The sequence below is a fragment of the Neofelis nebulosa genome, chromosome 10, assembly GCF_028018385.1.
Source record: "Neofelis nebulosa isolate mNeoNeb1 chromosome 10, mNeoNeb1.pri, whole genome shotgun sequence".
NCBI classification, from domain to species: domain Eukaryota; kingdom Metazoa; phylum Chordata; class Mammalia; order Carnivora; family Felidae; genus Neofelis; species Neofelis nebulosa.
In genome coordinates, this window is record NC_080791.1 from 62,020,059 (window position 1) to 62,090,236 (window position 70,178).

The 70,178-nt window shown below is 43.6% G+C and overlaps 7 protein-coding genes and 1 long non-coding RNA gene across 9 annotated transcripts; 1 reads left to right on the top strand and 7 right to left on the bottom strand.

Annotated features, from left to right (window-relative positions):
• The first annotated feature begins 1,021 nt into the window (after window positions 1-1,021).
• LOC131487351 (olfactory receptor 52D1) lies at window positions 1,022-2,211 on the top strand. The gene has a single exon (XM_058687986.1). It carries the CDS (start codon window positions 1,022-1,024, stop codon window positions 1,976-1,978), a length of 957 nt encoding a protein of 318 aa, XP_058543969.1. The 3' UTR covers window positions 1,979-2,211.
• A 3,529-nt stretch (window positions 2,212-5,740) lies between these two features.
• On the bottom strand, window positions 5,741-7,665 carry LOC131487352 (ubiquilin-3-like). Its single transcript, XM_058687987.1, has one exon. It carries the CDS (start codon window positions 7,453-7,455, stop codon window positions 5,836-5,838), a length of 1,620 nt encoding a protein of 539 aa, XP_058543970.1. The 5' UTR covers window positions 7,456-7,665; the 3' UTR covers window positions 5,741-5,835.
• A 7,306-nt stretch (window positions 7,666-14,971) lies between these two features.
• Window positions 14,972-18,723, bottom strand: LOC131488672 (uncharacterized). The gene is made up of 2 exons (XR_009250259.1): window positions 18,349-18,723; window positions 14,972-15,110 (listed from the first exon to the last, which is right to left on the bottom strand). It is a non-coding gene; the product is annotated as an uncharacterized LOC131488672 (long non-coding RNA).
• Window positions 18,724-18,891: 168 nt separating this feature from the next.
• LOC131487353 (ubiquilin-3-like) lies at window positions 18,892-21,571 on the bottom strand. Its single transcript, XM_058687988.1, has 2 exons — window positions 21,448-21,571; window positions 18,892-21,186 (listed from the first exon to the last, which is right to left on the bottom strand). Exon 2 carries the CDS (start codon window positions 21,147-21,149, stop codon window positions 19,182-19,184), a length of 1,968 nt encoding a protein of 655 aa, XP_058543971.1. The 5' UTR covers window positions 21,150-21,186; window positions 21,448-21,571; the 3' UTR covers window positions 18,892-19,181.
• Window positions 21,572-24,807: 3,236 nt separating this feature from the next.
• On the bottom strand, window positions 24,808-27,054 carry UBQLNL (ubiquilin like). Its single transcript, XM_058687989.1, has one exon. It carries the CDS (start codon window positions 26,798-26,800, stop codon window positions 24,956-24,958), a length of 1,845 nt encoding a protein of 614 aa, XP_058543972.1. The 5' UTR covers window positions 26,801-27,054; the 3' UTR covers window positions 24,808-24,955.
• A 1,959-nt stretch (window positions 27,055-29,013) lies between these two features.
• LOC131487355 (olfactomedin-4-like) lies at window positions 29,014-43,677 on the bottom strand. Of its 2 annotated transcripts, XM_058687990.1 has the most exons (6): window positions 43,547-43,675; window positions 42,645-42,707; window positions 42,250-42,393; window positions 32,299-32,461; window positions 31,737-31,896; window positions 29,014-29,943 (listed from the first exon to the last, which is right to left on the bottom strand). In XM_058687990.1, exons 1-6 carry the CDS (start codon window positions 43,613-43,615, stop codon window positions 29,220-29,222), a joined length of 1,323 nt encoding a protein of 440 aa, XP_058543973.1. In that variant the 5' UTR covers window positions 43,616-43,675; the 3' UTR covers window positions 29,014-29,219. The 2 variants fall into 2 exon arrangements, with proteins under 2 accessions (XP_058543973.1, XP_058543974.1); XM_058687991.1 differs by lacking the exon at window positions 42,645-42,707 and having other exon boundaries at window positions 43,547-43,677.
• A 2,083-nt stretch (window positions 43,678-45,760) lies between these two features.
• Window positions 45,761-49,117, bottom strand: LOC131486593 (olfactory receptor 52D1-like). Its single transcript, XM_058686500.1, has 3 exons — window positions 48,992-49,117; window positions 47,729-47,754; window positions 45,761-46,805 (listed from the first exon to the last, which is right to left on the bottom strand). The coding sequence occupies exons 1-3, from the start codon at window positions 49,115-49,117 to the stop codon at window positions 45,761-45,763; spliced, it is 1,197 nt and encodes a 398-aa protein (XP_058542483.1).
• Window positions 49,118-57,647: 8,530 nt separating this feature from the next.
• LOC131488673 (olfactory receptor 52H1) lies at window positions 57,648-58,595 on the bottom strand. The gene has a single exon (XM_058690532.1). The coding sequence runs from the start codon at window positions 58,593-58,595 to the stop codon at window positions 57,648-57,650; it is 948 nt and encodes a 315-aa protein (XP_058546515.1).
• Window positions 58,596-70,178: the final 11,583 nt, after the last annotated feature.

Genomic DNA, 70,178 nt, shown 5'->3' on the forward strand with positions numbered 1-70,178 from the left:
ACACCAGGACACTCCATTTTCTCCCCTGATGTGCTTCTGTCAGCACTTGGTCTTCTGATCTAGCCTCAGTATCCAGTCATTACACTGGGGGTCACACAAGACCTCAGGTTGGCTTTGCCACAGTAGGGAGTCTGTCTCTCAGCTGGAATGTCTCATGTATCTCTGTCTTTCTTCTACTGTATCCTCGGGAATACTCAGCACACTGTAGATAATCAGGAGATATGGAAGCACAATCAGGTGGACTAGCCTTTTTCTAGACATTCCAGGTAAGATATAAAATGAAGTTATGCACTGTATATTTATGAAGATACATACAAATGCAGAAAATACAGTGATTGCATCACTATATCATGAAGTCAAAAAGTCAATGATATGTTAGTAAAGTTAATGGAATTGAGTCTTAAGTTGACCATTTACAAAATGTCTACATCAGGACTCAGTCATGGTCAGTGTAGAGTATACAATTGCATAAAGGCATAGTCTCGGCCATTGGGATTTTGTAAAGTAGTTGAAGGATAAAAAATAATAATAAAAGATCATTAAGGACCAGAAGAAAGGAAAGTCTTCTGGGAGGCAGAAAAACTAACTGAAGCTTAGAAAAAAGAGAAAAAAGCTTAGAAAGGAGGGGGAAAATGAAGACAGAAGATTCTATAAGCATGAATGAAAGAGAGAAGGAATATTCCTCAATGTGAGTGGACTAGACTAATAAATGATGGACAGGATGTGTAGCAGGTAAGTTGTGAAGGATCATATTGGAAAGATGCTCAAATGTTTGGTGCTTGGAATATAGAACTATAAACATCATGGATGGGTACAGGAATTAGCATAAAGAAAAAAAAAGACTATATGTGATAGCATATTTCAGGACTCTTTAACAAGTTAATAATAATAAATATTTTTCTCCACCTAAAAAGATGGTTTCACAGAAAGTTCATCATTTTATGTGAATGACCCAACAACCTGATATTACAGGGCCAGAATACCATGACCCCTTGGATAGAGGTGTTTATTTCCAAGCAGAATGTCAGCTTCCAACATCAGTGAGGACAGTCTCCCAGGCACACTCATCCTGACGGGCATCCCAGGGCTGGAGTGGGCCCACGTCTGGATCGCCATCCCCTTCTGTGCCATGTATCTTGTAGCGCTGGTTGGCAATGCTGCCCTCATCCTGGTCATTGTGACAGACAGTGCTCTTCATGCACCCATGTACCTCTTCCTGTGCCTTCTTTCGCTCACCGACCTGGCTCTCAGCTCCACCACGGTGCCTAAGATGCTGTCCACTTTATGGCTGCATGCTGGAGAGATTTCCTTTGGTGGATGCCTGGCCCAAATGTTTTGTGTCCATTCTATCTATGCTCTGGAGTCTTCAGTTCTTCTAGCCATGGCCTTTGATCGCTATGTGGCAATCTGCAACCCACTGAGATACACAACCATTCTCAACCATACCGTCATAGGCATGATTAGCCTTGTTGGGCTATTCCGTAGTGTGGCCATTGTGACCCCATTCATCTTCTTGTTGAGGCGACTGCCTTACTGTGGTCACCATGTCATGGCCCACACATACTGTGAGCACATGGGCATCGCTCGCCTGGCCTGTGCCAACATCACTGTCAATATTGTGTATGGGCTGACTGTGGCCCTGCTGGCCATGGGTCTGGATGCCATCCTCATTGCCATTTCCTACGGCTTTATCCTCCATGCTGTCTTCCGCCTTCCATCTCAAGATGCCAGGCACAAGGCTCTGAGTACCTGTGGCTCCCACCTGGGGGTCATCCTGGTCTTCTACATTCCTGCCTTCTTCTCCTTCCTCACCCACCGCTTTGGCCAGCACCGAGTCCCCAAGAATGTGCACATTTTTCTGGCCAACCTGTATGTGCTGGTGCCTCCTGTGCTCAACCCGATCATCTATGGGGCTAGGACCAAGGAGATTCGGAGCCGACTTCTGAGGCTGCTTCACTTGGGGAAAATTTCAACATGAAATTTGAGTACAGGCTAGGGATAAGGAAAGTAAATGGGTTCTGAGCTTTCTAGGTACATTTACATGGATGGAGACCTCTAATATGACATAAGCGTGTTTTTAGGAGAGGAAGTAATGGAAGCAAAGAGAAGGTCAGATGAATTGGAAATACCAAAAATCACATTGAACACACCACATTCTTGAGGCTCTTTGGGCAACGCTGAATAACTCAGAGAGATGATAATATTTTTACTCTTGGGGAAATTTTACAATTAGGAATAAGCACACCTTGGAGATATCTCAGTAGCTACGATAGTGCCAGTGCAGAATGCTCCTGATTTTTTTTTCTTTTCCTGCAAATGTTTCCATGACTTACTAAATATCAAGTCAATTCCTTTTCTTAAATGAGTCTGTGTTTCATAGTGGAAATATTCTTCTGTGAGTCCAAGTTTAAAAAAATGATCATTTTAGGTAAATTTGTCTAATTTCAATGTTTTGGATAGTGATGAAGAGCAAAAAGTCTAAGGTCAGAGTTTCTGGGTGTGAATCCTGGTTCCTCTGCTTACTGTTTTTGTGGTCTTGAGCCTGATGCTAAATCTCTCTATGCCTTGGTTTGTCCAACTGTCAAATGAGTAAATGTTAATATCTAACTGTTAATGCTGTGAGGAATAAGTAAGTTAATGAATGCAGAAAACTTAAGACAGTGCCTGACATGTAAAATGGTCAACCAATAAATATGAGAATGTTATGTACACTCTGAACTTTATTAGTCAACTTATAACTTATTTAGGATGGTGTTATATTATATCATTTTACAGGATTATTATAATACCTATATGAAATAACAACTCTAAAATATTTAGACAGGTCTTGGGATATGAATAGTGCCTGTTAAAACTGTATTTTCTCCCATTCCTCCTCTGGTCTTCTGTTTTGAAATCCCTTTCCTTTTAGCCATAAAATTATCCCTCATTAAGAATTCAGAGAGGCCTTCTCAAAATCCAAGTGCCTTTTTTAATAGCCCTCCTTTGCCCTAGTAACCTCAGTTCTAAAATACACAAAAAAGTCACCGGTTGCTCCTTCCCATAATTCAAAACATGGTTACTATCAGCATCTTTCATTAAGAGCCTATGATTCAGAGAAGCTAAAAGTGCCAAGATTATGCATCTATATGGACAGTATCTCATACCTTCTTCAGTATGAGATACATGTGAGGATGCCCAGCTGCACAAACACATAGTAGCGGAAGTGAAGACCTGTTATCTTCTGAGGCAGTAAATGGTAAAGAGACCCAGTGATGTAATGATCTCAGGAACAGAGAACAATATATACAAAGGAGCGGAAGGTGGGAACGTGGAGGGGAAGTGCTGTTCTGTTCCTGAAATGCTCCTTTGTGGGCCATATGCCTGCTCCCCTAAGATGCTGGCTTCATCTGATCAAAAGGTCTACCTCACAAGGTAACGCTCACCATCACGCTAATTACCTGCCGTGAACCTCACATTTTTCCTGGAAGAAAGAGAGAGTCAGTAACCCAGGAAGTTACTATCAAAGGCAGGGCCAGGATTCAGGACTTTGCACTCCCATAGTAATATTGAAAATGCATCCATCTGGGGGCTAGACTTACAGTACCACAGAGCTACAGGAGACTGGGGTATTGGTAAGTAAATTTAAGTTCAGGAGTGGACAAATGATGTGTCCGACATAGTTTGCAGGCTAGTGTTCCCTCGTCTCCCCCAACAAATTCGTCAACAATTCTCCCCTTCCATGTCTGAGGCCTCAAGGAAGCTTCAAGGAGAAAGCTTACAGGGGTAGAGTGGAAAATAGAAGAGAAGGGGGGGATGCAGGATCAACCAGCTGCTAACACCTTGGTACCGCGGTCGGTCTAGCTACAGCCTATACTCTGGACGGATACCCTGTGGCTACAGCACTGGGCGTGTCTTCCCCAGGGTTTCCCATTACTGACTGAAGTCCAAGTTTCACACACGATAGATAATAGACAGATGGAGGATTCTACAGCCCTGGCAGCAAGCTCCACTCCTTAAAGTTCTGTTTTTGGCCCTTTTATCATCCTGAAGCTAAAATGTAATAGTTCCCTAGATGGGGAAGGGGATTTGTAGAAGTCCATAGGCTTCTATAAAACTGGAGGTAGCAGGGTCCAGTCCACAGGAAGACTATTAACATTATTGTCAAGATTTCCCAGCTCACTCAGGTGTCTGACCATGGGACTCCACATGATAAAAGAGGAAACATGCTTCCAGAAGCTCGGGATACTGCCTTGCCCATCACTCACACTTCACCCCAGACTCTCACTCTTCCCTGGGACCAAATGTGCATCCCTGATCTCAGAAATTCAGACTAACATCCTGGTGCCACAGGGAAGTGAAGTGAAGTGAAGTGAAGAATAGAGTGAAGTGTATCAGGACCGTTGGTAGGTCATGTGGTCCCAAAAGTATTTTATCCACAGTCCCTGACGGCCACAACCTTCAGATCTCTAGGTTCATGGGGTGTCACAAAACAATGAAGTCACAGTGTGTAGTCAGAGATGTCCCTCCTCTCTAGCCCCCAGGAAGCACGAGATTCAGCTGTTTTTTAGCCCAGGGTCAGTTGACCCCTGGAGCTGGCTCTGAATCTATAGTCCCTGGTTTCCCCAAAGTAATGCTTCTAATATGCTTCCTACCTCTCTTTCATCAGCTGTTATCCTGCTGCACGGCTACATATGACCCCTGGCCTTCTGGTCATGCTTCATGTGCCTACACTATGAATCTCCTCACTGACAGATGACAGTTTACAAAGAGAATGAGTGGATTAGGAAAGTATTGGTGACTTTCACTAAGACACAGGGACCCCAGAATTGAGAGTAGGAATGGGGCCCAGGGAAGGATGCTGAGCTCTTTCTGACCATGCCAGCCAGAGGTTCCTCTGTGATACCCAGGGGTAGGCTGGTAAGCTAAGGAAAGTACAAATGGACTAAGATATTAAGGAACCACGAACATGGAAGTAAGAGCCATAGCAAAGGACATGGTCAAATTCTCTGAATGGTGAATGGAGAATCAATCAGTGTAGCATACTCACAGGAATCACCACTCAAAAACAAAAAAAGGATAAGAAACTAGAGTAAATAAAGCAGCTATATGGGTCAGCATATAAGACTCCATACAAAAAAAAAATAATGGGAAGAGGAGAAATGACTCACTGGGGGTAAGTGGATTGCAGAGGATGGGGAAACGTGGGCATTGAAAGAGGAGGACTTTCAAGAAATTCAGAGACAAAAGGAGAGAGAAGTTCAGTGTCTGGTAAGGCAGCAGAGTCAAGTATTTTATGACATAAAGGGAAGAAACCTGCCTGCGGTGTGGGGGGGGGGGGGTTCACCTCCTAAAGCAGGATTCTGGCACAGGCAGGAAAGAGCCAGAGCTGAGAGGGAGGTTGAACAGGTTTTCTGTAATACGGATGAAAATAAGATGAAAAGAGAGAGGGGCTTCCCGTGGTGGAGTGGTGGGGCTGGGGGGGGGGGGGGGGGAGGGGGCAGAGCCGGGATTCATTCAGAGTCACTCTGGCGTTGGACGAAAGGTGGCTTGTGACGATGATGGTAATGTTGATGGGGAACTAGGTTGCTGGAAACACTCAGGATTTCTCCACCTCACGTTCAAATTTAGAAAAAGCTCTGAGATTAGGGGTATGAGAGTAGGTGCAGCCCAGACCCAAGACCCGATAGTATGATCAATCTCTCCCTCAAACAATATTTTCTTTGCCTACATACCCCAAATTGACACCACACATGAGATCCAAGCAATGTTTTTAATGTAGAACAGGCTTGGGCAGTGAGGGAGGGGAGTTGTTCAAGTGTGCACACGATCTAAGTAGGAAGAATTCAAAATAGGCTACTTCCTCTCCCCTCCCTTCCCCCTTCCCTTCCCTCCCTCTCCATGAGGTGGTGCGCTGGGGGCATCAGCTGGAGGCACCTGGGCTTCCGGTACCCCCAGCATCCTGTCAATGGCAGCATGACTATCTCCGCCTGTGGCCATAAGGGCCTGTAGATTGGCATCCCGATTAGTAAAACCCATGGCCCTCAGATGTTCCAGTTCTCGCTGGTAGAGGCCTTCAGTGAGGGGGGATGAGGGTAGTGAGGATTGAGTGGACTGGAAGCAGGCATTGTCCACTGTGTGGAGAAGCTGAAGAACAGCCAAGGTGGGTTGTATGGAGTCTGCTCTCTGGCCCTGCCCTCCAGCCCTAGCTTCAGGGCACTGTCTAGTCCCGTGTGGCCTACCCTGGCCCCATAAGTAAGGTCCCAGCCCAGCCACCTCCTTGGACAGTATCTGCAGGCCCTTTTCTATCTGTATCAATGCCTGCAGTGCTCGTGGATTGGTCAGGATGGAGAGCAGTGGCATGTGATGTCTCAGGGGGCTTCCAGTTGCCAACTGGTGGAGAAGAGCTGGATTCTGCTGCAGGACATGCAAGGTTCTATGCAAGGCAGAGGGTGAGGGTCTAAGCTGACCGGTTAAAGTGGTTTTCCCTGTGGGCTGCTGACCATCCTGAAAGAGAAGATCCTGGCCCAAACTTACATCTGGCATACCAGTCCCGTATCCTGAATTGGCCTGATTTGAGGCCACGCTCCTGGCCTGGGTAACCTCTTCTGCACTGACCTTTTGTGCAAATGGTCTGGCAGGTGCTGAGGCTGTGGGGATGTTGGTAGTAGTGTCAGTACTGCTGTGAGCATTGGCTTCCTCTTTATAAAGCTCTGAACTTGGGTTGTGGCCTTTGGAGGCAAGTAATGGGGCCAGAGTGAAGAGCATGAGCTGCTGGATATCAGAGCAGACTGGATGCATAGCATTGTCACCACCTGGCACTGCCTTCAAGGCCTCTAGCCCCCGTTTGTCTGCCTGCAGGAGCTGCTGTTGCCGGGCTGGGTTCTGCAAGGTTTCCAGAGCCTTAAGAGCTGGCTCAGATTTCTGTACTGGCCTTGAGGATTCAGGAGCATGGCTGGCATTGGCTGCTTTCTCATTTGCCAGGCCTTGGACCATAGGGTCTTCCGAGAAGACCATTAAGAGTTGAGCCATCTGGCCAAGAAAGTCAGCCAGATCAGGGCACCTCCGGGCCAGCCGGGCCAGCCTGGCCAGCATCCCAGCACTGTCCGAGGTGGACGGTCCAGAGCGATGCACACAGTGGCCAGTGGGGCCTAGCAGAGTTCCGGGACCAGGCGGAGTTCCTTTCAGATGGGTCCTCACCACCAAGTGGACCATAGTGCCATCAAGGATGCCACGCTGGCTCAGTATGTCTTGATCCCGGAGGATCTTTCCAGTGAAAATGAGCACCAACTGGTCAGTGTTATAGTGAAGGCGTTTAGAGATCTGTTTCTTAAAGTGGTGGACACTGCTATTTTCTGCCAGCATAAATTCCTGGCAGTCCTGTGGGGTCTTGACAGACACTCTGATGATGCGTGATGACGGCTCCCTATGAGATACCAGCTGGCTGTCCCCTGCTTCTTCCCTAGCCCGGGCCATATGTCCTCAAGCGCGGAATGCAGGGCGACCTACGGACATGTAGAAGCCCAGATGCAGCACTAAGCACACCTGGATGCAGGGACCATAGGTGTTCAGGGACGTCCACTCACCCACGAACTCTGGACACCACTTCCTAATGCAGCCCTGCAGCCACCTGGGTCCCATAGGGTGTCAGCAGCCCTTCGCCAGGGCCAGCCTCAGGGAATATGATGTCAGTGATGAGGTCACAGTTGAGAAGTAGACCAGAATGGGGGGAAGGGCAGAGGTCTCTTCTCCCTGTGTGAGGTTGGCTCTGTTTACAATTTGACTTAAATAGCAATAGAAAAAAATTAAACGTTTCTGTCTAGAAACATGTTTTGCACCAGCCTATTTTGCTGTTGAAAATCATACCGCCTGAGTTTTTGGTAAATGAATGTAACTGAGCAGAAAAGGCACTGGCTTAAGAATCTGGCTCAGGAAGTCCTGATTCTAGTCACCTATCATTCACTAAATTACTGTACTGGGACCATGGCCCAGTCAAGGCCATAGGTTCCCTTGTTTCTAAATGAACAGAGTGAAGATAAGTATAACCAGTCCATTTGGCCTCATCCGAGGCTTGTAGGAAGCTTGTATGTCTGAGGCCTACCACGCTGAGTGACTTATTGACATGGTTCTAAGAAAAACAGCATCATGTTCCCCAAGAACTTGTGAACTCAGTTGTTCTTAGAGAGATCAAGTCGGGTCTCAACTCTTGAGGATCAGAGCTGAGACAAAATAAATTATGAGAAAGTAATTCTACTCTAGGTCTTGATGACTTAATAATGATTAGATTTAAGATACATTTGAAAAGGAAATTGTCACTTGGGAGGGGACATATTTCAGCTGAAAAAGCAGAAAATGGTGACTCTCTAAGGCACTGTTTTGACCACTCCAAGCAGGTGAGACCCCAGGTAAAGTTGGTCAGATCTCGGAGGTAATTGTATTTTAACTGTGAAGATGTCAGGCTGTCAGTCTTTTGCCATTATATACTTGACCCCTTTTCTGATTCTGTAATTTCCAAGGACTATAAATTTAGAACTTAGCTGTCTACAAGACCACCTTCAGAAGGTTCTGCTCGACGTGGGGAACATGAGCATCTAGATCCCTCTACAACAAAATTGTTTATGGGACACTGATATATGCTCTTAAACTTGGGATAATTGAAAATTTTTAATGTTTATTTATTTATTTATTTTTGAGAGAGAGAGAGAGAGTGAGTGAGACTGAGTGGGAGAGGGACAGAGAGAGAGATGGGGAGAGGGAATCCCAAACTGTCAGTGTGGAGCCCAACGTGGGGCTCGAAACCACAAACCACGAGATCATGACCTGAGCCGAAGTCGGATGCTTAAACGACTGAAGCCACCCAGGGGCCCCAAACGTGGACTAGTTTGAATCAGCATCTCCTGTATTAAACTAATAGCAGGACTCTGATAACTTGTAATTTCTGAGTTTAAAAGAGCTCCTCAGTCCTGGGGAACTTCATACAGTGAGCCTCATGGCTAGCTGGTAGCAAGCAGTCTAGTGGGCCTTTCCTAGGAATGCCCAGACCTCAGAACAACTTCTATCGTATGAATATTATTCACAAACAATTCCTTGTGGGAATTTTGTTTGAGTTTCATCCAGCAGAATTGGATAGTCAAATTAACTTTCCTGGCTTTTCATTAACTAATAAATTAATCTGTAACAGGAATTAAAGAACATTCCAGGTAACAGTTCTCCAGAATTGCCTTCGCATATCTCATGTTTCCAGGGATTTTTCCTCCCATGTAGCCTGTGAGGTGAACCATTGCCTTGTCTCCTCTCTCACAGGTTCTCTTGTCAGGTGGGTGCTCGGGAAGGAGACATCTCAGATCCTGACAATAGAACCTGTAAGAGAGGAGACAATGGGACCATTCATACACTTGTGTCTCAATGAGGATGCCTTTCCCACATTGTCCACTGAGTTATTTAGCACAGCAATCTCACTTCATCCTTCCTGAGAATCTGACACCATTTGAATATTTTACAGTGTACCTATATTCATTTTATCATTAGAAAATAAAACAATCAACTTTCTATTTTATTTAATCAATTAAAACTTACTACCTAGGGGGAAAATGGGGAACATGGGCTCTCTAGAGTAAAGTAGCCCTGGTTTAAATCCCACTCCTACTACTTTATAACCGTCAATAAGTCATTTATCCTTTTTGGAAGCCAGAGTTTTATTGTCTATAAATGGGTAGTTTTTCACAGATTTGTTTCAGAGATTCAGGGAGATAATGCATACAAAGTGCCATCCAAAGTAACTGGCACAGAGAAGACACTTGTCAAATTGAGTATGACTTCAATACGACAGTCAATGCCAAGCTTCCCTGGTTCCCTGATCCTGCGGTCAGGTCTGTAACTAGACTGGGAGACAAGGAGAATAGGTATGTCTGTTAGAGTTGACCAAGTGTCCAGAGGTATATTCAGCTGCAGATGATGGAGGCAACTCCAAATGGACTGGTGAGGGAAGTGTGGTCTCCTCTTAGGAGTCCAACCAGTTCAATAAAGCACTGACTTTATGCACCTGCCTTAAAGTTTACTGTATCAAGATCTAATTTCCAGAAAACATATTACATTCCCATATTCTTCACAGAGATTGGTTAAGGTTTTTCCATCTCAATAATAGCTTTATCAAATTCTATGAAAAGCTTGTTATTAAATGCAATTTCAGTGTTTTTGTCAGCAATTCGCTCCAGAAAAATCAAATGAGAGTTTAACTTTTTTTTTTTAACCAAAAATTGTCACCTGGGAGAAGATGGCTCCCGGATGGCCATGCTAACTGGACATGGACTGCTGTAAGGTGTAAGGATTCCCCTTAAATGAAAAATGCCTAATTCTGACATGCTAGTGAGCTATTTTCCTTTCTATACTCCACTGAGTCGGTTTGAGCCAAGTGTGATTTATGATAATCTTATAAATTTAACTAAACCCCAGAAGGGATTACTCCCCTGATGGGAGTAGCAAAGACTACCTCCGTATCACCTTTGCAATAAAATCCAAAGCCTTTGTCTAGCTACAAAGCCTTCCCTGGTTAGACTCCTGCTTATCACCTTGACTTCCTGATGGTGATTTCTCCTTCCTTATGAAACCTGGCCACACTGGCCTCCCTCTTACGTCTGAAACAGGCCAAGTGCCTCCCCATACTTAAAGCCATTGCGATTGCTGTTCCCTAAACCTTTAATGCTTGTCCACCTAATCTTTACAGGTTCATCCTTCTTACCTTTCAAATCATCTCTTCACAAAGCCCTTTCCAACCATTCTGTATCTTATCAGTGTATTTTAATTATCTGCACAGAATTTATTATGTCATATTTCTTCTTTACTATTCATTTTATGTTTCCATTCCCCTTCACTAGAATATAAGCTCCATGAGAACAAGGACCTTATCTTATTTGCTACTGTAGCCCCATTGCCAGCAGGCCCTTAATAAAATACAGGTAGGAAGGAAGAAAGGAAAGGTGGGAGGGAAAGAGGAAGGGAAGGAGGCAGAAAGAGAAATTGAATTAAGGACACAGACAATGATTTATTGTCATGGAAGTTTGTGACGTTTTGCTCACCTAAATAAAATCCAACAACAGAATGAATGTGGAGCAAACATATACAAGAATCCTTTGTTGTCGTGATAAATGGAATCATATAAAACAGTGAATGAATTCTTGACTCTCTCTCCGCAAGCCTGTTTCTCCCATAGTCTTCCCTATCCCGGCTAGTTTGACAAACAAGACAGCTAATATCAGAACAGAATCTCAAGTTACTGCTCCCCCTGGCCTCTTCTCCCTTTTCAAAAGATCATCATTCATTTAGTTGTTCAGGCCCGAAACACAGGAATCACCCCTGAGTCCTTTCTTTTCACATTTAATTTACCAGCAAGTATTAGGGCCTTTTTCTTTGACATAAATCCTGACTCTGATCACCTCGACACTTCCAACACCGCCACAGCCTCCTAGCTGGTTTCCCTACTTCCTCTCTTGGCCCATTTGAGTCACTACTTCCCACAGTAGCAAATATAGGTCAATTAACCTCACTTCTGTCTGTTTTTAAAATTTTTATTTTTGAGAGAGTGAGAGAGGGAGACAGAGTGCAAGCGGGGGAAGGGCAGAGAGAGAGGGAGACACAGAATCCGGAGCAGGCTGCAGGCTCTGAGCTGTCAGCACACAGCCCAATGCAGGGCTTGAACTCATGATCTGTGAGATCATGACTTGAGCCAAAGTCTGACACTTAACTGATTGAGCCACCCAGTTCCCCTTATTTATTTTTGAGAAAGAGAGAGCATGAGTGGGGGAGGAGGAGAGAGAGGGGGATAGAGGATCCTAAGTAGGCTCTATGCTGACAGCAGAGAGCCTGATGTGGGACTTGAACTCACAAATCATGAAATCATGACCTGAGCCAAAGTCAGACACTTAACCGACTGAGGCACCCAAGCGCCCCAAACCTCACCTCTTTATGCAAAACTACCAAAGCTTTTCCTATTCTACTTGGATTAATCTAAATGCCTTACCAAGACTAAAATGACTAAAATGCTCTGACAATTTGGCCCCGGGCTGACCGCCTGACTCATCTCCTGAGCACCCTACCCCAGTCACAGTGGCCTTCTTGTATTCCTGGAACATACCCAGCTCATGCCTGCTTTTTAACTGACATCCCATTTGTGTGGGAACTCTTGCTCCTAACTTTCACTTGCTCCCTCACATTATTGATCATATCTCTGCTTAAATGCTGTCTTTGGTGATGTTCTTGGTGATTACAAGCTCAAAAAGTCCACCTGTCAATCTCGGTCTCCTTGTTCTGTATTTCTTAGCCTCTTCTTTTGCTTGAAATTACATTACACAGTTAGTCGATGTCTGCCTCCTCTCTGTTGGCTCCATGAAGGCAGGGCTTTGTGATCTAGAACACCTAACATCTCCAGCACCCAGCACAGAACCTGACAGAGATAGAGTGTTCAATTAGTGTTAGCTGAATAAATGAATCTCTAATTCCTCCTTTTCTTTAATCTTGCACGTCCAGTCTTATCAGCACATCAAAAGGGTCTTTTCAATTCCATTTCCAAAATTCTTCAGTTGTCCACTTCTTGCCATATGCCCTTGTAGAGAACCTTAATCTAAGGGCAACACCATCCCTCACCTGGATGATGGCAGGATCTTCTCTCTTGACTTGGTTTCCACCCCTGCCACCTTCTCATTCATGCTCCACAGAGAGGACAATGAAATCCACACTCCATGTGGGGTAACAAAGCCCTGTGCCAACCTGCTCATTGTCTCTCCCACCTCACTTTGAAGTGCTCTCCCTCCTTTTCTCAGTACTCCGGACACACTGGCTTTCATTCCTTTTTCTTCAAACGTGTTGAATTCTATTTTTTTAATGTGTTTAACTTGGGGGTGGGGGAGAGACAGAGAGAGAGAGAGAGAGAGAGAGAGAGAGAGAGAGAGAGAGAATGAATGGGGTAGGGGCAGAGAGAGAGGGAGAGACAGAGTCCGAAGCAGGCTCTGCACTGTCAGCTCAGGACCCCACATGGGGCTCACAAACCCTGAGATCCTTACTTAAGTGGAAATCAAGAGTCAGATGCTTAACTGACTGAGGCACCCAGGTGCCCTGAACTCTAATTTAACTCAGGGAGCTCCTTTACACTTTCCCCTCTACCTGGAACACTCTTCCCCCAGCTCTTTGAATGTCTGACTTCCTCTTACCCTTCAAGTCTCTACATAAATACTCCCTCCAGCGAGATACACTCACACCACTCTTCTAAAAATATATTTCTCCTCTCTCTAAATGCAATATATGCATGTATTACATGCAATAGAATAGAGACTAAGAGTGTGGCCTCTGGGGGCATCTGGGTGGCTCAGTGGGTTGAGAATCTGACTTCATTTTCAGCTCAGGTCATGATCTCACGGTTCTGGGGTTCACTGGTTCTGGGGTTCGAGCCCCACATTGGGTTTTGTTCTAACAGTGTGGAGCCTGCTTTGGATACTCTGTCCCCCTCTCACTGCCCCCCTTCCCAAAAATGAATAAACATTTAAAAACAAAAGTGTGACCTCTACAAACGCTGTTTCAAATCCCAGCTCCTACTCCACTACTTACTAGCTGTGCAACCTTGGATTAGACACTTAACATTTCTATGTCTTTCTTTATCTGTAAAACTGGCTAATGATAGTACCTACATTTTGGGGTTGTTGTAAGAATTAAATGTTAATATGCATAATGCTTATGGAACAATGCCTAGTTCTCAGTGAGTGTTCTGTTAGCTATTCTATTTCTTGTTTGTTTGAAGTGTCTTATCTCCACTATATTGTAAGCTTTATAGGGCAAAAACTTTATCAGTCTTGTTCACCATTGAATTCCTAGCACCAAACACAGTTTCTTGCATTAATAAGCCTTCAGGAAATATTGGTTAAAGTATGAGTTGCAAAAGCTACTTGGCAACTCAGAAAAAATCTTCGTGATATATTATCAAGTTAAAAAGACAGGTTATAAAACATTATGTATAATAGAATCACAGTTTTGTAAAATATGTGGAAGGACAAACATCATGGTAACAGCATCTCTGGTTTTTATATTCTTACTTTGCTTATCTGTATTATCTGATATATACAGTTAACCCTTGAACAATGCCGAGGTTAGGGGCACTGATCCCATGCAATAAAAAATCTTCTGAAGATAACTTTTGATTCCCTAAAAACTGAACTTGATTCCCCAAAAACTTTACTACTAGCCTTCTGTTGACCAGAAGCCTTACTGATAATATAAACAGTAGATTAATACATATTTTGTGTATGAATTATATACTGTACTCTTACAATAAAGTAATCTAGAGAAAAGAAAGTGTTATTAAGAAAATCAGAAGAGAAAACAGTATTGTATGTATATTTATTGGAAAATCTGTCTGTAAGTGGTTGGTCACGTAGGGCTGGGGCAGGGGAGGGAGCCATGGGCCTGGCCCGGAGACGGCAGTGTTCTGCAGTGGCCCCTGGGGTGACTGTGGACAGCAACAACAGCCTGGAGCTGTGCCGCCCACCTCCGGCCATCCGCACCTGCCGCTGCAAGTGAGTGTGCTGGCCTTTCTGCGGGGGGAGGGGGGGGAGGGGACATGGGGTGCAGGACTCCCTGCACAGTGCCATCCCTGCCCTCTGGGCGTCTTCCTCCACTTCGGCCCAGCCTCATGCCCATGAGGCACCTTGGGCACATGGGGTGACCCGCAGCCCAGCCTGGTCCTGGCCTTTGGGGGCCACCCAAGGTACTCAGAGGGCAGCCGTTACGACCTCTGTGCCAGTTGCCTTGTACTGGGTCTCAAAGAGACCAGGGCAGGCAGTTGTAAATAAATGGTTCGTGGCTTTTGCTCTCAACACATAACAAAACTTTAAATTCCACATAGAAGTAGACCCTCATGGTTTGTACCCGTGTTGTTCAAGGATCAACTGTACTTCTATGTTGTTTTTAAACTGAGAAAACAAGTTAAATTACATTTTAGAAAAGAAGCTTAACAGAACCGTAGAGGCTTTATAACTGTTTTTCAAGGATGCATATATTTGTTTGCATGGGAATCAGCAAAAAATCTGTGTAAAATAAGGATTCATAATGTAACCAGTGGCAGCAGTTTCATCAGAACAATATCCATCCTGGAAATATAATGGAAAAAATTTCACTCAAAATAATCAGAAACATATAACATTTAAATAAACCCAAATGTGTGGGACTTACATAAAGTAAGTAGTTCTTTTGTTACTGTTGTTGAAGTATAATCGACACACAATATCCTCTTAGTTTCTGGTGCACATTACAGTGCTTTGGTATTTTTATACATTATGTCACGAAATGCTATTACAATATGACTACGTTCCCTATGCTGTATATTACATTCTCATGATTTATTTATCCTATGGCTGTAGGTTTATATCCCCCTTAATCCTGTTCATCCATTTTGTCTGCTCCCAACCGCTCCTCCTCAGTTAACCAGCACTTAGAAAAACTACCCTTCTTTGTAGAGAAACAAAGGAAACTTGAATGGACACATTCCCTATTCTAAAAGGAAAGAGCACTATTGTAAAACTCTCAATTCCCTCTAATTCATAATGTAGCGGAAAGCCAATCAAGATCTCATTTGGCCTTTTCTGAAATTTGACATCTACTCTAAGTGTATGAAGAAAAAGAGACAAAAATAGACAATGGTATTTTGCAAAGGAATAAGGAGTCAAGCATTGAAAATTTTGTCATCAAATATTTCAAACTTAAGGGGCACCTGGGTGGCTCAGTTGGTTAAGTGTCCGACTTTGGCTCAAGTCATGATCTCATGGGCCGTGAGTTCAAGCCCTGTGCCAGCCTCTGTGCTGACAGCTCAGAGCCTCGACCCTGCTTTGGATTCTGTGTCTCCCTCTCTCTCTGCCCCTCCCCGGTCCGTACTCTGTCTCTCTCTCAAAAATAACCACTAAAATTTTTTTAAAAAATATTTCAAAGTTAAAACAATTTAAGAACAGTGGCACTAGTAGATTGTTTTAAAAACACCATAAATACACATGTATAAGCATATATAAGATACGGCAAAGGAAATATTCAGTCCAGTGTAGTTATTTGCAGGGAGGCAAAAATTCCAATTAAATACAACAAATCCCTGCCCTTTGCAATTTTTTGGGTAGGGATTAAAGCATGAATTAACTTGACTGAGTACAGTGGACTCTGGAATAGACTAATTTCAAATCCTGCCTCGGCTACGCGGGAGCTACCCAACTTTAAGCAGTGTAGTTTCCCCTCTCCCTAAGTCTCAGTTTTTCTCCTCTGAAAGATGGGAATAGTAACACCACCTGCATTAGAAGACTGTTGTGTGGATTCAGATAGGAAGAGCTCAGAACAGGGCTGGCATTTGGAAAGCCTCAATAAACATTAACTTTTAAAATTAAGTAGTGAAACCCTAAAATATCTAGAAAAAAATGTGTGCGTATATTTATGACAGAGGTATAAGGGGAGTATCTAAAGGAAAAAAAAAGAACAGGTGCATAAAAACACTTTCTGTTGTTTGAAGAACACCTTCCTTTTAAATTGCTGTCCACCTACCTGGCTGGCTATTTGTGATGCAGCGTTACAGGCCTCAATGCTGTTTTTTTGTTGTTGTTTTGGGGGGGGGGGTTTGGGGTGTTTGTTCTTTTTTATTTCTAGCAAATCACTTGGTCTTGGACTTCTACTAACAGAGGAATCAGAGCAGGGAGAAAGTGGGACATCTCAGGAGGGCTGCCCTTTCAGTAACATCAGCCTGTTGGGATTCCCTCTTCCCAAACTCCAATGGCTGCCATTTTCCCAAGCCCCATCCCGTGGTACCCTCTTTTGATCCCTGTATGCCTCATTTCTCTAAACTCTTTCTCATTTTCTTGCTCATTTCCTCACTCATCACTCTCATTAATTTATTCAATGTTTTTGATTGCTTCCCATGTGCCAGACCCTACATTAGGTGGAGTCCTAGGTGGCTGACAAGGACCTTCCCTGCCCCAGGAACCCCTTTCCTCCTGGACACCACCATGGATCTGGACATGTGTCCATGAGTTCAGTCTCTGATGAGGCTACAGCAAAGACTCCAAACACCCAATCCACTGTCCAGGGTTCTCCTAAGATATGGCCAGGAAACAGTCTATTAAATGAATACTCTCCTCCTTAGCCAGAACTTTTAGACCCAGACTGTCATCCGCTATCTGCCCTGAGACCTAGTCCACATGAGCTCTCGTGCCTCCTTTGGCCCAATGAAAGACAAATGAAAGGCATATATCTTTCCCAGAGGCTTTTTGTCTTACCTATCTAGCCTTCTGGGGATTCCACTTAGAGACTGCTTTGTACACCTTTCCAGGTCAGAAGCAGTCCACAGCACCCACCTTGTTAGTTACAGGGAACAGACAGGCAAAGACTGTCTCCTGCCTACCCCCTAGTACCACTATAAGTAGTAGTTCCTTTGATCAGGACAACTCCTGCCCAACTGAGGGGGAGGGAAGAGGAGGTAGAAAGGAGGCTTGAAGCCTCCTGCTTCACCTAGAGATTGAACCCAAAACCAGGGGGAGGAAGTTGCAAAGTTCATTTCACCACTGACACCTGCTGGCCGCTAAAGGGTAAGACAGGTTGGTTAGTACAAGCATCCTGGGTCCCAGGCAGAGGTTCTGTTTCTCCAAGTTCCTAAAGAACCCCCAATGCCAGGTCTCTGATGTTTAAGTACATATCACGGCCACTTTTACCATAGTGGTCCCCTCTGTTAAAGACCCTTTTCCTGCCTTGACAAGAAGGTCACATTAATGTTTATGTCTACACCTTCATTCTGTGATGAAACTTTAGCAGACTGTTCTGCATGTATGTGTGAGCACATGTACACAGACGTGGCCGTGTAGTGATGGATTTAAGTGTGAACACGCACTGTATGTTGGTGCATTTCTCCAGAATGTTCACTCGTGTGGGGGAGGTATGGTTTGCTTGTTTGATTCGTGAACTGTATCACTCTTCCCCTGGAAGGACACGGGTAATGGGCAGCATTTCTGAGTGCAAACAAGAATTTAGTGTGAGATGCCAAGGGCACCTCCTGTGTGTTGTGCACAGCTCGCCTCAGTACCTTTGTCCACAATGGCTCTGTTGCTGGAATGCTCTCCCTTTTCCCATCACATTTTGGCCTACTTCATTCTTACCACTTTTAAGATGTCAGCTTTGAGCACATACTCATGGAGACTTCCCTGTCTCCCTATACAAGACCAAACCTGTTTGCTGTTTAACAGCTTCTGGTCCTTACAGCACCTATCATAGTCTGTACTATATATAATAAGTATTCTTCAACTACAGTTTGAACACTCCATGCCGCCAGACGATAACCTCGTGAAAGAGGATCGTGACTCTCACGTTGAATTTCGAACTTCGAGCAGAATGCTGAGCACCGGGTGAATCCTCCATTTCTGAGTTGCCAGGTGCAAGAAAGACAACATCCGGCGTGCCCACCAGGGACAGTACGTTGTGATCTTGGTGGGATTAGGGAATCTTGGAACTTAGCCTGAAATCCTGGGGCTCCCTATCTACTCAGGAATCAGCATCAAATCCAGAAAGTGAGAGCCACCTGTGGGATGCTCTTCAGGAGTGATAGAAATAAGAAACTGTGCCCACTTCCTGGTCAGGCTGGTGGCAGGAATGCTCTAAAGAACAAAGTACATGGTGGCAGCTTCTACAGGACACAAAGTCTGGGGGACCTCTGGAAGGACACCAGGAAAGCTGAAGGCCTCATCTCACGCTCCTTTGTTCTCTATGCCTCTGAATCTTTGAACTTCAAACTTTTGATCTTCCCCTCCAAGCCCCGTTCCCCCCATGCAGAGACAGCTCCTATTACCACCTTTCATCCCATATCCCCCCCTTTACCCATAACCCACAAAGAATCAGACTCAGGCAACTGCAGACACTGGAGATTGGATGTAATTGCATCTCCAGATAGGCATAAGCAGAGTGCAGACTGGGGCCCCAAGATGGTACAGTGGCGGGCGTGGTTGGGTCACTCATAGCACCCCCACCCTGTTTCTGGCTCCAATTCTTCCTCATTGACTCTGGAACAACATTGTCTCCACAGTAAAGGGCATCATAGTGGATTTGGTTCATACTGCAGCTGCATTCAAGATCGGGGGAGTTAGGGTAGTGGCATACGCGAAAAGGGCACAGAGGAAAAGACATGGTCTGAACAACCAGGTCTCCTATGCCTGCCTCAGCTTCTCCACAGCAGCGTCCACATCACCCCCAGTGGCTATGAGGGCCTGGAGATTGGCTTCGGGATTCAGGAAACCCATTGCTCGCAGCTGCTCTAGCTGCACCCGGAAGTGTATCTCGGGCTGCATCTGCTGGGGATTGGCACCACTTAGAGCCTGCCACATCTGGAGGAAAGGGGTGGAATGGGGGCCCAGCTCCACAGAGCCCTGTGCTGGGGGTACCTCAGGAGCTGGAGCTAGAGGGGGATCCTCAGGCATAAGGGCACCCCCTCTGGGCTCTGTACCGCCGACCATACTTCCCAGCCCTGTTAGGCAAGGCATGAACCACAGTAGGAGGCGAGGTGCTTCAGTGGCCAGGATCTGCAGACCCTGCTCAATCTGTAGGAGCGCGTGCATGGCACGAGGGTTGGCCATGGCTGCCTGAAGGTGCAGCAGCAGGGGCAGCTGCCGGCGCATCTCGTCCTGCAGCTGTGGGACCTGGTTCACGCTGGTGGGCCTCAGAGATCTTGGATAAGCTACCGGTGGCAGCCGGGCATGCTCGGGGATCCCAGGGGTAGCTGGCATAGGGGAAGCTGATGAAGGGACGAATGGGGCCCTATTGGCAGAATGCCCCAGCCCTAAGACAAGATCAGGCATGTTGGTGCCATGGCCAGTGGAGCCATTCCTTGTGCCACCTTGACCTCTATCTTGTCCAGTACTGCTCTCTGGGGGATATCTCAGGAACGATGGGCAAGAGGACTTTCCCTTGATGGCTCCTGATTCCTTAGGGAGAGGCTGGCCTGACTCATGTTCCTGGGAGGAGGATGAAGTTGGGGGGACTCGGTTTCCTGGCGGTGGTGGTTCTTGGCTCGGATTGAGAGTGGATGTAGTCCCTTGCAGATAGGTTCCCAAGGACTGGGGGGTCTCATGTAATTGCTGAAGATAGTCATAGAGCCTTATATTACCCAGAATGGTGGGAACCCTATTTCTAGTCTCGGATACATCCTGGTCCCCAGGATGCCTGCCTCGCCTGCCAACAGAGCCCCCATATGTGGAAGCCCATGGGTTGGGGAGAGGGTCACAATTCTCTGTCCTCGAAGGTTGGCTGCTGCTGCTGGTGGCATTCGCAGTAGTGGCAGTGGCAAAGGGATTGCCACCAAACTGCTCCTGTACTGCATTAAGCATCGGGTCCATAATATCCGTGTACATAGTACGAAGCACATTGTAGCCACCAGGGATGCTTTCCAGGTTACTGAGTGCCCGGTCCTGGCTACGCATCATCTCTTGCATCATGGCTGGGTTGCGGAGAAACTCCAATGTCTGCCGCATGATTTCGGGGTTGTTGAGAATATGCCCGATCTCAGGGTTGTGCTGGATCAGCTGCTGCATATGGGGGTTATCGAGAACCAGCTGGCGCATCAGGCCTGTGTTGGACAGCAGACCTTGGATGAAAGGGTCATCAATGATCTGAGCCACAAACTCAGGCACAGAGACATGCTGCCACATCAGTGAGCTTGGCTGGTCGGGGAAACTACTGGAGGTCAGGCCTAGCCCGTTGAGGCCTGTGAGAACACCTAAGCTAAAGGCGGGTGGCCCATCTGCTGGGTACATGGAGCTTGGTTGAGGGAATGATCTAAGGCTGGGGGCTGGGGCAGGGACTGAAGCAGCTGGGCACTCAGTGCCCATGGTGCGGCGTTGCATCTTGATGACCAGGTGGACAGTGAGGCCATCTCGCACTCCACACTGTGCCAGTGAGTCAGGGTCCTTGAGGATTTTGCCAGCAAAGATTAGGACCAGCTGATCAGGGTGGGCCTTAAAGCGCTGAGATATCTCTTCCTTCAGCTGCTGGATGGTGCAAGTATCTGTAACTGAGAAATCCTCCTTGTCCTTGGGTGTCTTCACTGTCACCTTGATGAGGTGGTGGTCCGGGATCGGCGCTGGGTTGCCCTGTGGCAGGGCCTCTCCGCTTTTGGCCATGGTAGGCAGCAGGAGGCCCAGGTCTGTGGGGACACAGCTGGGGGGTGGGGATGGGGTACCAACATCATCCTTTCAAGCAGTGGTGAAAGTAGGAAAGGTGAGCAGGAAGAGGGCTTGGAGTCTCAGGGTAAAAGCACAAGAAGGTCTGCATGGAAGGGTCAATGAGGTCCTCAGGATGGGGAGGTTGTGGAGGATTATGGGTCTGAGAGGTGTTGGGGTTGGGAGAGGAGACCAAAGAGGTCTATTGATGAGTGAAAGGCAAAGTCAGGAAAAAGGGTTTGGGTCGGGGCATACATACCAACCAGCTGTGGCCCCGTCCTTCCTCTTATACAGGGCTCCAAACCGCCCTCATCTTGCTAAGAGCCACCCCTGAAGCCTTCTGGGCCGGAACTCACTCCATCAGGTGACCTCTGTGACCTCAGCACTGACATCACAGCCTCACACAATGGATTCTGGAGACCTCTCCAAGGTGCTCTGTATCCCCAGGAACTCCAAACCACCCCCTCCACCTTTACCTCTTCTATTTCCTTTCTCTTGATTGGCTTCTTCATAGGGAGGGGCCTAGGCTGACCCTTACATCTCAGGCCAAGAATCCTACTTCCACACAACCTGTAGGTAGTGTGTGGAGCCTCAGCTTTGGATTAGACAATTAGGAAAGGCTTAGCCCCCATGTCACTGTTAAGACCAAATTCAGCTGCACCCTGAATTGGTTTTCTTGGCATTCAATGTTTCTGTATTCTCTTTGATTCATAAGCCATTAATTTTTTATATATTTTCAGAATGTTGACTTTCTGATGGGCAGGAACTAGAGCATGAGAGAGGGTCCAAAAATGACATGAAGTTTTTATTTTACTTCTAAAAAGATTATTGTTATTCCCCAGAATAACTTAAAGAATGAATTGGCTATTTACCAAGATGTAAAAAAAAAAAAAAAAGACCAGGGAATAAAGTTGTCAAACAGAAAATCCGGAGTTCTTTGTCACATACATTCAAGATGTCTTATACCCAAATGGACACGAAGGGAGAGAGTTCGTTATTGTGAGTCCACAGTTATCCAGCACTGACTATTTAGAACCATAAGATTAGTGAGTATAGGAACAAGATAGAAGTAAAAAGACCAAGGCATGGGCACTACATATTTTCAAATATGGAATATTAGATGTGTTCTACAAAAGAAATTGAGAAGAAATAAAACATCAAGTCAGAAAAAGGAGAGAAGGAGAGAAAGCAAATGAAGAAGAGTTTCAAAACGGAGAGAGTGACAGTGTCAGATGATGCCAGTAGGTCAGGAAGATAAAGGAAGAGAACTGACCTCTGGATTTGACCAAAAAAAGGGGAGGACCATGATGAGCCCAGTTTGGAAGAGTGGAGGCGGCACTGACTGGAGGGGGTTTCAAAGCAAGTGGGTTGGAAAGGAAATGGATTAAATAAGAGTATTACAGGTAAGAGAATGGGTATGATGGCTGTGTGGACATGTGGGGATAAAGACATTTTTGTTTTGCTTTTTCTTAAACTGAGAATGTTACAGCATGCTTTTATTCTGGTGGATATAACACAATGAGGGAAAAATGACACAGAAGGAAGAGAAGATGATTGAAAAAGTCAGCTGTTGAGTAAATGGATTGGAGAGGTTGGGATCAGTGCCCAAGGGGAGAGCTTGATTTGGGTCCACAGACAATTTATGCATTACAACAGGATGGAGCAGAGAACATGCAGGCTGTCAGTGGAGAGCCAGATCTCAGTCATGGTGAAAAGGTGGGGATCATTTAGAGAAAAGGTTGTAGATACAGTAGGGTTTGCTGTTGTTAAATTATGAGTTCTAAATGTTAGGGTGGAAAAGTGTGGGGAATTGATGACCGGTGGAAAATTGGGTCAGCTGAGGGATTTTCAGAGCATAGTGGGACAAGAATCAGAAAGATGACTCAAACAGCTTGGGTTTTTCATGTAACCTGAGGCAAACAGGGTATAAAGCTTAATCAGACTAATTGATTGGATGGAGGCATCTTAATGGGAAAGTAGAAAATCCATTTTGGTGGTCATGTCTTTCTTGAGACCGATCTTTTTCCTAGTTTGAAGGGGGCGAGTGGGATTCTGGTAGTAGATCCACAGGAGTACTTGGAGATTTGTGGGCTCTCCTTCACTCTCGCTGATGGCAGAGACAGGGCTGGAGGAAGGTGGTCTGTGAGGAGCACACGGAATTCTGTGGTGACCCTTTGCAGACCACAATATGAATACATGTCACCATCTCCACTGCTCCAGACACTACCATCTCCCACCTGCTCCACTGCAAGGGAGCTGCACCAGCTCTCCCACTTCTACTTGGACCTCTACCATGGTCTTTCTAAGCTCGGCAGCCAGAGAATCCACTGAAACACCTCCATCATTTGGTCAAAATCCAGCAGTGATTTTCCGCTGCGTTCATAGTAAAATCCAGAGTCCTTACCAGACCTACAAGGCTCTTCCTGATTTCTCTGATGTCCTGTTTTCCCTCCCACTGTTTTATTCACTCCACTCTGGCTACATCGTCTCCTTGTTATTCTTCAAACACATCAAGAATATTCCCACCTCACATTTTTATCCTAAGTCGTCTTCTCTGTCTGGAACATACTTCTCCCAAGGGAGTGCGTGTTCATTTCTCCCAATCCCTTCTGGTTTCTGCTCTACTCTTGCCCTTCCAGAGAGGCCTTCCTGGATTGCCCTCTATGTAGAAGACCTTATCCTGCTTTATTTTTCCTCATAGCACTTATTCATAAGTTAGGTAAAGTACTGTCTTATCCCACAGAAGTAAACCCCATAAATAAAGGAAATTTATTCGGTCACTGCTATTTCTTCAATACCTAAAACAACATTTAACTTATTAAATGATTGAATAATTGCCACAAGTGTTTACATGCCAATTGGCTAGGATGCTCTTGGTGAGGCCAGGAGAGGGGGAGATAGGACCTTGGCTAACTACAGAGAACTCAAGTTATGAACATTAGATATGCTGAAGGACATGATATTCTTGGAAGGTACCATGTCCCCTTGAGGCTGTGTTTTGGTGATGGCAATATACAGTGAGGGTAAGCAGCTGTACCTCTCTAAGTTAAAGAGACAATGGTAACAGTCCAGAGAAGTCCTATGATTGTGACAATTAGTAATAAATTCCTGGGAGGATGAATACTTACCAAGACCTGGATGAAATGTGGACTTATCCTACTCTGACCTACCAGGCCATTCTTCTCCCACCTTCAGACTTGAACAATTTGACTTGAAAACTTGAGGAAGTCTTTATGACTAAATATCTGTGTCTATCTATAGAATTTTTCCCTTTTTGTTATGACTGTCTTCCTCTACACGTGGGTCTGTGTAGTGTTTTTAGGTATTTGTGTGTTGCTGCACATGCCCATGGCTGTCTGTGCAGTGTGTTGAATGTGTGTGCCTTTATATGTAAATCTTTGGCCATGTGACCTTGTGTATGTGTGCACACCTGTCTGGGGCTACATATACACGTTCTTGGGTATGAGAGTATGGTATGATATCTGTGCTTTATATGCATGGTGTGTGTGTGTGTGTGTGTGTGTGTGCGCGTGCTCATGTCTGCATCATGAGACAGGGATATCACACACAGACGGTGGCTTTTCTTGCAAGAGAAACAAAGCCAAACCTCAGATGCGGGCATGTGGGAGTAGCCATTTTACTGACAGATCTTTTACCCATGCCCAATGCTTCCTGGCTGGAAGCATTGGAAGAGGTGGAAGGGGCAGATGATGTAGTCAGATGGGTCAGCAGGCAGGTAACAAGAAGCACAGAAGTAGGCATGGTGGTTAGAATCCCTGGGATCTCTTGAGCTTGCGAATAGCAGCACCAGTGTCCCCCTCAGTAGCGATGAGTGCCTGCAGATTGGCATGGTGGTTCTCAAATCCCATGGCCTGGAGAGATTCCATTTGCTGCCTGAAACGAATCTCAGGGGCTTGTGGAAGGTGGGAAGAGTCTCCAGCTAAGGACTGTAGCCTCTGCAGGGCTGCTCCAGATTTGTGGCAGCACTCAGGACCTTTGGGTTCAGCCATATCTGGCACATCCCAGGCCCAGGGCACTGTGTCAGGGTAGCTGCAGCTGGGTGAAGGAAGCCAACCCAGGCCCCATAGATAGGGTGCAACCCAGGGTAGAAGAACAGGAGCCTCTGTGGCCAACAGCTGCAGACCCTGCTCAATATGCAATATTGCTTGTGATGCTTTAGGGTTGGCTAGGGCCAGAAGCATGTCGGAAAGCTGTGTCTGCTGCAGGAATGTGGGCAGCTGCTGCCTACACTGTTCACTCAGCTGGGGCATACTTATGAACAACATCATCTGGGCTGCCAAGTAGGGGTTATTCAAAAGCAACTGCACCATGCTTCCTGTGATCTGGGAGCTGCTCTGCTCATCTGACAGCTGGGCATCATCCTTTAATTTCTGGTCAGAGCTATCTCGAGAGGTGGTGGCATCTTTGTCCTCTGCCTGGGGCTGCTGGGTAAGCTCTATGCTAGGTAAGGCTGGTACACCAGCCGGCTGCTGAAAGGCCCAATTATGACTCCGGTCTTTGGTGGAGATAGTGGTAGTACTGGCCCTGGAAGTATGGTTCACCTTGTCAGGGGCAACATTGGCTGAGGTGATGGAGGATAAACCACAGGAACTAGTATAGATGACTCGGGTTGTAGGGAGCTGTGGGAGCTGGTCCCGCCGTTCCTGGGGTTGTGGTGGAGACAGGGGTGAGGACTGAACTGGTTCTAAAACATGTCCTTCCAGGAGAGCTGTGAAAGGGTTGCCCCCAAAGGGATCTTGCAAACTGTTGAGCATGTGGTCATTGCAATCAGCATAACTCCGGCCCAGGGGATTGTCCCCACCTGGCATTGTCTCCAAGCCTGGGTATGACTGTGGGTTTAGTGGATGCTCAAGATTCTGTTCAGGTTGCTGGATCTGCATTATTTCCTGAATCATGGCAAGGTTTCTGGCCAGCTCCAGAGTCTGCCATAGGATCTCAGAATTGTCAAGGAGGTTGGAGACTTCTGGGTTCTGCTGCATCAGCTGTTGCACGTCTGGGTGTTCTGAGATGAACTGTCTCATGGGGGCCGTGTTGGACAGGAGCTGCTGGATGCTAGGATTCTGTAGCATCTGTGCTATGCAATCTGGATTACCCACTTCCAGATCCTGGGTATGCACTTTGGGTGCATCAGGCTCCACAGGGAGGGCCGATTCCACTGGGGTGTGACTCACACTGGCAAGTTGGTGTACTCCACTGCTGTTTCCTTTGGTGTTTCTGTCCAGGTGGCAGGGATCTTTGGTCAGCAGGTTCTGGGAGGAATGGGCTGGGGATCTGGACCTGTGTTTGGACTTGATGACCAAATGAATGGTGTGGCCGTCTCGGATGTCCCTCTGTCTCAGTGTGTCATGGTCTTTAAGAAGGCGGCCCATGAAAACCAGCACTAGTTGGTCCATTTGGCACTCAAAGTGAGCAGATAGCTTCTCCTTGAACTGCCTCACAGAGTTGTCGTCCGCTATCATAAAGTCCTCCCCCTTGCCTGCTGTCTTCACTATCACTCGGGTGACACTAGGAGAGATGTTCTCGTGTGTAGGCAAACCTGAAGGACGCCCACTCTGGGCCATCTTGGGTGTCTGAGAGATGACATGCGGCATGGACCTTAGTGGGAGGACAGATGGTGAGGAGGTGGAAGCTGGGGCAGAAGGGGTGAGGGCAGACAAATGTTTCCACTGGCCTTCGTCTCAGGTGTCGTGTTCTCAGGCCAAAGGCTGGTTTCCTTGATGCCCAAAAAGGGATGAGTGATGAGGCTGGGGCCAGGTATTTTACGATGTTATACCTCCCACCCCAGGTCTCCAGATGTGGCCCAGCTGAGGCCTGTGGTGGCTACTGATTCATACTTAGTACAAGGTGGGCTAAGTAAAGATGACTCCACCCAGGGATGCCCCTCCCTTTTGCCCCACCCACAGATACCACAACCTCTCAAAAAAAAAGGGATATTGTGATGTCAACTCTAGTCTCACAGCCTTTCCAAGGAATAGCTGGGGCAATAAGACATATTTGTGTGGGGGTGGGAGACACCGGGTCTCCATAATAAAATTAAAAAGGTCATTTTCCAGAAAACAGGGGACAAAGTTCTTAGGATGGAACTATTAAAAAAAGGAGGGGGGGAGACCAGATTGTTTATGTGGGATATGTTTCTCTGTGGTCCTGTGTGGGGGTCCCTGTTGGGATGATAGGCTTGTTATAATGGAAAGTTGAGTTTATTGAAGCCATAGATAAAACTAAATACCTGTAAGAATGGAATCTTTCCTGTAGGAAAGATCTTATCGCTTTTGTTAGTGATCTTGAAAAAGTGAGGCCTTACAAAGAAAAATGGAGCAAGAACAAAGTTCACAAGGGGTAGAGGAGGTCATGTTTTTCTCTGCCTCTAGGCTTAGGGATTCTGCACTTAATTGAGAGTGCTCCCATGTGGGGAAAGATTTCTTCTATTCTAGAAGCAGGAGCGGGGCTCATTGGGGAGGTTTTCTGAGGGCCATTTAAAATTAAAGGTGAGTTAGCCTTTCCTTGCAAAGTATTTTTTATTCATCTCTCACTTGGTCTTTTCTATGTCATTATAGCAGAACTTTTAAAAAGATTTGTTTCAATGTCTTAGCCCAATCTTTGGTGCCCACCTTTGTGTCAAAGCATTAGGGGGAGAGATGCCTGTAAATCAAGAGGTGATGGGGGTGGTGATTCATAGTGAAATTCCTAACAGGGCAACTAGAACAGATTCTCAGTTCCATGCAGCTGTAGGGGATGGTGCTTGATCTTTATTTGGGTAGCACATGAATTTTCTAATAGATATGTTAAAATATACATTTATGTCTATGTAGATGGAATATTGTATACATGTCTGATTGGATGTATATTTGCGAATGTATATACATATGGGGAAGTATAAGCATGAGACTGGGTGTATAAAGTATTCTGGTATCCTTCATGTGACTGTGAAGACTTAGGGGTCTGAAATCTTGAACATTCCATCCCATTGCATGGAAAGGAAGTGAACCATGCAGATAGATAAGTAATAGGTGGAGTGTCTGATGCTCAGCCATTAGTTGCTCACTTCCTAGAATGGAACTCAAGCCTAAACCCCTCTCCTAGTTGCACTCAGAGTGAGTTTGATTCAGGACAGTGAAACATTGATTTTCACACCAACATGCTGCACTTTTCTCCCCAGCTACCCTGCAAGAGGTTGAGGATAAGAAAGGGGGCCTCTTTTGTAGCAACATGGATGGAACTGGAGAGTGTTATTCTTAGTGGAATAAGTCATATAGAGAAAGACAGATACCATATGTTTTCACTCTTATGTGGATCCTGAGAAACTTAACAGAAGACCATGGGAGAGGGGAAGGGGGAAAAAGTTACAGAGAGGGAAAGAGGTAAACTATAAGAGACTCTTAAAAACTGAGAATAAACTGAGGGTTGATGGGGGTGGGAGGGAGGGGAAAGTGGCTGATGGGCATTGAGGAGGACACCTGTTGGGATGAGCACTGGGTGTTGTATGGAAACCAATTTGACAACAAATTTCACATTAAAAAAATCTTAAAAAAAAAAGAAAGGGGGCGTCTACATACTATTCTAATGACAAGCTGTTTGGGGTCTTCTGCACTGGTACCAGATGCTCTCAACCTAAGACTTACCATTCTAAGCCTAATTCACAGAATTTTATAATTGTAGGAGTTGGATTCACAGTTTTCAAAGCACAGAATAGGAGATTTGTTTTACAAATTGGAGTGAAGCTCTTAGAATTGTAGATTTCTAGTAAAGAGGTGTCTTGTTAGCGTTGGTGCTTGTTTCCCAATCAAACCCCAATCAAATCCACCTAGACCATTACTAAAAAGAACTTTAATGTGATTGAGTCATTAGTCATACAGAATTGTCAATTATAAAGAATGATCAATCATAAAAATATAATCAACACTTCTCAATCAGTAGGACTGATGGCCATTTGTGGGGGGGGTGTGGGGAGTGATCCATCTGGAGGGTGAGGAGGAGGACATATGCTTCTCCAAATACTCTGCCCCAGGGGTCTCAGGGACTAGATGTTTTGTTGGGTTTGACAGGCTTTGGTGCAATAGGAAACCAAGAGAACTTTTCAGCTGGCAGTTTTGATGGCTTATGCTTCAGCATCTGGAAGCTGAGATCATAATTGATCAGATAGCCATCATTGTAGACATAGAGCTTGTGATCCAAGGGGGAGTAATTGATGCCATGCAGTGTTTCCAGCATCTTATCCAGCAGGATGCTGAGATGGCGCTCCCGCCCAGTGTTGGTATCAAAAGCATAGAAGATCTCTTCCTGGTGGGTGCTCCGTGGGCGTAGGGCATACAGCACTCCACAGGCCATGAAAGCTCCTGACATGGCTGGCTTGTACTGGTTGGTTTGCCAGGTTTTCTCCACTTCTAAGGTGCTGGTATTGAGGCGGCTTACAACCAGGTTTCCCTTGCTCTCCTCGGTGGCATAGAGCACCCACAGTCCCTTCTCATCACCAGCAAAATCTAAATCTTTCCAGGGCACACCAACATAAGAGAAGCGGTTGTTGTAGGTGGCGCTGGGCAATGGGCGTCGTAGCACCAGGGTGTTGGAGGAAAGATTCAGCTTGGCAATGTCACGTGTGCCATAGTAGTTGAAGTACATGAAGTTTTTGTACACGGTGTTACCACTGCCATCACCATAGCCAAATGACCTCTTCTCAAAGTTCTTCATCAATACCAGGTCATCATAGGACTTGTACATCTGGTAGTAGTCAAAGTACCTAGGCCAAGCCCCACACCAGAATTATCAGGGTCCACAATGCTAATAAAAATGAGCAGGCTAGTGTTCAAATTAATAGTTGGAACTTTGGAATCATACAGAACTGATTGGTAATCTCTCTTCTGCTTATAACATACTGTGACAAAAAATAACTGTAAAAAATCAGTAACAGCAATAACATTAACATCAAATGCAACAATGTCTCATGAACACTGTGCGTGCATTATCTCATTTAATTATAGTGAAAGTACCATAAAGTAGGTTTTATCCCCACAGATTTGAAGACTGGGTCTCAGAAAGACTAATTTGCTCAAAGTCCCTCAGCTCATAATTAAAATCCATTAAAAGAAAAACAAAAGATTCTATCTCACTGATTGTCGGGACTGACCGAAATAATGCAAATAAAACAATTAGTAGAATATTTATCTCAAAGTAAGCAATCAACAAGTGATGGTTATTATTCTTTTCTTCTTTATGGATGCTCTTCCTTATGGATGCCCCCTCCACCCATCCCTGAGACAATGTCCTCTGGTAGGTTGTAGTTCTGGAGCTGGATTTGGAGAGATTTATGCTCATTGAGGTCACTTTGGAAACTCCTTTAAATTATCCCTGAATGAGGTGCCTGAGTGGGTCAGTTAAGTGTCTGACTCTTGATCTAAGCTCAGGTCATTTTTTCATGGTTTGTGAGTTTGAGCCCTACATCAGGCTCTGCGTTGACAGCTCAGAGCCTGCTTGGGATTCTCTGTCTCCTTCTCTCTCTGCCCCTTCCCTGCTTGCACACAGTCTCTCTCCATCTCTCAAAATAAATAAATAAACTTTTACAAATAAATAAATAAATAAATAATTCCTGAATGCTGAGTGTTGTCACTGCTTGGCCTTGGTCAGTAAGTCTTCCTTTACCACAGAGATTTGGAGAAGATTTAAAAAGCAAAGACACATAAATGTGCTTCATATGCTACAAATGCCTATAGGAATTGGGAGCAATATTATCAGTAACACTAATCTTTCTGAGATGAGCTTCCACTGAGCTCTTCAATGACAGGTTTAAGCCACGTTCATCCTTCCCTCCTGTGGTGTCCCACTCAGTTGGATCTTTGTCATATTCTTATATAGACTACCTTTAAACACCCTGCCTGTGAGTTGCATCTAGCTTCCTAACCAGGCTGTCAGTTTATTTAAGGGCTCATTCATTTACTCCTTGATTCAATTAGCTATGCTTTCATCTAAAACAAACAAACAAACAAACATTTATCAACACCGACAATGCTGTCCACACTTTTTTTTATAAAATCTCATGTGATATTCTCTAATTTAACTATCCTCACTTTCCAGATGGCTAGAATGGGTCTGAGACATTCATGTACTTCTCCAAGTTCACTTATCTTATGTGGCAGTACTCAGATTCAAACTCAACCCTGTCTGAGTCCAAGTCCCAAGTAATGTCAAGTTCATCCTCTAAATTTCTTCTGAGAAGAACCTAGGATTCTGAAGCCCAGATAGAGAACAGTTTGTTCTTGAGATAAGATCAGACTACCAATAGAACCAGTTTGGATTATAATGGGTTTAGAAATTTCAGACAGCAGGTTCAAGAAGGAGCTCACAGCCATCTGTGGCGTTCTTAATCATGAGAGGAGCTCTAGAAGGTGACCTGTCAGACCTAGGTTAAGTTCGTCCAGGGGCATACCTAAAACAGAGAGAGGAAGTTGTGCTGGGGCCATAAAGAAACCCGTTAGGGTAGGGTAGCAAACATTTGGAATGAACCTGGGTACAAAAGAGAAACCATCCTGAACTTACCTGCTGTCTGTAGTCATAGGGGCCACCCAGTAGAGGGAAGAGTATGGACTGGGTGCTGAGTCTCGACCCCAGGTACCTGCCTTGTGTGCAAAGCCTCTCCAATTGAGTTGCACCACAAAGGGTCTGCTGACTTTCTGGAGGCCTCCATGGTCACAAGAGCCTGGAGAAGAGAGCAGGCAAGGTAGAAACTAGGAGTGAAGCACAAAACCCACAGGGAGAGGGCTATGAAAGTGTAATAGCTATGTGTGTGTTTCAGCATGTGTCCGTACATCTGAAGACATGCATAGGTGTATAAGCAGGCTTGACTTTGCACAAATAGAGGTTGGTGTATATGTCTGATTTTAGGTGTATTTATATATATCTATGTTTACTAGGATGCCTATATGTGAGACTATACCTATCTCTGTCTGCATTGCTTAATGATGCACCAAACAAGGAAATGAAAGCTTTATTCTACATCAAGACATTCACTGCCCACCCCTCAGTACGCCATAATCAACGCTGCATTCCCAAACCATCTTTGGGGAGAAGAAATTTTCAGAAATTCAGTCTGAGGCCTCACCGGGGGGCAGGGGTGGACCAGAGTGTCCAGAGGCCTCTTCTTGCTTCTCCCTCTCACACTGTCTTAGCTGGTCCTTTAGACTATCCACCTCCTGACGAAGAGCACAGAGATCATGCTGGTCTGAGTCAGCCAGAAGCTTGAGTATGAGGCTGGCATTAGCCACCTGTGGAAATGAGATGCCAAGGATATGGGTCACAGACTGTTCTTAAGAACTGATGTAAGCCTCCCATATTGCTCAGCTCTGTGTCTTTTTTTCCCCCAGAAATAAGTGATTTGGTAAATCATCAAATTTATGAAATTAAGTAAGACAGAAGACTATGGAGGCAGAGGTATTCTCTAATCTATCCATGTATATGGCTCTGGAATTAAGAGAGGAGGCTCTCAGCCTCACTAAGTCCTCCCTTGGCCATAAGCCAGGTCACCAACTCCTGTGGTCTCTCCAGCTGCAGGCACAGCAAGTTGTAGATTGGGGCCTCCTAGGAGGAAGCAAGGGTAGTGGGAATCCTGGACTTCAGGGCACCGTTCATTTCCAAGACCTGGTTATCCGGACCATCAGTGGTGCATGTGTATTCACTGACCTGGGTCTGGAGGCATGGACAGGCAGTTCCCCCAAACCTCAACATCCATGACTCTTTTCTTTTATTTGCATGCCCTCAGTGCCACGTAGCCTAAAAAATACTGTCTTGGAGGGGCGCCTGGGTGGCGCAGTCGGTTAAGCGTCCGACTTCAGCCAGGTCACGATCTCGCGGTCCATGAGTTCGAGCCCCGCGTCAGGCTCTGGGCTGATGGCTCGGAGCCTGGAGCCTGTTTCCGATTCTGTGTCTCCCTCTCTCTCTGCCCCTCCCCCGTTCATGCTCTGCCTCTCTCTGTCCCAAAAATAAAAAAAAAAAAAAATTAAAAAAAAATACTGTCTTGGATCTGTCATTTTATTTTATTCCATTAACAGCCCTTGAGAGAAGTTAAAATGGTGGAGCAACATGAAGACCCTGAGCTTATCTCATCCCTGAAACGCAGCTAGATCAGCACCAAACCATTTTGAACACCTAGGAAGTTGATCTGAGGATTAATGCAACCACCTGCATAACTTAAGTCACAGAACTTTCCAGGTACACGGTGTGGAGAGGTGAACTTGGGGGAGAAAAGCCTTGGGGGGTAGGGAGCCATTTTTGCAGAGAGAAGACAGAGAGAGAAAGAGAAAGGGAGAGAGTGCAAAACATTGGCATGGTGCAAGAAAGCATTCCCTGCAAAAGTAGCTGGAGAGAAAGAGAAAGAAAGAGTGAAAACACTCGCAGGGGACTGAACAAGAAACCTGTTCCCCAAAACCATTGATGGGGAGAAAAGAGAGGGTTTCAATACCACCAGGATTCTACAAACAGTGGATTGCTGAGTCTGAAGTTCTGGAGCTCAGTACCTGGTGGCGCTCTGATGAGGAAGCTGGGCAAATTCCCAGGAGCAAGCAGTGGGGTCTGAGGGGTCCGTGTGCCACAGGGGGAGAAGCAGTTCCCCTGCTTGGAGAGCATTTGGTAGAGGCCAAATGGCCTCCCCACAGCAAAGGTCCCAGGGGACCCTGGAGAGGAGCCACATTTGAGGGTATTGGGACAAAGACGCCAGAGTATGGTGAAACCTGGAGCCGGCTGTGTGCTGTGATTTGTCACCATCTCTGAACCTCTGTTGCTGCAGGATCACACAAACATTTTCTGGGGCTAGCTGGCACCCAGCCATTGCTCAGCAAGACCCTCCTACAGAGAATCAGTGGGACCAAGTGAAGGGGTCTCTGAAGTGTATTTTGAAACAACCCCATCTGAAATAAAACTCTGGAGGAAGGTGCCATCTGGCAGGCAGATGGCTTGGACACAGACAGGGTAGAGACAGGAGTGAATGAAGGCCTGAGACAAAGGAGGGATGCTTTATCATGGGTCAGTGAGAGAGGGAATTTCCTGTGCCACAGACTAGGGAGTTGGGTGAAGCCATTTCCACCTATCCTACACATGCACAATGATCCACCCCAGTAAGATAAGCAGCGTCACCTAGTGGATAATGGAGCCATTACACCATGGAGCCACTAGAGTGCTTAGTTTAAGTTCTAGGGGAAACTGGATGTAACTTCATTCGGGTTTCACTGTGTTTGCTGGTTCATTTATTTGTTCACTTTCTTTGCTTCTGTTTCTGCTTAAGTTGTTTCCTTTTTTCTTTCTTTTCTTTGTTGGGTACAGAAAGTGAAAATTTTATTTATAGTTTTTTACTTTATTTTATTTTTATTTAAATTTTTTATTGTATTTCATTTTCTTTATTTTATTTTATTCTATAAATATTTTTTAATTTTTAAATTTTTTTCTTAAACTTTTCTTCTCTCCTTTCCCTTTTTTATCTATTCTTTCAACAATCAGACTGAAACACACCTAGGATCTAGTTCTTTTATTTGATTTTTTATTGTGTATTTAATGTTTCAATTTTTGTTTTTTATTTTATTAATTTTTTCTTCCTCCAAAATGACAAAAATGAAGGAATTCATGCCAAAAGAAAGAACACGAAAAATAACACCAAGGGACTTAATCAACACAAATATAAGTAAGATGTCTGAACTAGAATTTAGAACCATGATAATAAAAATACCATCTGGGGTTGAAAGAGCATAGAAGACACCAGAGAATCCCTTTCTGCAGAGATAAAAGAAGTAAAATCTACTCAGGCTGAAATTAAACATGCTATAACTGAGATGCAATCTCGAATAGATGTCACAATGGCAAAGATGGATGAAACAAAACAATGAATCAGCGATATAGAAGATAAAATTCTGGAGAATAATGAAGCAGAAAATAAGAGAAACAAAGGCAAAAGAGTATGACACAAGACTTAGAGAACTCAGTCACCTGTTAAGGAATAAAATCTGAATCACAGGAGTCCCAGAAGATGAATAAAGAGAAAAGGAGGAAGAAGGTTAATGTGAGCAAATTATACTGGAAAACTTTCCTAATCTGTGAAAGGACACAGACATCAAAATCCAAGAAACCTAGAGAACTCCCATCAGATTAAATAAAAACTGACCATCAACAAGGCATATCATAGTGAAATTCACAAAACACAGACAAGGAAAGAATTATAAAAGCAGCAAAGGAAAAAAATCCTTAAACTACAAGGAAAGACAGATAAGTTTCACAGTAGACCTATCCACAGAAACTTGTTAAGCCAGAAAGGAGTGGCAGGATATATTCTACATGCTAAATCAAAAAAATATGCAGCCAAGAATTCTTTATTCTTCAAGGCTGTCATTCAAAATAGAAGGAAATATAGTTTCTGAGACAAACAAACACTAAAGAAATTCGTGACCACTAAACAGCCCTGCAAGAAATTTTAAGAGGGACTCTCTGAGTGGAGAAAAGACAAAACAAAACAAAACAAAAAAGACCCAAAGCAACAAAGACTAGAAAGGACCATTGAACATCACCAACTCTACACATAACACTAAATTCATATCTTTCAGTACTCACTTTAATTGTCACTGTACTAAGAGCTCCAATCAAAAGACATAGGCTATCGGAGCCAAGCAATCTTGAAAAAGAAAACCAAAGCAGGAGGCATCACAATCCCAGACTTCAAGCCATACTACAAAGCTGTAATCATCAAGACAGTATGGTACTGGCACAAGAACAGATACTCAGATCAATGGAACAAAATAGGGAACCCAGAAATGGACCCACAAACATATGGCCACCTAATCTTTGACAACACAAGAAAGAATATCCAATGGAATAAAGACAGTCTCTTCAGCAAGTGGTACTGGAAGAATGAACCTGGACCACTTTCTTACACCATACACAAAAATAAACTCAAAATTGGTGAAAGACCTCAATATAAGACAGGAAGCCATCCAAATCCTCGAGAAGAAAGCAGGCAAAAACCTCTTTGATCTTGGCCACAGCAACTTCTTACTCAACACATCTCCAGAGGCAAGGGAAACAAAAGCAAAAATGAACTACTGGGACCTCATCAAAATAAAAAGCTTCTGCACATTGAAGGAAACAATCAGAAAAACTAAAAGGCAACCGACAGAATCGGAGAAGATATTTGCAAATGACATATCAGGTAAAGGATTAGTATCCAAAATCTATAAAGAACTTATCAAACTCAACACCCAAAAAAACAAATAATCCAGTAAAGAAATGGGCAAAAGACATGAATAGACACTTCTCCAAAGAAGACATCCAGATGGCCAACCAACACATGAAAAAATGCTCAACATCACTCATCATCAGGGAAATGCAAATCAAAACCACAATGAGATACCACCTTACGCGGGTCAGAATGGCTAACATTAACAACTCAGGCAACAACAGACATTGGCGAGGATGCAGAGAAAGAGGATCTCTTTTACATTGTTGTGGGAATGCAAGCTGGTGCAGCCACGCTGGAAAATAGTATGGAAGTTCCTCAGAAAACTGAAAATAGAACTACCCTACGACCCAGCAATTGCACTACTAGGTATTTATTTACAGGATACAGGTGTGCTGTTTCGAAGGGACAATGCATCCCCTTGTTTATGGCAGCACTATCAACAATAGCCAAAGTATGGAAAGAGCCCAAATGTCCATCGATGGATGAATGGATTAAAATTTGTGCTATACACACACACACACACACACACACACACACAATGGGATATTCCTCGGCAATCAAAAAGAATGAAATCTTGCCATTTGCAACTACATGGATGGAACTGGAGGGTATTATGCTAAGTGAAATTAGTCAGTCAGAGAAAGACAAAAATCATATGACTTCAGTCACATGAGGACTTTAAGAGACAAAACAGATGAACACAAGGGAAGGGAAACAAAAATAATATAAAAACAAGGAGGGGGACAAAACAGAAGAGACTCATAAATATGGAGAACAAACTGAGGGTTACTGGAGGGGCTGTGGGAGGGCGGATGGGCTGAATGGGTAAGAGGCACTAAGGAATATACTCCTGAAATCATTATTGCACTGTATACTAACTAATTTGGATGTAAATTTTAAAAAATTTAAAGTAAAATGTAAAAAAAGACATAGGCTATCAGAATGGATAAGAAAACTAGACCCATCTATATGCTGCTTATGAGAGACTCAATTTAGACCTAAAGACACCTGCAGATTGAAAGTGAGGGGATGGAGAACCATCTATCATGCTAATGGTCATCAGAAGAAAGCTGGAGTAGCCATACTTATATCCAACAAACTAGATTTTAAAATAAAGACTGTAACAAGAGATGAAGAAGGGCATTATATCATAATTAAGGGGTCTAACCACCAAGAAGATCTAACAATTGTAAATATTTATGGCCCCAATGTAGAACACCCAAATATATAAATCAATTAATTACAAACATAAAGAAACTCATTGATAATAATACTATAATTGTAGGGGACCTCAACACCTCACTTACAACAAGGGACAGATCACATAAGCAGAAAATCAACAAGGAAACAATGGCTTTGAATGATGTACTGGACTAAATGGACTTAACAGATATATTCAGAACATTTCATCCTAAAGCAGCAGAATACACATTCTTCTCAAGTGCCCATGGAACATTCTCCAGAATAGATCACATACTGGGTCACAAATTAGCCCTCAAGAAGTAAAAAAGATCAAGATCATACCTTGCATATTTTCAGACCACAGTGATATGAAACTCAAAATGAACCACAAGAAAAAACTTGGAAAGACCATGAATATTTGGAGATTAAAGAACATCCTACTAAAGAATGAATGGGTCAAGCAGGAATTTAAAGAGGAAATTAAAAAGTTCGTGGAAGCCGATGAAAATGTAAACACAACAGTCCATAATCTCTAAGATGCAGCAAAGCTGGTCACAAGAGGGAAGTATGTAGCGATCTAGGCCTTCCTAAAGGAAGAATGGTCTCAAATACATAACCTAACCTTACACCTAAAAAAGCTAGAAAAAGAACAGCAAAAACAGCAGAATAAAGGAAATACTAAAGATTAGAGCAGAAATCAATGATACTAAAATAAAAAAAGAAAAAGTAGAACAGATCAACGAAACCAGGAGCTGAAAGAATTAACAAAAGAATTTAAAAAATTAATAACCTCCTACTCAGATTGATCAAAAAGAAAAAGCACAGGACCCATATAAATAAAATAACAAATGAAAGATGAGAGATCACAACCAACACCACAGAAATACAAACTATAATAAGAGAATATTATGAGCAATTATATGCCAATGAATTGGGCAATCTGGAAGCAATGGACAAATTTCTAGAAACATATACACTACCAAAACTGAAACAGGAAGAAATAGAAAATTTGAACAGACCCATAACCAGTAAAAAAAATTAAACCAGTAATCAAAAATCTCCCAACAAACAAGAGTCCAGGGCCAGATAGTTTTCCAGGGGAATTCTACCAAACATTGAAGCAAGAGTTAATACCTATTCTTGTGAAGCTGTTCCAAAAAGTAGAATGGAAGAAAAACTTCCAAATTCATTTATGAGGCTAACATTACCTTGATTCCAAAACCAGACAAAGACCCACTAAAAAGGAGAACTATAGACCAATTTCCCTGATGAACATGGATGCATAAATTCTCAACAAGATAGTAGCAAACCGAATCCAACAATATGTTAAAAGAACTATTCTACACGATCAAGTGAGATTTATTCCTTGATGTAGGGCTGGCTCAATATCCACAAATCAATCAATATTATACATCACATTATACTTTCACATAGAAGAAAGGATCAGAGCCACATTATCCTTTCAATAGATGCAGAGAAATCATTTGATAAAATACAACACCCTTTCTTTATAAAAACCCTGAAGAAATTTGGGGTAAAAAGATCATACCTCAAGATCATAAAGGCCATATATGAAAAACCCACAGTTAATATCATCCTCAATGGGGAAAAACATAGTTTTCCCACTAATGTCAGGAGCGCAATAAGCATGTCCACTCTCACCACTGTTATTCAACATAGTGTTAGAAGTCCTAGCCTCAGTAATCAGAAAACACAAAAAAATAAAAGGCATCCAAATCAGCAAAGAGAAAGTCAAACTTACACTGTTCACAAATGACATAATACTCCATATGAAAAACCCAAAAGACTCCACCAAAAAACTACTAGAACTGATCCATTAATTCTGCAAAGTCGCAGGATATAAAATCAATGCACGGAAATCAGTTGCATTTCTATCCACCAATAATGAAGCAGCAGAAAGAGAAATAAATGTATCAATCCCATTTATAATTGCACTAAAAACTATAAAATACCTAGGAATAAACTTAACTAAGGAAGTGAAAATCTACACTGAAAACTATAGAAAGCTTATGAAAGAAATTGAAGAAGACACAAAAAACTGGAAAAACACTCCATGCTCATGGATTGAAAGAACAAATATTGTTAAAATATCGATACTACTCAGAAGAATCTACATATTCAATGCAATCCTTTTCAAAATAACACCAGCAGTCTTCACAGAGCTAGAACAAACAATTCTAAAATTTGTATGGAACCAGAAAAGACCCCAAGTAGCCAAAGCAATCCTGAAGAAGAAAACTGAAGCTGGAGACATTACAATTCTGGACTTCAAGTGGTATTATGAAGCTACAATCATCAAGACGCTATGGTACTGGCACAAAAACAGACACATAGATCAATGGAACAGAATAGAGAACCCAGAAATGGATCCACAAACATATGGCCAACTAATCTTTGACAAAGCAGGAAAGAATATCCAATGGAGAAAACACAGTCTCTTCAGCAAATGTTTGGGAAAACTGGACAGCAACATGCAGAAGAATGAACCTGGACCACTTTCTTACACCATACACAAAAACAAACTCAAAATGGATGAAAGACCTAAACTTAAGACAAGGAGCCATCAAAATCCTAGAGAAGAAATCAGGCAACAACTTCTTTGACCTCAGCCACAGCAACTTCTTACTCAGCATGTCTCCAGAGGCCAGGGAAACAAAAGCAAAAATGAACTATTGAGTCCTCATCAAGATAAAAAGCTTTTGCATGGTGAAGGAAACAATCAACAAAACTAGAAGTAACTGACAGAATGGGAGAAGATATTTACAAATGACATATCAGATAAAGGGTTAGCACCCAACATCTACAAAGAACTTACTAAATTCAACACCCCAGAAATAAATAACACAGTGAAGAAATGGGCAAAAGACATGAAAAGACACTTTTCCAAAGAAGACAACCAGATGGCTAACAGACACGTGAAAAGATGCTCAACATCACTCATCAACAGGGAAATATAAATCAAAACCACAATGAGATACTACCTCACACCCGTCAGAATGGCTAAAATTAATAGCTCAGCCAACAATGGATGTTGGCGAGGATGCAGAAAAAGAGGAACCCTTTTGCACTGCTGGTGGGAATGCAAACTGGTGAGGCCACTCTAGAGAACAGTGTGGAGGTTCCTCAAAAAATTAAAAATAGAACTCCCTTACAACCCAGCAATTGCGCTACTAGGTATCTATCCAAAGGATACAGGAGTGCTAATTTGAAGGAGTATATGCACCCCAATGTTTATAGCAGCGCTATCGACAATAGCCAAAGTATGGAAAGAGCCCAAATGTTCATCAACTGATGAATGGATGAAGAAGATATGGTATATATATACAAAGGAATTTTACTTGGTGATCAAAAAGAATGAAATCTCACCATTTGCAACAGTGTGTATGGAACTAGAATGTATTATGCTAAGTGAAATAAATCAGCAGAGAAAGACAAATATATTATTTCACTCATATGTGAAATTTAAAAAACAAGAGATGAACAAAGAGAAGGGAAGAAAAAAGATAAAAACAGAGAGGGAGACAAACCAAAAAGACTCTTAAATACAGAAAACAAACTGAGGGTTGCTGGAGGGGTTTTGGGTGGGGGGAAAGGCTAAATGGGTGACAGGAATTAGGAGGGCACTTGTTGGGATGAACACTGGGTGTTATATGTAAGTGATGAATCACTAAATTCTATTCCTGAAATCATCATTATTATACTATATGTTAACTAATTTGGATGTAAGTAACTGAGAACAAACTGAGGGTTGATGGGGGGTGGGAGGGAGGGGAGGGTGGGTGATGGGTATTGAGGAGGGCACCTTTTGGGATGAGCACTGGATATTGTATGGAAACCAATCTGACAATAAATTTCATATATTGAAAAATAAATAAATAAATAAATAAATAAATAAATAAAATAATTTGGATGTAAGTAAAAAACAAACAAACAAAAACAACAACAAAAACAAAAACAGCTCTTGAGGTGAGCATTAGTGTTATTTCCATTTCATAGCTGAGGACATTGTGTCCCTCTTTGCTACAGAAAAAAAATGACTCTCTCCTCTGTATACCCAGGTTCTCTCTCCCCTTTCCTGATTACAGCCACATTCTCAGGAATGTCTTGGTGAGTGAATGAATGGACACAGACAGCTAGCTTTCAGGCCCTCTCTCATCAACCTTCCCCAAGTGCCCATTACAAAAAGCAACTGCCCACATCACATGCTGGATGCCACATTTCCATTCACTCCTCACTCTACTGACAGCATCAATTCCAAGTTCACTAGCCTGGTCCACAAGTCTCTTCAGATATTGCCCCTATTCAATTCAAACTCTTTTCTGTCTCCTTTCCACCGGCCATTCCACTTCCTTCTTCTTCTCTAACCTCTTCCCATCTCCCACTGCACTTATACCCACGAATTGGCCTGTTAATGTAGGAAAGCACATCCTCCACAAACCTCTCTGTATGGTAATGGCCTCTGAGAATCCCAAGGACAATACCTAATTTTTTCCTTCACACTCAGGATTCATCTCAAAGATGAGGGCTATGCTTTCTCCAGGAATTTCTCTACTGGCCCAGCTCATCCTCATGCTGGATGCAGGAGAGAATGTGCTCATGTAACTCCCAGCCTCAACCCGTAGCTCCAGCACTCACCCTCAAGAGCTCCTGATCATACTTGTCCATGAGCTCCTGGGCTGTACTCTGTAGCTGCTCCAGCTTCTTCAGGGGAATGAGGTCATTGGCCAGGTGAACCACACAATGGCACAGGCCATCCTTGCCCATAGAGCCTGGCACCAGCTGCAAAAGCAAGATCACAGGCACGTTAAGCATAATGAAATACATTGGAGCACAGTGCACGGTTTGGGAACATGAAGCAGAAGAGCTGACCCTACTCTGGAGAGTCTGAGAAGAGCTCTCTTTGCACAGGAGGGTGTTCATGACTGTCTAAGTCTCCTTCTGCCGTGAGTTTGACTGACCCTTCCCTTGATTTCCCAGAGCTGAAATATAGTCTCCTTCCAGCTCCTACTGGTGGACCATCCTCACCCTACCTCGTGCACTGACTGGGTCTGGCTGCAGTTCACAGAACTGGGAGTAGACTCTTCTCTGAGGCTCTGTGGAAAAGAGGAAAGATGATCTGAAAAGAAATGTTCAGGGACTAGCTTGGTGGCTGCAGTACCTCTACTCTGGACATAAGTAGATTCCCACAAGTTCACTTTGTCTTGAAGACAGCAGGAACAGAGAGTTCCAAATTGTCAAAGAAGGGAATGAATATTAACAGCACCATGAGGCACCAAAGTCTGGACTGATATTTAGCATTCCCAAGAACACAGGAAGGTATGACTTGAATTCTTTATTTTGTAGTTGAAAAACCAGAGGTTCTCAGAATGTAAAAAAAAAAAAAAAAAAAAAAAAAAAAAAAAAAAAAAAAAAAAGAACCATCTAGGGTTTCCTTATAGAGTTTTCAAGAATCAAGATGTGTGGCCACTGTCCTTCTCTGAATAGTCCCACACATATCTTCTGTGGCTCTGGGAGTTAATTTGGCTGTGTCTTCAGTCTGCAACTCCAGCCCAGTGGTTTAGCTTTTGGGGATCATGACACAAAGGGTGCATGCTTACAATAGCCCAGGTTGTCCTTCTTTAGTTCCAGCGTCCTTCATACAAGAAAAGGGTGGCATATTTCTGCAGGAAATGATGCCTCATAAAAGAGCAGGATGTACAGCCCAGAGTTCATCCTTGTTTTCCCTCTGTCGCCCTATGCCTACCCAAGCCCAGCAACAATCAGAGCATATTGGGCACCCCATCCTCCTTTCAGACATCCCTGGGTCACTCCACCTTCACTCTCTCTCAGAACCTGGGGCTTCTTGAAATAGATCAGAGCAGTGAGGGAAGCCAGTCCAAAACCCAGAACCATCTCTTCACCCACTTGAGATCCCTCCATCCTCTGCCTGTACCTGAGCCCGTCCTGGGAGTGCCAGAGGCAGCAGTAGGATGCTTATCAGGAGAGCCAAGGAAGACTGCATGTTGGATCTGCTGCAGGAGGGGAGCAAGACCTGTGAGTTCCCCTAGGCTTTTATCTCTTGTCCATGTGAATGGTCTCAGTAGGAGAGATAAGGATTTCATCATCTGAAAGGTCTGAGGGTGTGAGGGGGGTTGGAAAGGGACAGGGCGGGGCATGGGAGGAGAGGGCTGTTCTTCCAGAGAAGGGCTGAAAGTGTGTTTGTGCTTCCAGAGAAGGGCTGGAAGTGACTTTCTTACACAAACAAGATCTTTATCGTCGTGTTCTCAAGCTGAGATCTGTCCTCCATCTGCTGGGCCCTCCTGTCCACATAGATTAAGACTAACCTGAGACACACTGAAGGGGCCTTGGGATGGGTCTCTTTCAGGAGGGACTATGGTCTTTCCCTCAACTTCAAGGGAGGAATACTCTAGAGGAAAATGTAACCCTACCTGCTCCATCTCCAGGACAGAAGCCATTTATTTAATTAAGTGACCTTGGATGCAGGCCAAGCTGTGAATCTGGGGGGATTGCTTCAGCAGCACAGTGCTGGCTGCTCTGCTCTGTGCCTTCCCTCACATCTAGAAGTCTGTCCTCCTCACTGTTCTGAGCACTCTATATGTTTCCATCCCACCCAACTAGTGTTCAAATGTATCTGCTAATTCAAGCTCCGGATGTCAGCAGCCTCCACTCCCTGTCCTTCAAGAGAGCCCCCTCCCAATATCTTCTTGTCAAGCCTCTGGTCCTCTGGGCCTGGTACCTGGGGTACCCTAAAGAAAAGGAAGAGTTGGTCCTGAGTCATAGCTCAGTGTTCCTAGGGCTGGCCACCAGAAATTACCCCTTTCTCTTCCACTATGTCTACTGAGAACTTCCCAGGCAGTGGTGAGTCTCAAACCCCCAAAAACCTAAGAGGATGTCAGATTTCCTATGAAGACTGCATTTTCCCATTGAGAAATTTGTATCCCTTATTATTTTCCTACTTGTCATTGCAACCTCAATTCAGATATCATAGACATTCAGCATAAAGGCCATTTGCTAATGCATCCCGTCCTTTATAGCCCTTTGCCCAGCACATAATACCTACAAGAGAAAGGCATATGAAGTCTTTACTTTTCCTCCTAGGGAAAGGATGAGAGAGCTTAAGTGAATGGATGACTCCAGGAAGAAATGACTTGGACTCTTCTTGGGCAATCCTTGATGAGAGACCATACCTTCATCTTGCTTTACAGATTTTCACCTTCTGACTCCCTGCTCACGGCCTGGGATCCATTCTCCATCAGCTCCTGCGGCCTAGCCTCTGTCCCAGAGGAGCCACAGAGGTTAGGGAGGTATGAGAGGAATGAGTTGGGAACCCTAAGCTACCTGGAGCAGAAAACCTATCCCGAATCACTGCGCAGGTGGGTGTTACTAGAACGTTATGGAAAAAGGGATGGAAAGGAGGAAGTATGAAAGAACACAGGGCCTGAAGCACGACAACTAGTGCTGGGGTCATCTTCCTATATTCTGCCAATGAAAACTAGTGAGGGGATCTAGCCGGGAGAGCAGGGGAAGCCTCGGCACATGAGCAGACAGGAGAAAGACCTTAGGTGGGCATCATGGGGTAGTCCACTGCCTTCCCTCCCAGAACAAGCAGCTCTCTCAAGATTTAGGTGTTAGTCTCCAGGTCAGAAAGCACATCAATTTCCAGAGCTGTGTGCTCTTTTATTCATATTGCGCCATTTCCTCAGGCCCTCCTGTCTTCATTCCTTCAGCAAACATGGAGTTCCTGCTTAGCGTCATGCGCTATACAAAAGGCCCCACTCAGAGCAACTTTTCAGTAATCTGGCCCTGGCTGGTCAGAGTGATGGGGAAAGATGAGATCTTGATGACCAGGCTGCATCCTGGGCCTCCCTGTTTGCCACAGTCCAGGCCCAGTCTGTTCTATGTGTGTGAGATGCAACTGTGGAGATCAATACAGAGTTAGAAAGAGCAGGAAAAGTCTATAGACACGGTAGACCCCTGTGGTGAGATGTGTTCAGTGTGCATTCTGTCCACGAGATGGGAACAGGGCTGGGGTGACCATAGCGCCACCTATCGGCAGATGATGAAGATGCCCTGGTCAGAGCTCTGCTCCAAGGATTGCTGTAGCACTACTTGGCCATCTGACGCACAAGCTGCAGAAAACATGTGCTCATTCACTGCTATGGGAGGTCCTCTCAGGGCTCACACCCCTTATGGCTCCGACCCAGCACGATCGAAGCAAGTGCCTGAGCCTCTGAGCGATCTGTTGGGTACGTACTCCATAGACCACAGGGTTCAGGGCAGGGGGCACCACCACATACAGGTTAGCCAGTAGGATGTGGATGTGGCCGGGCACCGTATGGCGGCCGAAACGGTGGGCCAGGAAAGAGAAGAGAGCGGGTGTGTAGAAGAGAGTGATGACACTGGCATGGGCCCCACAGGTACCCAAGGCTTTGCAGCGGGCACCGTGGGACGGCAGGCGACAGACAGCACGGAGAATGAAGGCATAGGAAGTGGTGATGAGCCCAAAGTCCAGTGCTGGGGATAGAAGTGTGGTGGCTAGTCCGTACCAAACGTTGGGGCGCGTGTCACCACATGCCAGCCGAGCCACACCCATGTGTTCACAGTAGGTGTGGGGGAGCTCCCGCTGCCCACAGTAAGGCAGTCTTTGGAGCAGGGCCACAGGGGGTGCCATGACACAGGCACCACGAGTCACGGCAGCCACCGCCACTCCACCCACCACACGCTGTGTCAGCAATGCCCCATAGCGCAGAGGCTGACAGATGGCCACATAGCGGTCCACGGCCATGGCCAGGAGCACTGAAGATTCAGCAATGAAGGCCGCATGGGTAACAAAGAGCTGAGCTAGGCAGGCCGCGAAAGAGATCTCTGCTGACAGACCCCACAGCACAGCCAGAGCTTTGGGTACCGTGGATGTGGCCAGAACCAAGTCAGCAGCTGCCAGAAGCCCCAGCAGCTGGTACATGGGTGCCTGAAGTGTCTTATCAGCTGCCACCAGCCCCAGTAGAAGGACATTCCCTGCCAAAGCAGCCATGTACAGCAGACATACAGGCACCGCAAGCCAGGCATGCAAGGTCTCCAGTCCTGGCACCCCCAGCAGGACAAAGGGACCGGGCCCAGAGATGAGCACAGTCTGGTTGAGAGCAGCCAGTACAGGATCCATTTCCATCTCCTGGTTCCACCTGGCTCTGTCCCTGCAGGGTATGAATGAGGCCTGTGAGAAGCAATCATCAGTTCCCCAGAGATTTCAGATAGGTGGGGGTGAGGGTCCAGCCTTTGGGTACTAAAGCATTTGCTGACAGCCCTATGCTGGCCTATGGATTTCCTAGCCGTCTGTGGGTTTGCTAATGGTTCCATATAATAAATGAAGGAATCTGGCTTCTGACAGGTCAACAGACCTACTCCAGGATACCCATCTGGTTAATAAAACTAGTATTTGAATCAAAACTCATCTGATTACAGACCACACTCTTCTGACAGTCATCTCTGGGAGGAATGTCTCCTCAACATCCCAGGCACATGAAAGCATTGGAATATGCTTTTCCTGATGACCTGTCCCAGAGGAAGTTATTCGTGTCAAACAAGCCCAATCTTGCCAACATTCTCTGTGCCCCCCTCTACCCCAGGGAAGCTATAAGTCAGAAGGAAGCGTATATGGAATGTCTCTTTTTCCATTCATTCACCCACAGGTGCTCAGACAAAGCTCCTCTTCCAAAGTCTTTTTCCAGAAGCCACTTTATTAGCTCACTTACCCTCCCAAACAGTATATTCCTTCTAGTTTGTCTAGTATTTTGTCCCAGCTTTCAACGGCTTTGAAATTCTTACCTCCAGCTCTATTCATAATAGTTCAAAATGCCTGGGTTGTGAAAATTAATCCCTGCTTTGACCAGTGTAGAAACTCATCCCTTGACTCAGTTGTGCGGCTCTTTTTTCTTCTGTTCTTTGTCCATGGACAGACCCTTTGGGTTCTGAAGAGCTCAGTCTGGAAAAGTTTTGATCACCCAGAGGACACAGAAGAGCATCAAGGTTTGGGTGCAGTGGAAGGGACTGGGTCAGATACCACAATGACAGTGCAGTATGGTGCATCCAATGGTGGATGTGGACAAACTTTACTTACCTGGGTTTAGGTGGATAAGGAACAGCCTAGAAAAAGGATGCAAGCTAAATGTGCTTTCCACGCTCTTCCTAAAGACCACAGTTATGTCCATGAACTTCATGAGATATTACATTTGGTATTTTAAGCTGTTCCAGGGAATGAAGGGGTAGGTGAGCAGAGAATACAGTGGTCTGGGCATGGGGGCGGGAGGGATGGCTATCAAGCATTTCATGGTCCATGTGTGCTCTAGGCTTCTCTGCAGCAGTGCCTCCTGGGCCTTTTTTCACAGCCCTACATTTTGACTCTTGCAGAGAAGTGTTAGGTAATAAACCAGGATAGACTTTCCAAATAAAAGTCTTATTGGTTTAGAAACCAGAACTTCCTTCTGAAGAATAAGGCTTTGCCAAGTCACGGGGTCTGGTCTACACTCTCTCATGGTGGGGGACCCATGGGTTCCTCTCCTCCTGACGACCCATGGGTGGGGGATGTCATTCTAGGACCAACAAGACAGGGCCAGCCTTTCCAAGGAAAGAAAGATGTCAACACCCTCAGGGCCTGGGAACGTCTCTCCCCAAACCACAGGACAAACATGACCTGTACCAGGCAGGGGCCCCATAAAAAAGTCCTGAACTCAGGGTGTGGGCCCTATCAACACACTTCCTTATGGCAAAATTCCAGGGACAACTGCCCCATATCCCACATTCCCGCAGTCCACACTTCTTCTCCTTCCATCTCCTCTCAAAGGCTAAGAGAAAGGGGAGAGGGAGAGGCAAAGACCCTGCTCCCAACCTCCAGCCTCAGCCTCTGCTTTGTGCCTGGCTTTCTATAGACACAGTTGCAGCTTCTCATCTTTCACTGCCTGCTCTGCCCTCTGCCCAGTCTCACATGGTCTCCAGGCCTCACACAGTTCAGCATCTTCTCTGAGTCAGGAGTTGCCAAGGGACATGTCGAGGGGGTGGAAGTAGGATGCCCCTCCTCCTGAGCTCCAGGCAGAGCAACGTCTCTGAGCTAAGGGCTGAAGTCCTGGGGCCTCTCCTGTGTGCTGCATGCACAGTATCACCCTGTCTTGGGACCCTTTCCGTGATCAGGACACCAATGCACAGAAAAGCTAAGGTCACACATATCTGGGATACGGAACAAGGACCCCTGGATCCCAGTCCAGGACTGCTTCCTCTCCTGGAAGCCTTGCCATGTTCCTCACTTGACAGCAATTTCCCTCTGGGCAGTAGAGGCCGCCTCTGCCACTCACACAGACTCTGCACATCATCTGGTCCTGGGTCTCACTTCCAAGCTGAGGGTGTCCTCGCTCTGATTCCATTCATACATGCGCACCTTTGTACTGGCAGGGTCACTGGGGGCACACAGACCTGCCTGCACCTGCTGCAGGCTGTGAGACCCGTCTCCCTCCATTGATGCCTCCGCCCCGTGGGTTCCAGGCCAGAGCCCGTGTCCTCCCTCGCCCTTTGCTATGGATCCTTCTCAGACAGCCTCCCTGTCCTCAGAGTGGCTCAGGTACTGTGTCCTGCCCAAGGGGCTTGAGAGACAAGTTTCCCCTCCAGGGAAGAGCAGAACAAGAACATATTAAATGTGGCTGGCAGCAGTAAGACAAAAAGAAGGCAGAAGGGAAGAGTTCCAGGACTGAACTCTAACAACATGTGCTAAGTCCCAGCTTTCTAATAGGGTTTGGGCTGAATTGATTGAGTACTTTGAACTTCATTTTATCAGAATTTGAGATCCCCATCCTGAATGTGGAGAAGGAAAGAGTGAGAGGGAAACCTATCACAAAGGTCCATTTTCCTTGTTCCGAGTATTCCCAAGTCAGCCCAGTGGTTCAGATCTAGAGCACGCTCCAAGGCCACATTATCTAGGTTCACATCCTACTTCTTCCACATACAAGTTGTTGAGATTCTCAACTTCTCCAAGCCTTTATCTCTTTTACCTATAGTAGGGATAAAGAATAAATGTGTCTCTTTTACAGGTATTTTTTAAGGATAAATAAAATAACATGTAAAGCAATTCTGGGACTTCTGGGAAGATAGCAGACTAGGAGGATCCTGAACTCACCTCATCCCATGAATATGCCAAATAACACTCACATCAGGGTTACGAACCCACAACATGACCCAAAGACCAGCAGAACGGGCTCTCCACAGATAATCATAGAGAAGAGGCCACATCAAAAACAGTTTTTGATCTAAGTATATGAATTGAATTGTGAAATGATGTTTTCACTTAAAAAGCAATAAAAAGTTTTAAAAACATGAATAAAACAATTCTGCCTGAAACACAGTGCATCCCCAAAGCATGTTAGATAGAATAATCATTATTACTTTTAGCACTTATAATTTTCCTTGAGCCCATTCCTGTTGCGTTCCTTTCCTCTGCATTTCTAGTTCTCAATTTCAAAACCTGATCAATCATGCATTAATATATGTTACAAAAACAAAAAGATGAGATGGGAACTGAACTAAAGAGTGTTGAAAACACAGGGGTGCTGAACTTGGAAAAAACTATGGCTTGAAGGTAGGCTGAGAGTATCAGATTAGAACTGATGAGGGGCACCTGGTTGGCTCAGTCAACCATCCAACTTCACTTCAGGTCATGATCTCATGGCTCGTGAGTTCGAGCCTCATATTGGGTTCTGCTGTGAGCATGGACCCCTGTTTGGGATCCAATCTCCCCCTCTCTCTGCCCCTCCTCTGCTCTCTCTCTCTCAAAAATAAAAAACAGTTAAAAAAGAATTGATCAGAAAGAGAAAGAACTTCCTTTGCCAATGGAGCTGAGAAAAGAAAGTTGAACACAAGACTGCTTCCACATCAAATAGAATGTGGTGGTGCTGTCCTCTGATCCCTACTCCTGGTCCCCAGCCCACACCTTCCACATTTTTCTGACCCAGAAAGGGTGAGAAGGGGGTGCTGATACCTCACCCTCAGTTCTGAAACTTAACGGCCACGGTGGCCTCTGCCTCATGCTCTCCTTTGCACCCCGAAGTTGTTCTCTGAAAAAGAGTCTGAACCACCTATTTCCGTCAGGACAGAGAGGCTTCTCAGACCATCCCATGGGGATGGGCAATTTAGCAGCAGCTTCAGTGCTTGGCTCACTGTGGGATAAATCCAGGTAGGGCACAGGGAGGAGACTTTTCAGGAGCCCCTACACCCTGTCTAGGGGGTGCCTGATCTCGGCTGATGAATTCCTGCTGCTGAGGGGTCGGGAGCTCTCACCCCTCTGCTGCGGAGGTGCGATTAGAGACGAGGAAGGGCATCCAGCCTCCACGTACCCAGTGCTGCTTCAGTCCCTACTGCTCCAGCTGGTCCATTCAGGAGTCAGTGCACTGGTGACCTGGGAGACTCCACAGGTGCTCCCGGGGCAAGCCTGGGGGAGAGCAGGGATGGGTGGGAAGGACTTATGGGTCGCTTCTCGGGGCCCTCGGGAGGGCTTGGACCCTGCATCCCTGGTGGGGGATTGAGAAGCTGCTGGTCACAGCTGTGCACTGTTAATGAGGAATTAGCAGCGGTCTGCAGTCCTGTCTGCCGACTTTCTTGGTCCCAGGTCTCTATACCTGACGGGCTCAGGACCCAGGAGAGGAAGAGACCAGGCAGGACCACTGGAAGGGGCACAGAGAACTCAGATGGAGACGTGCCTCACCATACACAAATAACACACCCGAGTGCCACCCAGACATGGAGAGTCATCATCACTTGGCATCCTTTCTGTCCCCAAGCTCTATAAACAGACAAAGAAGTGCGATGGGAAGAGCCTGGGCTGTTTCAACACTTGCTGACAAACTCAACTAATTCTGAAGTGTTATAAAACTATGAAGGATACAATGTCAACAAATGTAGTTTAGGGTTTATGTGTGGTGTAGAAGTATGTTCTGATTGAACAGTAATAGGAACAAATAAACACTGCCGTAGCTAACAAGATTATGGAATTTACATCAGAGCATAAATCAAAAGACTTGGTATAAAAAATAAGTTAGCTAAGCTGAATAATGTGATTAGTACTATAACAAGAATCTGGAATTGTGTGAAAGTTAATGTGTTAAATTCAAGATGATTCTCTTTGTTGTGTAATACCCCAGAAACTGATCAAAAATAAAAAGTACTGCCTGATGTAGAGTAATAATTATTATGGAGAAAAGTTCTACTGAGATGCTTGAGCTACAGAATGAACTTTTAGGGTTTGTTCAAAATAGGAAACATTGTTTGTCTCAGTTCCTAAGGCTATGAATGGGCCAGCCAGATTTTCTTATTTGACTAACTTAGGAATTGTTAATATGCTGAATGCTTACATACCATGTATTTTTCACTAGGGAATGAGTTTTAGAGGTAAATATAGAAGTTTGGAAGAACAAAGTTTCTACAGAATGTTATGACATATTTCATAAAATAATCTTCATTAAAATGAGTGAAGGGCTATATTAGACATCAGGAAAAAATTAATCACTGAACAGCATACAAATTTCATAGAATGTGTTGAATTTCATTTTCCATTAAACAAAATCAACATCAAGGAAATTCAAGAATCCTGACTCCATTTCTTTCATTGAAGGATCATTTGAATTTAATGTAAGTGTCTGGCATAAATTGTTGGAAGTGGTTACTAAAGAAGCATAGAAGGTAAATAATGGAAATACAACATTGTTTGCTTAAGTTTAAATAAAAGACAGAAATAAATGTCCTTAAAATAATAAAATGATTTCCTTAAATAGTGGCCCTTAATTTCATGCCTCTTATCATTGTTAATAGACCATTTGGAGACAGGTTTCCTGACTACTAACAGTAAAAAAGCAATACCTAAGCAAACAATACACACACAAAAAAATGGTTTAATCATAAATTATTGCCTACACGTAGCATTGACATCAAGCCAAACTATGTTAGAAAAATTAACCAGAAAGATGCAAACTCATTTGATACGGTAACATTTTAAATATGATATGCACAGCATGGCATTGCTTCAAAAGGTATAGATAGGCTTTTAATACAAGGTTTTCACTATTCCATTCGTAACTTTTTGTTTAACTATAATCACAGAATGACAAAATTTCATGATGTAATATAAGTTCTCTATAGTAAACACCAATATGCACACTTTCAAGATACAGTGTGCACATTTCTGCAGTCTTCCATTTGTTTCCTAAATTTGGTATAGTAATCCTTGTTATAATATATTTTATGGCTTTCAACACAATAACAGAGATGAGACTTCCGTGTTCTATGATTATTTAAAATTTTACTTTTCAACAAATTTACTTTATTTTACAAAAACCTTATTCTACAGATTTGGGAATTGGAAAATGTGGTCGTTGCTTATTGATAGTTTGAGAGGAGCTTTTCTAGAGGCCTCTCTCTATATGTCCACATAAAAGTATGTCCACCTTAGTGATTCAATGATTTTCTTCAGTAGAAAAATGAGCCATGGTAATTGTTTGGTAGATCTTGACTCATCCTAAGGTATGTCTTCCCAAGTTTACACTTGAAAATAACATAGTAGAAAGTCAACCTGAATACACACTCATATCACATTTTTGAATTTGACACAACCAGAAATAATGCTTACATTAATATGTCAATTTGTCTAACTCCTATGACTATCTCTTAATTAGTTTGCAAGAAGAAATAAAGAATGTGTGGCAAATTATTCACTTTCAATGCCAACAATAGCATCAAGCTATGAGATAGTTCATAAACCTCATCTACTGACATTCCAACCAGCTTCTTACATCCACAGAAGACAAGTTTATTAGTCCCCCTATTCTCACTGCCCAACACCTGCAACCTCTCTGAGCAATGCCATCATCACTATGGATGATTCCTCCATTAAACTAAATTTGCAGATTTTTGAAACGCATGAATTCCCACTTAGGCTCATGCGATCCCCTCTAGCTGTCAGGTGCTGTTCCCCTTATTCTTGAGGTTCAGTATCTTTGTGTTCCTCTAGACCATCACAGAAATGAACTTTGCCAGGAAGCTTTCCTTGCATCATAGGAATGATTGAACACGCTTCCTCTGTGCTTCTTTAACACCCTAGGCCATTCATCACAACACATAAGATCAGCTGAGCAAAGCATCTATGTAGGTTACCTACTCCTTTTGCCAGCCTAGAAGCTTTCTGATTGTAGACAGCAGTGGGTAGTACTTGCTACATGTCAGTGCTGGCAGTTTGTATGCATTTTATTTCCTACACGGTTAATTCATGAATGTTACCGAACTAAAATTATGACAGAAAAATTCGTTGTACATACTTGAATAATATAGGTTCAAAATGGCAAGTACAAGACTTAAACCCCTCCAACTGCCCCCTTACTTCTTTTTTAATGTTCATGTATTTTGGGGAGACAGAGAGACAAAGCACAAGAGCGGGAGGGGCAGAGCAAGAGGGAGACACAGAATTTGAAGCAGGCTCCAAGCCAGCAGCACAGAGCCCGACAGGGGGCTCAAACCCACTAAGGAAGTGTAGGATCATGACCTGGGCTGAAGTCGGGCACCTAACCGACTGAGCTACCCAGGCGCCCCAACTGCCCCCTTACTTCTAAAATAGACATTGTAAATCTGTTCCATTCCTCATTTTTATAAGGCCTACATAATACTTCTGAACACAGTAACTACATTAGTTGTCATTGGCTTAATATATAAAACATATCTACACAGTCAGGTCTAGGTACACTGTGCAAGTAGCCAGCTAAGGTAAAGCCCAATGGGATAAAATCACAAACACCTAAAGAATGCTGACATGTGGGATGTCTGGAAGACAGGGTTTAGAGACACATCCATGAACCCATAAATTTGTAGAATACAGCTAGCTCTAAATTCCGAAGATGGGAAAGCAAAACAGTTCAATTCCTTACTGTTATGGTTTTAATCCCATATCTAACATCGGGGATGAGGAATTTGCAAAAAGAAAGACATACAGGATAAGACAATTTATGGGTGAGAAAATTACCTGCTGATATTTGTATAATTATTCTCTTTAATTGTTTTTTAATTTGAGAGAGGGAGAACAGAAGAGGGACAAAGGGAGCAAGAGAGAGAACGCTAAGCAGGTTCCACACTCAGCATGGAGCCCAACACAGGGCTCCTTCCCATGACTGTAGGGATCATGACCTGAGCCAAAATTGAGAGGTGGGTGCTCAACTGACTAAGCAACCCACATGCCCCTAATTATTCTCTTTTAAATCAACCAGAACACATAATTTCATTCATGGTCTGACACGGGAACAGAATGTTTTCAGACAGTGCCACCAGAGAGTTATGGGCAGCTGGGACAGCAGATTTGACCTTGAGGCAGACAAACACTAGATTTAACCTGTTTTCTCCTCCCATAAGCAGTACAGTGGAGGGAGGATTTTAAATGGAACTAGAGGGTATTATGCTAAGCAAAATTAGTCAGTCAGAGAAAGACAAGTATCATAAGACTCCACTCAAATGAGGACTTTAAGATACAAAACAGATGAACATAAGGGAAGGGAAGCAAAAATAATATAGAAACAGGGAGGGGAACAAAATAAAAAAGACTTTTAAATATGGAGAACAAACAGAGGGTTGCTGGAGGGGTTGCGGGAGGGGGGATGGGCTAAATGGGTAAGGGGCGTTAAGGAATCTACTCCTGAAATCATTGTTACACTATATGCTAACTAACTTGGATGTAAATTTTAAAATAAATTGTTTAACAAAAAAAATAAATATATAAAATAAATTAAAAAAATAAATGTCAGTGATGAACTCAGAGTTGAACATGCTGCTGAGATTCCCCTTCCAGATGAGAATGGCAGTGGTAATTAGTGAAATACTAAGCCAGTAGCTAACATTAGATTAGTATTTTACAATCTGCAAAGCATGAGATGTACATTATTTGTTGAATCGTAACACCGAGCCTATGACGTGGGAAAGCAGACACTGAGATTCCTCAGGAAGATCATGTATGAACACTAGGACACAGAGTTACCAGAAAAGAGACCATAATTCATAAAAATAAATTAACTCTTCTGGGGAAGAATGGTAGAAACATAATAACAGATAACTGGGCCAAAGATAGAGGGTGGGGAGAAAGTACAGGAGGCAGAGCAGGACGCAATCTCTTCATTTTCTGGTTTTTCTAGGTCATAAAGCTTTCATGGGAGTGATTTGTGTGTGCTGGTGAATAACCACTGGTGTGAAATCCTACCAGGATTAAATGATTACGTACTTCGAAATTAGCTCAGAATTTCTTTTTTTACTTTTCCTTCAGTAAGCTTTTAGAAATATCAGCTCTTGGCTAATCCATGTTCTCAGCAGAATGGAAATAATCAGAAGAGAGTAAGAGATCATCTCTTCAGGGCATTTCTAGCAGCTGGCACAGAAAGCAGTCTCCTCCCTTAGAAGGATGTGGCTTAATTTATGACAACGAGGCTTCACAGAAACAAGAAAAATGGGCTCTGATATTCCTACTCATGTTTTCTTTTTTACGAGAGTGAGGTTGTGTTAAGTGGGGAAAACTCTGAACTGGGGGTTGGCAGAGTCTAGTGTAGCGCCACATTGATGACCGCCCCACTGTGTGCCTTGGAAAAGTCACGTTGACTCTGCTGGCATCAGTTTCCTCCTCCTACAATGAGGTTCTGATGATTCCAGCCCCACAGGACCCGGCCACGTTCCCCCCTCCTCCCTGCTCCTGCATCCCCGCCTCGCTCTGCTCCAGACACGCTGGCCTCTGCTCTGTGCACAGTCATGTCACACTGTGTCCTGCCCCAGGGCCTTTGCCTTTGCGGTCCTCGCTGCCCTGTCCTCCTCGTCCACTTGTAGTGCATCACTGTATTCGCTGCATTTTTCCATCGGTTACATCCCTCTTTGAAGGTGTAGAACTTGTTCTCTCGTTTCTCCTGTGTCACTCTCCTGAGAATATAAGCTCCACGAACACAGGGCGGAGTCTTTGTATCGTTAACCTTCACTTCCCGAATGCTTGGAACCGTGTTGCAATCCAGTGGGTACCCAACAAATAATTCCAGATCAGCGGATAATGGTCAAAAGAAGAAAAAAGATTTATTGTAAGAACTCTAGATCTTTTTTTGAACACGGCAGTGTTGTCTCTAATCTAATCCTGTGGAACTAGATGCATCTTGCCATGGATGCATCAATTTCTTGTAGATTTTCTCTCCTCATCCCCCTTCACTACACTGGTGTCTTGTAATTGATTCTCTCTTCCAGTCCAGGAAACACACTCTGTCGATAAAAGTCCCACAGGGACTTAAACATCTACTACGCTATGTCACTGAACTGGCTTGAGGTCTCCTGGCACATCTCTGCGGCTCACTTTCTCAGTGTTTTGGAGCCTAGAAGCTCCTCTCTTCTGCCAGCACTGGAGCTAGAATGCAGGTGTTGAGAAATACATGCTCTCTTCTCCCTGTCACAACACTGCTGGTTGATCGTGCTGCTCCGAGCTCTGGTAATGAATGATTTCATGTGTGTGTCTGTTGGGGGTAGAGGGAATATAAAGTGAATGGCAGAAACACATGATGAACACTAGTGAGAACTGAATATTATCATAAATGTCCTAAATCCTCTACCAATCCCCTCAATAATGAATTATTTGTTGATATTTTCACTTTTAGTCTCACTTCCCCAGGGTCTCTGTTGTGCATAACACACTTTTCTCTCTCCAGAGTCAAATGTCAATTTCCAAATTTGTATTCCTTTGTCCATTTACGCTAAGTCAGCTCTCTGTTTTCACCTCTTCTTCCTGATCATATCCTATACAACTTCATATTCCAGAAGCAAACACACCATCAAGGATTTTTTTATATATAGAATAATGAAAGTCCTTTAAAGAGACCACACCATTTTTCTTGTATGCAAAAGCACCTTCACGCAGTTCTCACTTCAATTAGAAGTAGCCATTTTCTCAGTCTTGCTACATTAATATCCCCTATACAATGATATCTGCTTTTCCATAGCACATTGAAACATCATTCTGTAGCCTTGATAGAAAACAAAAGTATGACCTTATCTCGGATCTGCTTGGTCTTCACTCCATAGACAATGGGGTTGAGTGCAGGGGGAATAACAATGTAGAGGTTGGCAAACAGGATGTGGAAAGTGCGGGAGACATTGTGTCCAAAGCGATGCGCAAGGATGGAGAAAAAGGCAGGTGTATAAAACATGAGGATGACACAGACATGGGAACCACACGTGCCAAGGGCTTTGTGGCGGGCATCCCGGGAGGGGAGGCGGAAGACAGCACGGAGGATGAGGCTGTAAGAAACGGCAATGAGAATCACATCTGAGATGACCGTCATGATGGGGACACCAAAGCCATACCAGATGTTGACGGAGATGTCAGCACAGGCGAGCCGGGCAACACCTATGTGCTCACAGTATGTGTGCGGTATGATGCGTGTCCTGCAGAAAGGCAGGCGTGTGAGCAAGAATACAACTGGCAGGATAATGCAGAAGCTTCGAAAGGAGATGCCCACTGCAATCTTGATGATGGTCCTGGGAGTCAGAATTGTGGTGTACCTCAGGGGAGAGCAGATGGCCACGTAGCGGTCAAATGCCATGGCCATGAGGATGGCTGAATCCAGGACAAAACTATAGCGGAGGAAGAACATTTGTGTAAGACACCCTGGGAATGTGATTTCTTGAGCCCCGAGCCAAAAGATACTGAGTGTCCTGGGAACACCAGCTGTGGACAGGACGAGGATACTCACGGCCAGCATGGCGAGAAAGGAAAACATGGATTCGTGAAGGCTACGCTCCACTGCGATGAGGTAGAGAAGGATGCAGTTTCCCACCACGGCCACAATGTAGATGATACAGAAGGGAATCCCAATCCACAGATGGCATTGCTCCAGGCCTGGGATCCCCACCAGAATGAAGGGTCCTGGGTTGTAATTGCTCAGGTTGAAAGTGACCATGGTCGAACACGGTGACACAGGCCCCAGGTCCTGAGGACAGAGGGTAGTAGAGAGTAGTTAGGGTCATGTGAGTCACTCTCACTTCCAACCACTCATGACTATTGACTCCTAAAGATAAGATGATTTATCATTCAACGTGGGACACCTTTGAAGTGAAAATAGGTTGATATTAAAACGACTGCAGGTAACTTGCATAATCCTGGGTTGTCTCAGATATATTGAGATATATAGTCATACTACCTAACGAGAATATGTTCATTCTTCTGGCCACCTTTGCCCTGTACACAACTCCTCCAAGCAGCTTTCCAGATGGGCTGCAATCACTCTTCTCATTTTATGGTGTGCCACTGATACAAGTTTAAAATTACAGCACATACTTTTTCCAGGTGGAAATAGTTTCTGTGAATTCACAGACATTATTGTTTGCTTGGTCTTGACAAGACCTTGACAAGATCTGCTTGCTCTGTCATGTGGAATTTCAAAATTTGTCCCAGGATACTTGCTTGCTCTTTCAAGGATCTGTGATGACCATGGCTCTCAGATTTGTGAGGTCAACACCCCTTCATGGCCATCCAAAAATATAGTCAATTCAGCAAACACAAATTGAGTTCCTACTCTACACTGGATAATATGTATAACAAATAAAAATTAGCAAAGTTCCATCTAGTGAAGTTCTTGGGTCCTTACTCCTCTCCTCCCCACACACACAAAAAAAACTCATTTTCAAGTACCCCTTAGCTATACAGCTGTATAACATCCTAACATTTGAACTAATAACACTCCAAGTTGAGATTTCTGTCCAGAAGACAAGTGTGTCCTCATAAACTCATATCCTATTGGATATAAACATAGGCCCCTCGAGATACATTGTCTCGGATACACACAATTTATATTTATGATCTCAAATATTCCCTGATCTATACTTACATTCTCTCATACATTTCACCATAATAGATTCACCTACCTATACTCCTACAAGATACACTCCCCCTAGTACCTTGCTCTCTGTGTCACACATACTCACACAGACCTTACACATATGCATACACCATACACATCATACACAAGGCGCACATCATACAAACACATGGCGAGAAAAATATAAACAACGTATTTCACAAATGAATTATGGAACTGCTAGTTGCCATGTACATTTTTACTTGCAAAGCTGCTCTTTCAAAGACTAGTTTCCTCACCTTCTTCCTCCTCCAGTGATGTCAGTACATAGGAAGTTACTTAAAATCTACACATAACCAACCATAGAGCAAGGCCAAGCACTCCCAGGAGCAGCACTGGGAGAGGAAGATGGTGATGTTCCTACACCTACGATTCCTGGACTTACAAGGCCAAGCTCATGTTCAGCCTTGTGCCAACCCCCACATTTTAGCTCATTCTAAAGCCCAGCTTGTCAGACTTACTTTCATCACTCTTCTGCTTTTGGTAAAGGGAAACAAAATACTCTCTTCTTTTCTTTCTGAACCTCCCATTTCTATCAGTAAAAAGGTGTAAAAACACTTTTCTTGGAGCAACAGAACCCTCTTCCATAGCATCTCTTTTATATTAGATTCTGGGCTCTGGGAACACATCCACTGTTCAAAGGTGGCCACAGTCCAGCTCCCTTTTGCTGAGTATTCCTGCTCTCCAGCTGAGTGACCTTCATCTGGTTCTTAAGCACGGAGGGCACCTAGTCACCACCTGTCACCAACAGGAGAGAGCTGATTAGGTTGTTCAGGCTTCTTGTGAAAAGTTCCATCCATGTGCTGGTCACGTCCTAGAACAAAACCCACATCAGGTCCTTGAAACCCGCGCTTGGAATTGCTTCTCTCCCAGCTCCTGTGAGGTCGTCCTTTATTCACACCTATGCGAGGAGGGATCTTCTCTGGTTTTTGTGTGTCATGCACTCAGACACAACGCATCTTCATACAGTCATCCAAGCATCTACAAACACACATACGGACACACATGGGGCGAGTGAACTCTGAGGCTTGTCATTCTAAGGTCAGATGAATCTGGAATGTGGGACAATCTATGAAACAGTTCAGTCAGTTCACCAAGTCAGTGCCACCAATAGAGTACAGGGAACATAGATGTTAAAATTACTTTTCTAGATTAAATGAATTTAAGAAAGTGAAAAAAGAAATTCTTGATTGGATTCTATTGAAACAAATCAGTAATGGAATATGATGTATAATTGTGGGAATTTAAATAAGACTCAGGTAATGGATGATATAAAATGTAAGTACTCATTTTATTAAATTTTGTGTGTATAGCATTATGGTAGATAAGCGCATACACACACACACACACACACACACACACACACACAGATGCCACAGTATCTCAATAAAGTACGGGCCATAAGGATATGCTATGGAGCCAGATGGATGAGCACTTTCGTCCCAGATCCATATTTATTGTCAACCTGTGTGGACATACCTGAACGATAATCCTTAGGTCCCACATTTTTCAAAAGAGCCTAGTATCTATAATTCTCATTTATTATAAGGACAAATAATAGATCATATTTGATATCGCCTGTATCGTCAGATGACAGAGACAGACAGATGCATATACTAACCAGAGTATCCCCAGCACACACACACACACACACACACACACACACACACACATCTGCACACTTATCCCACATTTTAGGTGAGGACAGTGAGTCCTTGTCACATGTCGGACCCAGAAGTTTGCTGATCTCAGTTACTTGACCATGCTTAGCCCAGGTGTGTGACTGTGCATCCGTTCAAATCTTTTGTGGTCCCTTAAATGGAGTATCTGTGTGAGTCTTGTGACCATGACCTGGACTTCTAAGTGGAAATCACTCCAGAAAGGAAGTGACAGTCTCAGTGCGTGTCTCCTAGAAATGGAGCCCTGAGCATTCACCCAACCCTTCTTTCTGGCCAATCCTGGTCCAGGCCCCACACCACAAACAGCCAACACTCACCTATTCATGGAGATTGAGCCAGACCAGAAGAAGAAAGGTCATACTGAGAGATAGCCAGAAACTGCAGGAGGAGCAAACGCACCAAACAAAGAAAAAAATGGACGGGAAAGCCCGGGACTGGTGGACAGGTAGATTCCCTGCCCATTTATTATTTCTGGCTGATGTTCAATGGGGGGGAAGAAGAGGTAAATAGGGCCTCAGGGACATCCTATCACTCTCAAGGGGAGAATGGAGAAGTTCATGTTAACCCTGCCCATGCCTGGCAGTTCCTATTGCCTACAGTTGTTTATTTTTATGTTTTGCATCACACATGAGCCCGTATGCCTACGGGACATGGCTGTGCACGTGCCCACCTGACACATCTCCTCAGGTTCCAGCTCATGTCCTTGCCTCTGTGGTAAAGGGCTTGTATGACGCACTTAATGTGTGCAAGAAGGTGATAATACAGTACCTACCTCTCGAGATTCTAGAAGGGTGACCAACTAGATAGAACAGTGCTTGTGAAAATGCCTAACACAGCGCGGGCTCACCGAGCCCTTGTTAAACTGCTCACATGGCCCATGTCAAGATGCTCTACTGCCTTCAAAGTGGGGCCCCAGCATCTGCCTTCATAGGCTCCACAGTGGATCTCTGTGCCTTGTTTTCCCCTGGGGGCCCAATGCATATGTGGATGTGAGCATTACAACCAGAAAACAAGAAAGTGGGTTGGCACTGCCTCTACGGAGGCAGAGGAGAGCAGATCCTGGACGCTATTTCCTTTGATGGCCAAAGTCAGTATGTTGCCCTTGCCAATCCAGTGGCTGCTGTTTTGCAATATCTTTGCCTGAACATCCCATTTTTATTTGAAATCTGTCATGTCCTGAACTGCATCCACTCCCCACCCTAGTCCTGCTCTCAGTGCTCCCAGGATCAGCAAATGTCACTTTACTGCTCATGAGGATTGAAGTTTCTTATAAAAATGTGCTGCTGAGCCCTTTTAAAATGCCCTCAAGCCATTCCCTTCTCTGTCTCATCGTCCAGCTACCTTCACTTCTTACCTACATCACTCTCATGGCTTCCTAAAGGATCAGCGTATTTCCTTGTGTCTCCCTCCTGCCTCTCCCCTCTGCACACTGCTCCTCCTACCTTGCGTATCTGATCATGTCCTCCCTTCGCTTCAATCCTGTTCTGTTCTCATCTCTGAGTCCTGGCACCTGCTACTTCCAGTGGTTTTGTCAGTCTTCATCCTTATTTTCCTCTTATCTTTACATTTTCCTTAATGGGACTCAACCCCAGTTGAAACACTAATATAATTTTTATTGGTAAAAACCAATATGAACAATAAAGTACAATCTTGTGGGAAGACTACCAGATATGCCCACCAACACTCTTGGTGGCTTGGAGCCCAGGTCTGTTTAGACCTGACAGGCGCTTATCCCTCAGATCAGCAGCCAGGTCACTGTCCCTGGGACGGCACAGCCAGAGTCTCTGTCTCTATGCTTGCACAGATATTGGTCAATAACCCTGAGTAGTGGACCCCAAATTGACAATTGTTGGTCTTTGTCTCATCCACAGGCATATTTTCTTCTGGTTGGACACACTGTACAAAACTTTCATTTGTTCCAACGGTTATTGTTTTAAATCCTGTATCGCAAGACTGTTGAAAATAACGGACAAATACACAATGGTGTTTTGTTTGATGTACTAGAAGTGGAAGTTCCTTGGCCAATATTTTACAGGAAGAGGAGATATGTTTAAGTCATATAAGTGTACAATCCTTACCTTTGGTGTAATCTGTCCCCTTATGGAAACGTCTGCATTCCTTTGTTGATTATGTAGAGCAGAGCTGGTTATGGAAACTTGAATGAGTCTCATATGAACATCTGGTCCAATCAGAAGGTTATGTAGAACTTGCAGCTTAGTGTTGTCTAATAAAAATCATTATCTCAGTTAATGATTTCCACTGGACTAAATAGGAATGTGCCCCGGTGCCCCTTCCCACTTTATTTATAATTTACATCCTAAAAAATTGAGTCACACCTCTCAGCCTTCACACTTCCTTAAATATCATCAAAAACTATTATTTTACACACAGATATTATGGTTCTATTCGCAAGATCGAAGGGTAGCACCTTAATGGACAACTGGCCCTCTGTCTAGGATGCCCCATAGGAGTCCTGACCCACTATTTCAAAATGGTATTTCCTACAATTCAATCACCACCATGTCTATAGCAGTATGCTTAACTTAAAATCATGTTACTTTTAAAAAAATGATTTAGTGGTGAAATGAGTAAGGAGAAATTTCCTTATGCCTATTTGAATATTTTATTCACGCTAATTTTGGCCCCTATCAATTACTTGAACTGCTATCTCACTATTTTGCACAGAATGAAATCAGAGTTTTTTCATGTAGGCTGAGCAAAGCTTTTCTATTGTTTTGTTTCTAATTTGTGGTGAAATTGCCTTTCCTTCAGGCGGTTGAGGGGTTAAGTTTTTTCTTGATCAAAGAGGCTGCCCACCTCCTGAGGGTTAAAATGTATGTGAAAGGGTAGTAGAGTGACCACTGAATCCAGTGAGCCACCACGCCCCAAACTATCACAAACCCCGTAAAAAACAATAGATTTAGGAATAATGTTTTAAAATACAATTTGGACTTAGTTGCTGCCTTGATTAAAATTCCTATGACTTCCGGGGTGCCCAGGTGGCTCAGGTGGTTAAGTGTCTAACTCTTGATCTTGGTTTAGGTCTCATGGTTTGTGAGTTCAGGTCCCATGTTGGGCTCTGCAATAATGGCACAGATCCCGCTTGGGATTCTGTCTTTCCTTCTCCCTGCCCCTGCCTGCTCATGATCTCTCTCTCTCTCCTCTCTCTCAAAATCAGAAAACTTCAAAAAAAATTATAAAATTCCTATGACTTCCCATTGTTCTTAGAATATTACACTCCTTAAAATGATCTGGGTTTTCCAATCTTCTGCAATATTACCATTTTGTATTCTGTCTATCTAACCCCTTCCCCACCAACATTAGATTCCAGTTCCTGTAATGCACAGAGACTTTTCAGCTCTGTGTCTTCTCATGTGCAACTTCCTTGCCTTTCTTCCTTCCTTCATTCCTTCCTTCTTTCCTTCCTTCCTTCCTTCCTCTCTCTTTCTTCCTTTCTAAATAAGCATCTTGCCATCTGTTCATCCATAAATTTTACTTTCTTATTTGTTTCAGATTTATTCAGGTATAAATGGCAAATAAAATTATATGTATTAAAAGTGTACTAAGTGATGATTTCATATATATATATATATAGAAATTTTACCACAATCAAGTTGGTTAACATGTCACGTAGTTGTGTGTGTGTGTGTGTATGCGTGTGTGTTTAGTGAGAACACTTATCATCTACTTTCTTAGTAAATTTCAAAGAAACAATACAGTATTATAAAGTATAGTCATTGTGCCTAATATTAGATCTCTAGAACTTATTCATCTTACAAGTGAAATTTTGGACCTTTTCTCCAACATCTTCTTGTGTTCCCCCAACCCAGCCCCCAGAAACAATCATTTTACTCTTTGTTTTTATGAGTTTGATTTTTTATTTTTAGATTCCACATACAAATGATACCACACAGCATTTGTCTTTCTCTATCTGGCTCATTTCACTTACCATAATGCACTTCATCCATGTTGTTGCAAATGGCAAGATTTCATTCTTTCTTATGTCTAAATAATATTCCCTTGTATAAAATGTGATGTACATATATCTGTTCATACAAACATGGACACAAGTTCTTTCCATATTTTTTCTATTGTGAACAATGCTGCAATGAACATGGGAGTGCAGATAATCTCTTCAAGAGACAAATTTTGTTTTCTTCCAATATGTACTCAGATGTAAGATGGCTGAATGATATGAGAGTTTTACTTTTAATATTTTGAGGATCATTCATACTGTTTCCCATAATGGCTGTAACAATTTACATTCCTGCCATCAGCATACTCCTTTTTCTCCACTTCCACACCAACATTTGTTATCGTCTTTTTGACATTAGCCATCCTAACAACTGTGAGATGATTTCAGACTATGGTTCTAATGTGCATTTCCATGATGATTAGTGATGTTGAGCACATTTTCATGTACCTGTTGCCCACCCAAATGTCTTCTTCCTTCTTACTCCATACATAAAAGTAAACTCAAAATGGATGAAAGACCTAAATGTAAGACAGGAAGCCATAAATAACCTCGAGAAGAAAGCAGGCAAAAACTGCCTTTGACCTTGGCCTCAGCAACTTCTTACTGAACATGTCTCCAGAAGCAAGGGAAACAAAAGCTAAATGAACTATTTGGACCTCATCAAGATAAAAAGCTTCTGCATGGCAAAGGAAACAATCAGCAAAACTAAAAGGTAACTGACAGAATGAGAGAAGATATTTGCAAATGACATATCAGATTAAGGGTTAGTACCCAAAATCTGTAAAGAATTTACCAAACTCAACACCCAAAAAACAAATAATCCAGTGAAGAAATGGGCAAAAGATATGAGAAGACACTTTCCAAAGAAGACATCCAGATTGCTAACAGACACATCAAAAAATGCTCAACATCACTCCTCATCAGGGAAACACAAATCAAAACCACAATGAGATATCACTTCACACCTGTCAGAATGGCTAACATGAACAACTCAGGCAACTCAGGCAAGGATGCAGAGAAAGAAGAACACTTTTGCACTGCTGGTGGGAATGCAAACTGGTGCAGCCACTCTGGAAAACAGCATGGAGGTTCCTCAAAAAATTAAAAATAGAAATACCCTTACAACCCAGCAATTGCACTACTAGGTATTTACCCAAGGGATACAGGTGTGCTGTTGCGAAGGGGCACATGCACCGCAATGTTTATAGCAGTGCTATCAACAATAGCCAAAGTATGGAAAGTACCCAAATGTCCACCCACTGATGAATGGATAAAGATGTGGTATATACAATGTAGTATTACTCGGCAATCCAAAAGAATGAAATCTTGCCATTTGCAACAGCATGGATGGAACTAGAGGGTATTATGCTAAACAAAATTAGAAAATACAAATATATGTCTTCATTCATATGAGAAATTTAAGACACAAAACAGATGAACATAAGAGAATGGAAGCAAAAATAATATAAAAGCAGGGAGAAGGACAAAATATAAGAGACTTAAACATAGAGTACAAACTGAAGGTTGCCAGAGGGGTTGTGGGCAGGGGAATGGACTAAATGGGCAAGGAGCATTAAGGAGGACCCTTGTTGGGGTGAGTACTGGGTGTTATATGTAGGGGATAAATCACTGCATTCTGCTCCTTAAATCATTATTGCACTATATGCTAACTAACTTGGATAATTTTTTAAAAAATAATTTAAATAAATAAATAAACAAACAAACAAGTAAAAAGTAGTAAATCGCAGAACGTACTACTCTTCAACAATTATGAATAAGCTAGACCAAGATGTACAGATAAAGTTTATAAGCCACTATTAAATGAAAAAGCAAGTTGCAGGACATATACAATTTTAAATAAACATATCATTAATGATAAGTTTAATAACATGCAAAGCAATATATGTTGTTTATGGATATATAAAAATATGAGTATGACATACCAATTTAGGATAGTAATTATCACTGGGAAGGAAGGAAGGGAATAAGATTAGGGAAGGTTAACACCCTTCAATTATATATGGTTTTTTCCCCTTAACCTCAACGGTAGCACATGGGTATTTATTGTGTAATTCTCTATATTTCCATATGCTTGAAATTTTAAAAACTAATAAAATCAAGATACTGATAAATTACAAACTTCAAAAAAATGTCTTCTTCTTTGAGGAAAAAAAGGTCTATTAGGGTCTTTTGCCCATTTTTTTAATCAGATTATTACTATTTTACCCTGGAGTTGTATGAATTCCTTACATATTTCAGAAATTAACGCCTTATCAGATGTATGGTTTGTAAATACCTGCCTTTTCTCTGTGTTTATGTTTCTTTTGCTGAGCAGCTTTTTAGTTTGTTGTAGTCCAACTTATTTTCTTTCTACTTGCTTTACCTGTGCTGTTGGTATCATATCCAAAAAATCATTGCCAACAACATCAAAGAGCTATCCTCCCATGTTTTCCTGTAGGAGTTTTATAGTCCCAGGTCTTAAATTTAAGCCTTGATCCATTTCAAATAAAGCTTTGTGAGTGGTATAAGACCAGGGTCTAGTTTTATTCTTTTGCATGTAGATATGCACTGTCCCCAACACCATTTCTTGAATAGACTATCCTTTCCTTTTTCGGGTCCTTGTTAACAGTATATTCATGGGTTTATTTCTGGCCTCTGTATTCTGTTCCATTTATCTATATGTCTGTTTTTATACTGGTTTCATAGTGTTTTGATTGTTATAGCTTTGTAATACTGTTTGAAATCAGAAAATGTGATGCCCCCAGGTTTGTGCTTCTTTTTCAGCATGGCTTGGCTTGGCTTTTGCAATTCCATACAAATTTCAGGCTTATTTTTTCTACTTCTATAAACATGCCATTGGTATTTTTATATGGATTATATTGAATCTGTGGATTTTGGGGGGAATATGTACATTTTATTAATATGAATTCTCCCAGTCCGAACATGGGATACCTTTACACTTACTTGAGTCTTACTCAATTTCTCTGATTAAAGTCTTTCAATTTTCAGTGTACAGGTTTTTCACCTCCTCTGCCTGAATCCTCTGCCTCCCTCCCTCTCCCACCTGACTGGCTTTTTCTCATGATTCTCATCTTTGTTAGAGAAAATAACGCTTCTTTCAAGACGAGCTTTCTGCTCACCTGAGTGGAAGCTGGTTTCCTCTGATAGTCTGTCTTCAAGAGCACCGTTTTTAAATTTTTGTTGGTTTCTGTGTGTCCTAAAACCTAACACAACTTGAAGTTACATGTCCATTGGTCTGGTTACATGATTGAGGCTCAGTTCCCTCACTAAATTACAAACACCAGGAGCCTAACACCCATCCCTGTTTTGGTCAACATAGGAAACAGTTTACCTAACACAGTGCTGCAGATTTAGAAAATATTTGTCAAATATTCAGTAAATATTGTTGAATGAATGAATGAATGAATGAATGAAGATTGACTGGAAGCTACTCAGTACTCAGAATAATCTAGAATATTTGGACCACACCAGACCTAAGGAGATTTGTATTATATTAGCTCCCAGAAAAGTCTGTAGCCTTTATTAAATGAAAATTTAGGATGTTCTACTGCTCTATACTGAGATGAGGGACATAGGAGGCCCAATGAAACTATAATTGGTAAGAATGTGACTAATTACCTTACTGGGAGCTTCTCTCTAAGAGCTTTCTGATGATATCTCTTTCTGTTCTTCATAACAGGAATAGTTCTCTTTCTCTGACCATCTCACTGTCTTCTTATTTATATGCAGTGCGAATTATGGAACTAAATCATGCTTATCTCTCACATACTCTAGAGCTTGAATCTTCCCACATATGTAATAAGAGAATAGGAACCCATGAAGATAAAAGTACACTGGCCTATTTCTTACCTTATTTTTTTAAAAATCTTCATCTATGTTTTTTTGTTTTGTCTCTACTATCTTTTCTACTTACACTTCATAACATTTTTATTTATGGTGTTCAAAATACATCAAATAATTTTGGAGGAAACTATATATGACTGCTGTCACACATAAAAGAACATATAGTCAAACTATAGTCTCTGTGTCCACAAAAACATATCTTTCTTACTAATATTATATGTAAAGAGTTACTGTAGAATGGTGAATCTAATCCCACATGAATGGAGGCAGGAAAACAGTAGCAGGGAGACCACATAGAACTCTGGTGTTTCATTCAGAGGAAAGGTGACTTGTGTTGGGACCACTGAGGGGAGGGAGACGGTACTCACACTCACTGGTAACTCCTAGATGTTGTTGAGAAAGAAGGAATGAGCATTGAGGACATCTTAGATCTGGGAGAAAAGCGGACATCAACTATCCTTGACACTTGACAAATACAAAAATAGTGATTCTTTGACTAATTCAGTGACTGAGTGACTCCCTCTGACCAAATTAGACATACTAGATTTGAAAAGAGAATGAATCCTACAGGGGTGCCTGGGTAGCTCAGTCAGATAAACGTCTGACTTCAGCTCAGGTCACGATCTAATGGTTCATGGGTTGGACCCCTGCGTCAGGCCCTGTGCTGACAGCTCAGAGCCTGGAGCCTGCTTCAGATTCTGTGTCTCCCTCTCTCTCTACCCCTCACCCACTCATGCTCTGTCTCTCTCTCAAAAGCAAATAAACATTAAAAAAATTTTTTTAATTAGAAAAAGAATGCAACATACAGATAAAGACACATATTTACCATTGGAGTACATCTCTTTTGAGATTTGAGAAGGAAGAAGAGCCTTGAGCCACCCATTCTTCCAATTGTCCAGGTTTCGATCCCTCATCTCAATCTTTTCCGTCTCATACTTTTCCTTCTCATTGGCCAAAGGAAGTTAGTGTCATCTTTATATTTGTTCTTAGAGGACTCTAACCATCACACTTCATTTTTCTTCCTCAAGATTGAATGAAAAATGAGCTTTGCATTCCTCATTGTCTTCTTTTTGTCCACAATAAATGCCTGCACTCTTAATTTAAATT

Excerpts from the sequence above, each read along its gene's own strand:
- LOC131487352 (XM_058687987.1), bottom strand. The coding sequence starts at position 7,455 with ATGGCCCGGGCTAGGGAAGAAGCAGGGGACAGCCAGCTGGTATCTCAT.
- LOC131488673 (XM_058690532.1), bottom strand. The coding sequence starts at position 58,595 with ATGGTCACTTTCAACCTGAGCAATTACAACCCAGGACCCTTCATTCTG.
- LOC131487351 (XM_058687986.1), top strand. The coding sequence starts at position 1,022 with ATGTCAGCTTCCAACATCAGTGAGGACAGTCTCCCAGGCACACTCATC.
- LOC131487353 (XM_058687988.1), bottom strand. The coding sequence starts at position 21,149 with ATGGCCAAAAGCGGAGAGGCCCTGCCACAGGGCAACCCAGCGCCGATC.
- LOC131486593 (XM_058686500.1), bottom strand. The coding sequence starts at position 49,117 with ATGGAGGGAGACGGGTCTCACAGCCTGCAGCAGGTGCAGGCAGGTCTG. Across the intron at positions 47,755-48,991 it reads AGGACACCCTCAGCTTGGAA|GCTGTTCCTTATCCACCTAA; the intron begins GTGAGACCCAGG and ends TCCTTTTTCTAG. Across the intron at positions 46,806-47,728 it reads CCTTATCCACCTAAACCCAG|GGACAGAGCCAGGTGGAACC; the intron begins GTAAGTAAAGTT and ends CATACCCTGCAG.
- LOC131487355 (XM_058687990.1), bottom strand. The coding sequence starts at position 43,615 with ATGCAGTCTTCCTTGGCTCTCCTGATAAGCATCCTACTGCTGCCTCTG. Across the intron at positions 32,462-42,249 it reads ATGATCAGGAGCTCTTGAGG|GTGGCTAATGCCAGCCTCAT; the intron begins GTGAGTGCTGGA and ends TCATTTCCACAG. Across the intron at positions 31,897-32,298 it reads TGGTCCACCCCTGCCCCCCG|GCTCTTGTGACCATGGAGGC; the intron begins GTGAGGCCTCAG and ends TCTCTTCTCCAG.
- UBQLNL (XM_058687989.1), bottom strand. The coding sequence starts at position 26,800 with ATGCCGCATGTCATCTCTCAGACACCCAAGATGGCCCAGAGTGGGCGT.